Genomic DNA, 72,089 nt, shown 5'->3' with positions numbered 1-72,089 from the left:
TTTTGGCTTAAACAATTATATCTGTAATTGTCGCTCTTCCCATTCCCCTAATCGCTTCGGGTGAGATGCCTGAGCCAGGAGTGTAGATGCTGCAAGACGCTCGCTTCTAGAAGATAATCACTTGAACCGCCTTTCGGTTTTCGATTCAAGTGATCGTTGCTTGCTTATCTTATACATCTTATTCTTTTGCCCCTAACTTTTGCCTAGGACGTATCCTAGCGGGGATAATTTTGCCTTTATTTTGCCTAGTACCCTTGTACTGGCGGGCTTTTTATTTTGCCCTAACTTTTGCCTAGGACGCCCTTCTTGGGTTTTCATCCTAGCGGGCCTATGCAAGCAACATCTTCAAGCATAGTACTTCTTTACCACGTCAGTGTTGACTGGGTATCGAAGTTCTTCTCCATCCATGTCTGTGAGGATCAATGCTCCTCCTGAGAAGGCTCGTTTTTCCACGTATGGTCCTCCGTGATTTGGGGCATACTTTCCGATTTTGTCCTTTTGAGTTGGTAGCAATTTCTTCATTACCAACTCTCCCTCATGGTAGACTCGAGGGTGGACTTTCTTGTCAAAAGCCTTTTTGGTCTTCCTCTGATAGGCTTGACCACGGCATATGGTGTTCAACCATTTTCTTCAATGAGGTTCAATTGGTCATACCGGCTTTGAACCCATTCTACCTCGGAAAGTTTTGCTTCCATAATTACCCTTAGAGAAGGTATCTTGACTTCGACGGGTAGAACTGCCTCCATCCCGTAGACGAGGGAGAATGGAGTAGCTCCTGTAGATGTGCGTACTGAAGTCCTATAACCATGAAGAGCGAAGGGTAACATCTCGTGCCAGTCTTTAAATGAGGCAACCATCATTTGCCCTATTTTCTTGATGTTCTTATTGGTTGCCTCGACTGCCCCATTCATCTTTGGCCGATATGGGGAAGAGTTGCGGTGTTGGATCTTGAATTCTTGGCACAGTTCTTCCACCATTTTATTATTCAGATTAGATCCATTTTCAGTGATGATTTATTTCTCCATGCTTCCACTAGATTATTCTAAAATCTTTTGGGACAAGAGAGAAGAGAAAGGAAAGATATTTTTGTTCTAAAGTTTGTGTTTTAGAGGGGATTTATTTTTCGAAAATGGTTTTTGTAAGAATGGATGGCCAAGGTGGGCTTATGTGTTTAGGCTTGTTTGATTAAACACTTACGAAGTTAAGAAAATCTTTGTTTATTGACGTTGTGATTTTGACAACTTGGATAGCTTCTCTTGAACCTTTCTTTTTGAATTCGGTTCATGGTACCATCATGGATTTCTTTTGTTTTTTGATTGTCCTTATTTTTGCCTAAAACACCCTTTTGTGGCGTTTTAGCGGACTTTTGTTTTTGTTTATTTTTGTAACCCTAACTTTTGCCTAGGTCACCCTTTCGTGGGATTCCTAGCGGGTCTTTTGCTCTTATTTTTGCGCAGTCCCCTTTTTGAGTTTTCTGCCGAGCTTCTTTTATTTTAAAGGATTTATTTTTATCCATGATGGCACTTGTCAAGGCCAAGGGAAGGTGCTCCAAGTTGTCACACACACCTCCACATAAAAATGATGTGGGTTTATTATTATTAAGATGATTTTAACCTCATTCATGTTTATTCAAACAGGATTAAAAAATAATGTGGTTTAGAATTTTATTATAAGCAAGAAAAGAAGCAATGAAGAATGATTTTATTATAATCATAGTGGAAACATGTGTCCTTATTTCATCACTGATATGGGTCCCAATATTGACCTCTTTTATCTCTCGGCCATGCCCCAAATTCACAGTCTCCAATTTCTCTTGACGAGCTTCTTAATCTAGCAATCTTTGCAGATCCGGAGAAATGGTCTCCTCATCACTGTCCAACTCAACCCTTTCACCTTCGGATCCCGGTCAGAGCGATCAATTACAGACATAATTATTTTATTGGTTCTGTTTAGGTTTAGAATTATTAATGCTAATGAGGAAAGAGAGAAAAGAACAAAAAAGAGAGTAATGTGAAAAATGCCTCTTTATTGATATATGTATGTAAAACTGTACAAAACCTTTATTTACATGAAAAGGTCCTCATGATCTCGGGTACTGATCATGAGTACCTAAAAGAAAAATATGAAGGGGCCCTATCGTGGCTTGCTCTTCTCTCTACTCCTGCTTCGACAGAGGATTCTTGCTCACGTCGGGCGCTGTTGAATCAAAAGTGATCCACCCTGCATCGATAAGGTCTTGGACCTTATTTTTGAGAGCTCTACATTTCTTCGTTGAATGCCCCGATGCCCCCGAATGGTATAGACATTTGTCTTGCGGTTTGTACCAATAGGGATGAGGTGGATCAACCTTCTTTAGTGGAACATAAGCTAGAAGACGTGCTTCCACTAGCTTCGGCAGGAGGTCGCTATATGTGGTCGGAAGTTTATCAAACTTCTTCACAGGGTTGTATTGCGACTTTCCTGACTTCGAAGTGGAAGAAGATGAAGAAATATTTACGGCATTGACTCCTCCCTCCTTCTTCTTCCCGTAGGTCTTCTTGGCTTCAAATGATTGGGAAAGCCCAGCTAGCTTCCCACTTCTCAGCCCTTGTTCCACTCTTTCGCCAATGGTGATGATGTCCGAGAAGAGTGTTGTCGTGTTCCCTATCATCTTGTCATAATAGGGACCGGTCAACGAGTTTATGAATAGGACACCGTCTCCTTATCCGACAGCGGGGGCTCTATTTGTGCCGCCAACTCCCTCCATCGTTGGGCGTACGCCTTGAAGGATTCATCATTTGTCTTACTCAAGGCTTGAAGATCGGACCTATCGGGTGTTAGGTCGATGTTATATTTGTAGCGCTTGAGAAAGGCGTCGGCCAACTGCCTCCATGTGCACACTTGACTTCCATCCAGCTGCATATACCAATTGAGTGCGGTGTCAGCCAAGCTCTCTTGGAAGCAATGGATCAAGAGCTTTTCATTGGTAGCATATGCAGCCATTTTTCAGCAATACATGGTGAGATGACTTTTGGGGCAAGTCGATCCCACATATTTTGGGAAATCGGGCACTTTGAATTTGGGAGGGAATTGGATGTCCCTCACCAAGCACATGTCGGCGGCATCTTTGATGTCAAAATCATGCCCCTCCATAGCCCTTAGCCGATCCTCAAGAGCATGGAATTGTTCCTTTGAAACCTCGGGCTCTTTAATCATGATCCCCGCCCCGAGGGGTACAGCTCGTGGAGGTTCTTCCTCATGTTCCTCCTCCTCATGATGATGGGACTCATGGTCACTGTGGTGAGACCCATGTGCATTATGGTGACGCATGAATTCCATCATTTGCGTCATTTGTTCTTTGAGCTGTGAGAGCTCGGCTGTAAGCTTCTTATTTTGGTCCTCCAGCGCTTCCATCTTCTTGATTTTCTGCGCGCGTGTGAGGACAGAGAGATGACCAGCCACTTTCTAAAAATGAATATTTAATCTAATTAATTTATGGAATGAATACGCTCTTGACATGAGCTTGATAACCCTCTATTTTTAAGGTGCTGCCTTTTTAAAACAGAGTGTTACTACCCTCCTTGACTTATGATCTCTTCTCAACGGAGAATCTCGATAATTATGGGTCTCTTTTACTCATGTCAAGAGGTATTGGTGAACCTAGAATGCATGGTTTATGAGGATGCATGATATCTTTATTGGTAATGATGCACATGCTCCTCACTTTTATTATATTTTCACACATGGTCTTTCCTCTCATGTCATGGTTTTTTCATGCATGGGGATTATTCTTTAGACCTTATCACGAGGATATTTATTAATGCACAAACAATTGCACATAAGCATTTACACAAACAATTCACTCATCCACGAACAGTCACGAGCGAATCACGAGGTAGGGGTATCCTGCAGAAAGGTGCATATTCAAGGTAGGTTCTAACTGTTCTCACCAGTCCAAGGCCCCCAAGGTGCCCCCATTATAGGGACCCAATTCCTCTCATCGTAGGTCGATGGAAAGCTCCAACGCACCGTCGGACTCAAGTTCATGGTTATCACCTTGAGTGATGTTTTCCGACAACGGTCTACGGGCACCTATAGACCCATTCGACAACCGGCCGTACTAACATCCACTCCCTATGGTTAATCACTCATGCCCCCGGGTATAGAGGGAACTGTTGTGTGCAAAGGTTTGTGTGCAGTTTTTATTTCAAACAATTGCGTAAATTTAAACATACAACAGTTATTTAAAGCCATATAATAAATCATGTTATCATACAAGCAAGGGGTAATAAAGTAATTTTAACTATTATTTGTTAAAAATAATCTGTCACTAAATGGGACTGACTCTCGAGGCTTCCCCAGTGAAGTCGCCATCTGTCGCCACCGGCCCAAACGGGCCTCGGCGGTCGCGAAGACGGTCGAGCTCGCTTTTATTTTAGTTTTGAAAATGTATTGGATTATTAGAACGACTTGTTCTCAAACTGAGACCTTGTCGATCTTATCCAATTTATTTATTAAATGTCTCACCAATCCATGTTAATCCCAAGCGGGACCCTCCATGGATTAGTGGTTTTCGTAGTAAAAGGAAGGGTTCGTGGAGTCGCCACCAATGTTTTACTCAAAACATTGGAAAAAGGGATAAGGCAATTGATTTTATAAATCAACTTCGGCCATTACAACCAGAGTTGGGTAAGGGAGTCGGTTACGCGTGGGGAAGGTGTTAGCACCCCACAACGCCCATTTCGGGTTCCCTATGACAGATTATTTCTAAAAATAATAGTACAAAATTACTAAATTACCCCTATTTATTCTAAGCAATTATAAATTAACTATCTACATGATGACAGTTTAATATGCACACAGAAAGCAGTAAAAGAAGGGATTTTTAGAAAAGAAACCTCTTGAAGCGTGCTTTTTATATATCAAGTAAAACTGGGAAGCTTTTTGGCGTTCCCTCGCTCTACAAGCCCGCTCACTCCTTCCTAAAAAATAATTTTTGACTTGGAAATCCGATGGATTTCCCTTCGACTTAGTTCGAGACTCAAGCAAAATGCTCAGAACTCAAAAACTTCGTCGGATCAACTCTCCGAGTGATTTCTAGGCAGAGCACTGCTCAAAAAAACCCAGAATACTCAAGAAGAGGGTTAAAACTGTGTGTAAAAGTGTCCTATGACGTCAAAATGACGCCATATTTATAGGGAACAGGCGCAATACGGGCTATGGAATCAATACGGCCGTATTGAAATTTTTGAACTTCAATACGGTCGTATTGAGTTCAATACGGCCGTATTGAAATTCAGAAATTTCAATGCGCCCGTATTGAGTTCACTGCGGCTGTATTGAAGCTTCAATACGGCCGTATTGATTTCAGTACGGCCGTATTGAAGTTTCAGAAACTTTAATACGCCGTATTGAGTTCACTGCGGCCGTGTTGAAGCTTCAATACGGCCGTATTAAGTTTAGTACGGCCGTATTGGGCTTCATTCCCTCCACTTCCTTATTTTAAGCTACTCTAAGACCTCTAAACCTACAGATAGCCATCCTATGGTCTTCTAGGAGTCCTTCTGGCTGACTTTCCTTCGATCTTTGAGGGTCTTCGAGTTTTATTTCCGACCCGGACAATTTTAGGGGTCTACATGCCTACTAGGGGTTCGTACACACCACACACTTTATTCTTGTGCAAAATTGTTTTTATGAGAAAAAGTGTGAAAAGGCTTAGTGATTCCTACTTGAAAAGGCTTGGTTTTTAAGTGATTCCTAGTAGTCCACCTCCCTTTGATAGTTCAATTTGTACACTTAGGCCTTTTTATACCAATCTTGCACCTTTAAAAAAACTTTTGTTGAAAACCTTTATATCACTCCATCTTTGTGAAAACCTTTTTGCCAAACTTTTTGAAAACAATTTGTAAAAACCCTTTTCTTGATCAAAGATAACTGAGCATTCTAGTGTACATGGTCATAACTCTTGTAGTACTAGGTCTAGTGTTAGGGATGAACTTAGGCAATTAAAAGAGTACCCAAGAAAAAAGAAGAGGAAAATATAAAAAGAGAGGAAGAGTTAAGAAAAAGAGAAAAAGAAAATGAGAAAAATAATGAAGAAATAAAAAAGTTGCTTGCTAAGTTAGTTGTGGGAGGAGAGGCTAGTGGCTCAAGACCAAGAGTCTCTTCCCCTAAGTCCTCAAAAGGAAAAAGGGTTAGAATACCCTCAAGTGTTCATGAGGAGGAAGGGCATCATACCCAACCTCCAAGTGATAACTTCTGTAGTAGTCATCACGATGATGATTACTATCAAAGACCCCCAAGGAAACCAAGACATAGAGAGTCTTCCAATAGGGAACCCAACATCACTCTTCCCCCATTCCATGGCAAAGACAATGTTGAAAATTATTTAGATTGGGAAATGAAGGTTGAACAATTATTTTCTTGCCATGGAGTGAGTGAAGAAAGAAAGGTTTCTTTGGCAACCCTTAGCTTCCAAGGGCATGCCATGTATTGCTGGACCTTCTTATAAAAAGAGAGAAGAATAAACCATGAGCCCCCAATTCAATATTGGAATGAGCTCCATAGTTCCTTGAGGAGGAGGCGTATTCCTTCATACTATGACCGTGAGCTTATGGACAACCTACAAAGATTGAAACAAGGGTCATCTAGTGTGCAAGAATATAGGCAATCTATGGAGTTACTAATGATGAGGGTTGGGATAAGGGAAGAAGAGAGGACCACCATCTCAAGGTTTCAAAGTGGTCTTAACCTTGAAATAAGACACAAAGTTGAACTCTTACCATATAGAGATTTGAATGAGCTTGTTCAACTTTGTTATAGAGTAGAACATCAACTTAAGAGAAAAACTTTTAGAAAAGACTTCACTCTCTCTTATTCCAATAGTTTCAAGAAGGAGGTCCCCTCTTCCAAACCTTTTCCTAATGAAAAATAAAAAGAAAAAGATAAAACCTCTCAAAGGACATCTTCCAAAGAAACTAAGACAAGTGACATTAAGTGCTTTAAGTGTCTTCGTCGAGGGCACATTGCCTCTTAATGCCTAACAAAGAAAACCATGATTTTAAGGGGCCAAGACCACTATAGTAGCCTTGATGAAGTTATTTCTTCTTCTTCAAGTGATGAGGAAGAAATCTTAGAGTCCGAGGAAGAAACCTACCCTTGTGAAGGAGACTTGTTAATGGTTAGAAGGCCTCTTGGAAACCAATCTAATAATCTAGATCAATCCCAAAGAGAGAACTTGTTTCATACAAGGTGTAAAGTTTTAGAAAATACTTGTTCTCTCATTGTGGATAGTGGATCTAGTTGTAATTGTTGTAGCATTAGATTAGTCGATAAGTTAGCCTTAACTACTATACCCCATCCAAAACCTTACAAATTACAATGGATCAATGAGGAGGGAGGTATTGTTGTTAATCAACAAGTGAATATACCTATCTCCATTGGCAAATACAAAGATGAAGTTTTATGTGACATAGTGCCATTGGATGCTAGTCATATTCTACTTGGAAGGCCTTGGAAAGTTGACAAAAAGACTATTCATGATGGCCTTACCAACAAAATAAGTTTCCATCACTTAGGCAAGAAAATTGTGTTGTGCCCTCTATCACCTTCTCAAGTGAGTGAGGACCAACTCAAAATAAAAGTCAAAAGAGAGGATGAAGAAAAAAAAGGAGAAAACAAAAGAAAGAAAAGAAAGACCTTCCCCTAAAGAATAAAGAAGGTACCAAGTTTAGAGGCAAGTGTCCCCTCTAAAGAAGTTGTTCACAAAAGTCATTTATCCCTTAAGAATGATATTAAGAAAACACTTTTGATAGAACAACCTTTGTACCTTCTCTACTTAAAAGAGACACTAGCTGCCACTAGTCATGAGCTTGAGTCTCTACCTCAAGAGGTTCAAAAACTTTTGAAAGAGTTTGATGACCTATTTCCTCAAGAAGTTCCAAGTGTACTTCCACCTTTAAAAGGGATAGAACTTCAAATAGACCTCATATCGGGTGCTAGTCTTCCAAATAGGCCTGCCTATAGGACTAACCCTCAAGAGACCAAAGAGATAGAGTCTCAAGTTGATGACTTGTTGAAGAAGGGTTGGGTTCGAAAGAGCCTTAGCCCTTGTGTCGTCCCTGTTCTTTTGGTGCCCAAGAAAGATGGCAAATGGAGGATGTGCACCAATTGTAGGCCCAACAATAACATTACAATAAAGTATATGCACCCAATCCCTAGGTTAGATGATATGTTGGATGAATTGCATGGAGCCATCATATTTTCCAAGATTGACCTTAAAAGTGGTTATCACCAAATTTGAATTAAAGAAGGTGATGAGTGGAAAACCTCTTTTAAGACCAAATTTGGTTTCTATGAATGGCTAGTGATGCCCTCTGGCCTCACTAATGCCCCTAACACTTTCATGCATCTAATGAATCATTTTCTTAAGGATTGCATAGGAAAGTTTGTAATAGTTTACTTTGATGACATACTTGTATATAGCAAGACCTTAGATGAACATCTTGGACATCTAAGAGAAGTCTTAATAATTCTTAGGGACAACCACCTGTCGCCACCCGCCGAAACGGACATTGGCATTCGCGACGATGGTTGGACTCTTTTTAAGTTTTGAAAGATGATGGATTGTTAGAACGACTTATTCTCAAACTGAGACCTCATCGAGCTAACAATTTTGTTTAAATGGCTCTCACCAATCCATGTTAATCCCAAGCGGGACCCTCCATGGATTAGTGGTTTTCGCAAAAGAAGGGGTTCTTGGAGTCGCCACCAATGTTTTACTCAAAACATTGGAAAAAGATATAAGGCAATTGATTTTCGCAAATCAACTTCGGCCATTACAACCAGAGTTGGGTAAGGGAGTCGGTTACGTGTGAGGAAGGTGTTAGCACCCCACAACGCCCCTTTCGGGTTCCCTATGACGAATTATTTCATAAATAATAGTGTAAAGTTACTAAATTACCCCTATTTATTAGAAACGATTATGAGTAAAATGTTTACATGATGAAAACTCTAAACATGCAATGCAACAACCAAAAAACAATAAATAAAAGCGGTAAAAGAAGGGATTTGGAAAGAAACCTTCGAAGCGGGCTTTTATATATTCAAAACGAAATTTAGGAGGCTTTTTGGCGCTCCTTCCCACTACACGTCCGCTCGCTCCTTTCCCTAAAGATAATTTTTACTATGGAAATCAAAGAGATTTCCCTTCGACTTGTTCGAGTCTCAAGCTAATGGCTCATGACTCAAGAACTTCGTCGGATTGGCTCTCGGAGAGACTTCTAGGGCAGAGAATAGCTCAAAAACCCAAGAATACTCAGCACGAGGGTCCAGAAGTGTGGAAAAAGTGTGTAAGGACGAGCCAATGACGTCCTATTTATAGGATTGAGGCGCAGTACGGCCTAGGGGGTCAATACGGCCCGTACTGAGTTTTTGAACTACAGTACGGCCGTATTGAATTTGGTACGGCCGTACTGAAGTTCAAAAACTTCAGTACGGCCGTATTGATTTCACTACAGCCCGTACTGAGTTTTTGAACTACAGTACGAACGTATTGAATTTGGTACGGCCGTATTGAAGTACAAAAACTTCAGTACGGCCGTATTGATTTCATTACGGCCGTATTGTAGTTTAAATGGCTCAGTACGGCCGTACTGAACCTCTAGGAGGGTGTATTGAGCTCCAATCCTCGCACACCCTTATTCTAAGCTACTCTAAGACTTCTAGACCTACAAAGAATCATCCTAGGGTCTTCTAGGAGTCCTTCCGGCTGACTTTCCTTCGGTCTTCGAGAGTCTTTGACTCTTATTTCCGACCCGGACAATTTTAGGGGTCTACAGCTGCCCCCTTTACTTAGTCGAACGACTTTTTTGGTGTACCGGTTGACAAGTAAAGGAGTTGACCCCATTGTCCGGGGAGTAGGCCATCCTTCCGACTTGTAGTGTCTTCAGGTGGGAAAATTGTTGAGTAGCCTCTCCAGGGTGAGTATTAGTCGTCGCCTCTCCAGGCTCGTGCATACCTCAGTGTTTCTGACAACCTCGGTAGCGTGATTTTGCCCTCTCCAGGGTCTGCATGCCTCCGTGTTTCTGACGACGTTGGCAGCTGCATACCTCCGTGTTTCTGACGACGTCGGTAGCTGAGTATTAGTCGTCGCCTCTCCAGGCTTGTGCATACCTCGGTGTTTCTGACAACCTCGGTAGCTGCATACCTCCGTGTTTTTGACGACGGGGTAGCTGAGTATTAGTCGTCGCCTCTCCAGGCTCGTGCATACCTCGGTGTTTCTGACAACCTCGGTAGCTGCATACCTCCGTGTTTTTGACGACGGGGTAGCTGAGTATTAGTCGTCGTCTCTCCAGGCTCGTGCATACCTCGGTGTTTCTGACAACCTCGGTAGTTGCATACCTCCGTGTTTCTGACGACGGCGGTAGCTGAGTATTAGTCATCGCGTCTCCAGGCTCGTGCATACCTCGGTGTTTCTGACAACCTCGGTAGCTGCATACCTCCGTGTTTCTGACGACGGGGTAGCTGAGTATTAGTCGTCGCCTCTCCAGGCTCGTGCTTACCTCGGTGTTTCTGACGACCTCGGTAGCGTGAGTTTGCCCTCTCCAGGGTCGTGCATACCTCGGTGTTTCTGACAACCTCGGTAGCTGCATACCTCCGTGTTTCTGACGACGGGGTAGTTGAGTATTGGTCGTCGCCTCTCCAGGCTCGTTGCATACCTCGGTGTTTCTGACAACCTCGGTAGTTGCATACCTCCGTGTTTCTGACGACGGTGGTAGCTGAGTATTAGTCGTCGCCTCTCCAGGCTCGTGCATACCTCGGTGTTTTTGACAACCTCGGTAGCTGCATACCTCCGTGTTTCTGACGACGGGGTAGCTGAGTATTAGTCGTCGCCTCTCCAGGCTCGTGCATACCTCGGTGTTTCTGACGACCTCGGTAGCGTGAGTTTGCCCTCTCCAGGGTCTGCGGTTTGCCCTCCCTAGGGTTGCATACCTCCGTGCTTCTGGTCACTTGGGTAGCGTGAGTTTGCCCTCTCCAGGGATTGCATGCCTCCGTGTTTCTGACGACGTTGGCAGCGTGAGTTTGCCCTCTCCAGGGTCGTGCATACCTCGGTGTTTCTGACGACCTCGGTAGCGTGAGTTTGCCCTCTCCAGGGTCTGCATGCCTCCGTGTTTCTGACGATGTTGGCAGCTGCATACCTCCGTGTTTCTGACGACGTCGGTAGCTGAGTATTAGTCGTCGCCTCTCCAGGCTCGTGCGTACCTCAGTGTTTCTGATCACCTTGGTAGCTGAGTTTGCCCTCTCCAGGGTCTGCGGTTTGCCCTCCCCAGGGTTGCATACCTCCGTGCTTCTGGTCACTTTGGTAGCGTGAGTTTGCTCTCTCCAGGGTCTGCGGTTTGCCCTGCCCAGGGTTGCATACCTCCGTGCTTCTGGTCACTTTGGTAGCGTGAGTTTGCCCTCTCCAGGGATGCATACCTCCGTGCTTCTGGTCACTTTGGTAGCGTGAGTTTGCCCTCTCCTGGGATTTGTGATGATTTTGTCTCCACAGTCCACGATGCTGCTTCGACGGTTGTTTTTGATTTTGGTGCCGCTGAGGGCTGGATAACGCAGGGATCCGTCTAGGGGATGTGCAGTTACTCATAGGTTCTTGTGTCCCAACTTTCCATTGCGTAGTTGGTGCCCACTGGGGAAATTCTGATTCCTTGGGGATGCAGACACAAAGATGCTCTTTCTGAGGTGAGCGATGCCTTATGATTGGCTGACGTCCTTTCGACGTTGGTGGAGTATCGCGGTTATCCTTATTCGGGTGACTTTTTTTGATTTTCTGGTTTTGTTGCCTCTGCGTAGGCTGTTATCCGCTGGGGGATTCTGTCGTATTGGCCTTGATTGGCCTCTTCTGTTAGGCGGATTATCTTGACGTTCAGTTTTTTTGGTTGAATACCGAATTCCGCTTGGGGAATGGGTATCGATCTTTTTGGATTTTCCTTTTTTGGAGGAGTGCCTCTGAGTAGGCGAATGGGGATTGAGGATCTTGTGTATCCCAGAGTATTATTTAGAAAGCCTCTTCAGGCTTAGCTTCACTCGTCGCTCGAGTTGGAAAGCTATCTTCCACTGAGGAAGTCTAAGTCCTTTGACTAGGATATTTTGTTTGGATGATCATGCTTCCATTGGGGAATCTTGCTGATCTTGCTCTGATAGATTTCACTGGGAATTCGGCCCAAGAGTGCAAGCTGAGATGTCTCTGGGGAGTATTATTTCGGCAAGCCTCTCCAGGCTCAGTTATTCTGTACGATTGTTGGATTTTCTGAATTTTTTCCTTTTTTGTCGATTTTTCGGCTTTTTTTCGGAATCGGAGGGATCTCAAACACACTCACAGATAAAGTATGCAGAGGAATGAAGATGTTGTGATGAATGAGAGGAGGAGGGACGTATTTATAGAAAAAATTAGGTCAGTACGGCCCGTACTGAATTCAGTACGGTCGTACTGACCTTACTGTTGATGTACAAAAGAATGGGCCGATACGGGCCGTTTTGAATTCAATACGCCTGTATTGGTGTGGTCGTTATGGCCAATGTTGCCGTATTCATTTCAGTACGCCCGTATTGAGTTGAAAATTTGTTCATAACCCTAATTTTAGTACGGGTGTACTGAACATGCTACGGGCGCTTTGTTTTTTCTGAAGTTTATATTTTTTTTGTTTTTTGTTTTTTTGTTTTTTGTTTGTTTTTTCAATAAACAGAGAATAAGTGATCTTCCAGTACACCTATCATCTGTATGCATGTATGCGGTATGATGCACCTAATTCTATTTGATTTATTTTTCAAAAGAATTAACCGATGCGTTTCTTTGCTTGGATTTTGCCATTCCTCTTAGACGGGCTGTGCCCTGCCGATTTCTGTAACCGAGGAATGATGCGTGTTATATCGGGATTGGTGTCATCAACCCAGTGATCGTTCCCTTCCTTTAGAAGATGTATCAACCTTCCTATTGACCACTATATCTCCATGTTCCACTAGATTATTCTAAAATCGTTTGGGACAAGAGAAAAGAAAGGAAAGATATTTTTGTTCAAAAGTTTGTGTTTTAGAGGGGATTATTATTGTTTTGAAAACGGTTTTTGTAAGAATGGCTGGCCAAGGTAGGCTCATGTGTTTAGGCTTGTTTGATTAAACACTTATGAAGTTAAGAAAGTCTTGTTATTGACGTTGTGATTCGACAACTTAGATAGTTTCCCTTGAACCTTTCTTTTTGAATTTCAGCTCATGGTACCATCATGGATTTCTTTTGCTTTTTGATTGTCCTTATTTTTGCCTAAAACACCCCTTTGTGGCGTCTTAGCGGACCTTTGTTTTTGTTCATTTTTGCAACCCTAATTTTTGCCTAGGTCACCCTTTCGTGGGATTCCTAGCGGGTTCTTTGCTCTTATTTTTGCGCAGCCCCCTTTTTGGGTTTCCTGCCGAGGTTTTTTTTGTTTTTATGATTTTTGTTTTTAAAGGATTTCTTTTTTTATCCATGATGGCACTTGTCGAGGCCAAGGAATGGTGCTCCAAGTTGTCATACACACTTCCACATAAAAATGATGCGGGTTTATTGTTATTAAGACAATTTTAACCTCATTCATGCTTATTCAAACAGGGTTAAAAATAATGTGGTCTAGAAATTTATTGCAAGCAAGAAAAGAAGCAATAAGAATTAATAAAGAACGATTTTATTATAATTCTAGCGGAAACATGTGCCCTATCGAGGCTCGGGGGTCGGGCTGTCCCCGAGGAGTGATCTCTAACAGTCATCAGGTCTATACATCCCTATCGGAAGAAGAAGAGCACTTGATGACGACGACCGGCCTTGACGCTTGTGAACCGACCTTCCTAAAGATCTGGCTTAAAGAACGTCGAGAAGGATCTTGGTTCCTCTTCGTCCTTTGATCTTTATTAGGGTTGTATCCTAACCCTTGTTTCCCCGGATTATCCTTAATAATGGGTAGCTCGGGAATTCCTTGGGAATCCTTGCCAAGTCCTTGTCCAGGCAAGTATCCGTTCTTGGTGAGCATGTAGGCTACCTTCTTCATTTCTCGAGGAAACGTTTTGACATTGGCAATCTCCAATGCTTGGAAGGCGGTCTCTAGAGCTTCCTCTGCTGCATCCACGTAAGGTATGGCAGATGGCTTGCTGATGAGTATGTCATCTTCGGCTTGTACGGTCACCAGCTTGTCACCCACTATGAATTTGACTTTCTGGTGGAGCGTAGAGGGAACAGCTTTCGCATCATGAATCCAAGGTCGGCCGAGGAGACAGCTGTATGCAGGAGTAATGTCCATCACTTGAAATTCGACATTAAAGATGGTGGGTCCAATTTGGATTGGAAGATTAATTTCTCCCACCACTTCTCTTTTAGAACCGTCGAAAGCTCGGACGATCATGTTGCTCGGGCGCATTTGGATTCCCTTGATTGCCATTTGATCGAACATTCTTTTTGGCATCACATTCAAGGAGGATCCGTTATCCACCAAGACTTTAGCGATGTGGTATTCCTTGCACTTTACAGAGATGTGCAAGGGCTTGTTGTGATTCGGTCCCCCAGCGGGGATTTCTTCATCGGTGAAAGTGAGGTGATCATTAGCCGTGATGTGACTAACAATCCCCTCAAACTTGTCTTGGGAGATAGTGTGCGACATGTATGCCTCGTTCAAGACTTTCAACAAAGCTTGTCGATGCGGTTCGGAGCTTAGGATCAACGACAACAGAATAATCTTTGCTGGCGTCCTATGAAGTTGATCCACGATGGAGTACTCGCTCTGTCGGATATATTTTAACAGCTCGTCAGTCTCCTCCTCGGATTCTTTATTTTCCTCGGTTTTCTCTTTTTCTTTTTCCTTTCCTTTATTCTTGGGAGCTTTATCATGAAGATCTTCGGGAGTGTAGATCCTGCCACTCCTAGTCATGCCCCCAAGTCCAGCGATGTTAGAGATATCGCTATCGACAGAAGAATGGATGTCGTATATCCATGGCACAGCCTTATTCGATTCGTAGGGAAAAAGTCTTGGAGCAGTGATCTTTAACGGTGTCGGACCTTCCCCTTTATTCGTCTTGATTACCAACAACGGAGTTGATGTGCGTTCGCTTGGCGCGGTTGTTGGCTTACACTTAATAACAAATGGCGTGCGATCCATTCTGAACATACGCATCGATTAATCCTTTCTTTTTATTAATGTTATTAACGAATTACTAGGAGAGATGTATGCAATGCACTCCCCTAGATCCCTCCATGATCTTCGATAAGAATGCATGATATGAGATGATGGCGTTGAATATGCATGCATTGTGTTTATTCAACTAAGCATTATCATGTTTTCAGGATGCTCCTAAGATGATGCATGATATTGCTTGGTTTGGATAAATAATTTTTTTCTTTTTTTTTTTGGGTATTTTGTTTTTTGTATTTTTTGGGTGAAAAGGGAAACTACCTACATGAATGTGATGAAGGTAGATGTTAACACCATGTAATGGAAGATTCTTATTCCCATTTATTCTTATTTTAAAAGGGGAATGTTGTATGTTTAAAGAATGCAATGTATGCTCAAACAATGTCACATAAACAATGCACAAACAATTCACTCATCCACGAACAGTCACGAGCGAATCACGAGGTAGGGGTATCCTGCAGAAAAGTGCATATTCAAGGAGGTTCTAACTGTTCTCACCGGTCCAAGGCCCCCAAGGTGCCCCCATTATAGGGACCCAATTCCTCTCGTCGTAAGTCGATGGAAAGATCCAACGCACTGTCGGACTCGAGTTCATGGTTTTCACCTTGAGTGATGTTTTCCGACAACGGTCTACGGGCACCTATAGACCCATTCGACAACTAGCCGTACTAACATCCACTCCCTATGGCTTTCCACTCATGCCCCCGGGTATAGAGGGAACTGTTGTGTGCAAAGGTTCGTGTGCAGTTTGTATTTCAAACAATTGCGAAAATTTAAACATTCAACAGTTATTAAAGCCAATTAGATAAAACATATTATCATACAAGCGAGGGGTAATGAAGTAATTTTGAACTATCATTTTAGAAATAATCCATCACTAAATGGGACTGACTGTCGAGGCTTCCCCAGTGGAGTCGCCATCTGTCGCCACCCGCCGAAACGGACATTGGCATTCGCGACGATGGTTGGACTCTTTTTAAGTTTTGAAAGATGATGGATTGTTAGAACGACTTATTCTCAAACTGAGACCTCATCGAGCTAACAATTTTGTTTAAATGGCTCTCACCAATCCATGTTAATCCCAAGCGGGACCCTCCATGGATTAGTGGTTTTCGCAAAAGAAGGGGTTCTTGGAGTCGCCACCAATGTTTTACTCAAAACATTGGAAAAAGATATAAGGCAATTGATTTTCACAAATCAACTTCGGCCATTACAACCAGAGTTGGGTAAGGGAGTCGGTTACGTGTGAGGAAGGTGTTAGCACCCCACAACGCCCCTTTCGGGTTCCCTATGACGGATTATTTCATAAATAATAGTGTAAAGTTACTAAATTACCCCTATTTATTAGAAACGATTATGAGTAAAATATTTACATGATGAAAACTCTAAACATGCAATGCAACAATCAAAAAGCAATAAATAAAAGCGGTAAAAGAAGGGATTTGGAAAGAAACCTTCGAAGCGGGCTTTTATATATTCAAAACGAAATTTAGGAGGCTTTTTGGCGCTCCTTCCCACTACACGTCCGCTCGCTCCTTTCCCTAAAGATAATTTTTACTATGGAAATCAAAGAGATTTCCCTTCGACTTGTTCGAGTCTCAAGCTAATGGCTCATGACTCAAGAACTTCGTCGGATTGGCTCTCGGAGAGACTTCTAGGGCAGAGAATAGCTCAAAAACCCAAGAATACTCAGCACGAGGGTCCAGAAGTGTGGAAAAAGTGTGTAAGGACGAGCCAATGACGTCCTATTTATAGGATTGAGGCGCAGTACGGCCTAGGGGGTCAATACGGCCCGTACTGAGTTTTTGAACTACAGTATGGCCGTATTGAATTTGGTACGGCCGTGTTGAAGTTCAAAAACTTCAGTACGGCCGTATTGATTTCATTACGGCCGTATTGTAGTTTAAATGGCTCAGTACGGCCGTACTGAACCTCTAGGAGGGTGTATTGAGCTCCAATCCTCGCACACCCTTATTCTAAGCTACTCTAAGACTTCTAGACCTACAAAGAATCATCCTAGGGTCTTCCAGGAGTCCTTCCGGCTGACTTTCCTTCGGTCTTCGAGAGTCTTTGAGTCTTATTTCCGACCCGGACAATTTTAGGGGTCTACACCACCTCTATGCCAACTTTGAGAAATGTACCTTTTGTCAAAATCAAGTCAATTTCTTGGGATTCATAGTTGGCAAAGATGGAGTGCATGTTGACCCCAAGAAAATAAAAGCCATCCAAGATTGGCCCACCCCAAAAAGTGTTGGAGAAGTTAGAAGCTTTCATGGTTTAGCAAGCTTCTATAAAAAATTTGTGAAGGACTTCTCCACACTTGCATCCCCTCTTAACGAGCTTGTTAAGAAGGATGTACCTTTCAGTTGGGGTGAAGCCCAAGAACAAGCCTTTCAAACTCTAAAAGAAAAACTCACCAATGCACGCATTCTAGCCCTTCCAAATTTTTCTCAAACCTTTAAGCTAGAATGTGATGCATCCGGTTTTGGCATAGGTGCCGTGCTACTTTAAAAGGGACATCCCATTGCCTATTTTAATTAAAAACTTCATGGGGCCACCTTGAATTACTCCATCTATGACAAAGAGTTGTATGCCCTTATTAGAGCCCTCCAAGTTTGGGAGCACTACTTGGTGACTAAGGAATTCATTATTCATACCCATCATCAGTCACTCAAGTACATTAGAGGGCAATGGAAAATAAACAAAAGTCATGCTAAGTGGGTTGAATTTCTTGAACAATTCCCTTATATTATCAAGTACAAAAAAGGAAAGAATAACGTAGTGGCCGATGCTCTTTCTAGGAGACACACATTACTCTTCTCCTTAGGGTCTCAAATCCTTGGATTTGATAATCTAAAGGAATTGTATGAACTTGATCAAGATTTCCAATCCATCTTTGCCAAATGCCTCCAAAATCCTTTTGATGGATTTTACTTGCTCGAGGGATATCTTTTTAGGATGGGAAAACTTTGCATACCTCAAGGATCCATTAGGAAGCTTTTGGTCAAGGAAAGTCATGAAGGGGGACTCATGGGCCACTTTGGGGTTGATAAAACCCTAAGTCTTTTAAAATCAAAATTTTATTGGCCATACATGAGAATATGTCTACAAGCCAAATCTAGAGTAATGCCTCATGGACTCTATACACCCCTTCCTATAGCTAGCTCCCCTTGGGTTGACATTAGTATGGATTTTGTGCTTGGTCTCCCAAGAACCCAAAGGGGCTTTGATTCTATCTTTGTGGTAGTGGACCATTTTAGTAAGATGGCTCATTTCATATCATGCCACAAAGTAGACGATGCTAGCTATATTGCTAAGCTCTTCTTCAAGGAAGTGGTTCATTGGCATGGTCTACCCAAGACTATTGTTTCCAATAGGGATGCGAAGTTCCTAAGTCACTTTTGGAAAATATTATAGGAAAAACTAGGAACCAAGGTTGTCTATTCCACTATGCGTCACCCAAAAACCGATGGGCAAACCGAAGTGGTGAATAGATCCCTATCCACATTGTTAAGGGTTATATTGAAAGGAAATAGGAAAACTTGGGATGATTGTCTCCCCCACATAGAGTTTGCCTACAATAGGGTAGTTCACAAAACTACTAATCTATCCCCTTTTGAGGTTGTATATGGCTTTAACCCTCTCACCCCTCTCAACTTACTACCACTCCCTAATACTACTTCTTTGTTTCACAAAGAAAGAGTATCAAGGGCTGATTTTATAAAGAAATACCATCAGAAAGTCAAGAGTCAAATTGAGAAACAAACCCAAAACTATGCCAAATATAACAACAAAGGGAGGAAAAAGGTAACTTAAAAGAACCCATATCAACACGGCCAAACACTATATCACTAGGAGAATAAAGCCCGAAACTCTTAAGTACCCAAAAATATAAGGGTAAAATGGGAAATAAAGTTCAAGAAAAAAAATCCATACACTAATGAGGCTCAGGAGAGTACTTAATGCTCTATGATCATGAGAAGAGTGTCTCTTGGTGTGTGAGCTCCTTCCTCCTCTTCTATCCTCCTAGCCATAGACCTAGTGATGGGTCCCACATGTGTCTTCAAGGATGGTCATCGATCACTATATAATGGTATTTACACAACACTCGGAATGCTTGCATAGTTACCCACCCGTTCGGATGTAGTTAGGTAGAAGCTAGGTTAAGAACTCGAAGAATGACCTTTTGAAAATCGTCAAATCATAATGACACACCTTACTCTTTGAACAAACACCCATACATGTAGAAAAAATCACTGCGGTCTCCCTGCTTCTTAAGGAAAACCAAGTCAGCCTTGGCACATCAGCAACCTTGCAACATCGTAACATCACCAGAAAGGGGTCCTGGTTTTCCCAATGCGCTAAGGTGCACCTCCTCATCAAACTCTCCACAAAAACCCTCTAATGAAAATGCGAGTAGTATGCCGCAAACTCCTGGTCAACCCATTCGTACACCAAAACTTCGCATGGAGGAAACTTTTGTCTATAATCCCGAGCATCCATCTCAGCATCTGGAAGATCCGACCTTGAAGAGTCTCCTGAGGTGTCCATAGCATCGTTAACAAAGAAACGCCTTGAAGAACTCTTGGATACCTACTCCTATGTAAAGTTGGCCGAATCCCGTACATCAGATGATGACCTACTTGAAAGACCCAACTCACTGATTACAACCATTGTAATAAGACCCCCGAGAGACCCAACCGACTAAATGAACAACACCTCAGCGCACGCGAATGTACCTTAAACGCAAATCGATGAAGAAATTGCAACCTAGAAGACTTTATCAATGCAAAATAATTTGCATGAGGGACCCCATCACTTACCCTCCTTATATAGACACATGCACTGACTGGGTGAAGAGTCACAATTCATCACCACCATCGGATTATTCTTCATCCAACGGCCCCGTGTGTGAGATGTTTCACATCACGCATTGATCCCAAGAAACATTACTTTACCAAAATGACATGTACTACCCATGAAGTGCCAAGGCCCAGCTCGGCCCAAATCGCACTGACGTCAGTCCTAGGCACGAGCCCACACTGCTCGACGCACTTACTGGGTCATAGCCAATCTTGGGCCGAAGTCAACCTTGCTCTCACCTAAAGGGAAAAACCCTAAAATCACCAAGGTACGTCTGCTATATATATGAGACATCTACACTATCAAGGACTAACTTTAGCATTGAAGTCTCTTTTGCAAGTACCATCCCCATCTCGACACGACCGACATACCTAGTAGAAGAGGTTCACCAATCTCATTGGAGAGGTCACCCCCAGACCAAGCTAAGGTGAGAACATTTGGTGCCCACCATGGGGCCAAAAAAGAATTCTCTTTTCGGCCAATCTTATGGTTTTCACTCGAAGCCATAACAGAAGAGTGATAAACGAAGAAGATCAGAACATGCCAAGAATGGAAGGAGAAGCGACACTCTAGCAATTAATCGAACAGGTCGAGCAATAGCAACAACAACACACTAAAGCCCTCGAAAACATGTGCACGCTGCATCAAGCCAATTTGGCGGCACTACAAGTAGAAAACGAGCGCATTCACGCCCAATCTCCTAACAACCTCCCAACCCGCCTCCTCAACTGAGTTACCACCACGAGGAGGAGCACTAGTCAGTCTCTTCACCTCCAGCGGCACAAAGAATAGCCACTCATCGGTTAGCGACACATTGGTCACACGCACTAACACAAAAATTGGATCACAAAATCAGCCATTCCCCAACCCAAGTCCCGACTCATCGGATAGGCGTCCGCCATCATCCCTTCGTCGATGGTATCATGGAAACCCCCCTTTCTTTAGGGTGGAAACCTCTAACCATCGACCAATATGACGACATAATCGACCTTGACGAACACATCAATTCATACATCACACAGCTGAACCTATACACCAACAAGATCAATCAATAATTTTAATACCCTTGTAAGATGATTTACGACACAATATGCGACAAGCCGACCACACCATATTAAATCTGTCGCCTTGGCCAACATCAGGCAGAGCGATGACGAGCCGCTACGAAAGTTTAAGGAACGATTTTCCAATGTCTTCATCCAGATCCACAACTTGAATCCCGAAGTTGCCCGACATGTCATGCTCATGGCACTAAAGTTGGGCCCCTTTGTCGACAGCCTTTGCCGACGTCCTCCTCCCAACATGGACGAGTTATGCGCTCGGGCTACTGGGTACATCCAGAAGGAAGAACATATAGATTTTTCAACTGAATTTCGCAACCCAAAAATTTCCGATCTCGCGACTAAATGGTTTAGACATCCTTTTAAAAGTCTCATTAATTAAGGAATGTCCGGACACCAGACTAATCCTTAATTAATGGTTTTGAAAATAGGTTCATGGAGTCTCCATCAATATTTTACTCAAAACATTGGAAAAAGAAAAGGTTTTTAAAGATCCAATAATGGCCTTGATAACCAGAATTGGGTTCGGGGGTCGGTTACGTGTAAGGAAGGTATTAAGCACCCATACAGCGTCCTCAATCGGTACCCTATGATGAAGTTAACATGATAAGAATTAATAAATTAAATATTGAATCCCCTTTATTAATATTTATTTACATATTAAAAATTTAAATTATACGACTAACCCTAAAATATCTACATGATTGCGTTTGTTATAAATAAAAGATAGAGATAAAGATGAGAAATAAAGATATAGAAAAAGATTGATTGAAATACCTCTTGAACGAGCTCTATTGAATCTTCAAATATGGAGAAGGTGATTTATGGAAACCTTTCACACTACAATATGCCTCACAAATCTCAAGAAATACAATAGGAGGGAGAGAGAGAGAAATTTCGAGCTCTAAGGAGTCTTGGACGAAATTTTGTGTCTTGAGAACTGTGCCCAAGCTGTCTATTTATAGGCATCAGAAAGTGGCTAGAACAGCCCGTTCCAAATTCAAAACGGCCCGTTCTGGATCTGTACGCTGTGTGTTAATTTTGTATATTGGAACGGTCCGTTCTGAAATCGGAACGGCCCGTTCCAAAGGTGCGTTTAACACATAATTTCTATGCTAGAACGACCCGTTCCAAATTAAGATTTGAGGCCTTTTTGTCACTTGGAACGGCCCGTTCCAAACGTAGGTTTTAGCGTTTTTTTAAGAGCTCGGAACGGCCCGTTCCAATTCTAGAACGGTCCGTTCCAATTCTGAAATGGCCCATTCCATTTTAGGAACAGCTCGTTCCAAACTAGGGTTTTAAGCCCTTTTTGTAAATTAGAACGGCCCGTTCCAAGCTACTTAAACCAGCTTATTTGGTCTTTTAGCCTTCTGATGTCATGTCCTGTTATTTCCATGCTTGGGAGCTCCATTTCCTTGATAATAGAGGTCCATTTCCTTGTTTGTATACCCCCAGACGAAATTGGGTGTCTACAGCTGCCCCTCTTTACTTGTCCTTTGGAATAGTAATGTGTTGCTTTTTCATAGGCAAGTAAAGACGTAGACATTTTGTCTGAGTCTTCTCTTTATCTCTTTGGTGCTTCTGCGTTGTTTCCCTTAGATAGGTGTATTTGCTCGTATCTTCACCTTTTAGAGCAGTTAAGCATTGGTTGCGTACTCTATTGGGTAACAAGGTTGACAAACTATACACTTGATCTTCAGTCTTCGAGTAAAAGCTCCATTGTTTCTCTTGTGATAATGTGTCCCTTTATTTGTAGCTTGTTTAAGAGGGAGTATTATTATGCCTGGCCTCTCCAGGCTGCCTGCTGAATGTTGAGTATTGTTATGCCTGGCCTCTTTAGGCTACCTGCTGAATGTTAAGTATTGTTATGCCTGGCCTCTCTAGGCTACCTGCTGAATGGTGAGTATTGTTATGCATAGCCTCTCCAGGCTATCTTCTGAACGCTGAGTATTATTATGCCTGGACTCTCCAGGCTGCCTGCTAAATGGTGAGTATTATTATGCCTGGCCTCTCCAAGCTGCCTGCTGATGTTGATGATGTGATTGTCCCTTTTCTTTGGGAGGATGTCTGATGAAGACAAGGATTGCTGGTACGTGGTGCCCTTGTGATGGTGGGCAAAGGAGTAAATGCTAAGTATTATTATGCATGACCTCTCCAGGCTGCCTGCTGAATAGTGAGTATTATTATGCCTGGCCTCTCCAGGCTGCCTGCTGATGTTGATGATGTGATTGTCCCTTTTCTTTGGGAGGATGTCTGATAAAGACGAGGATTGCTGGTATGTGGTTCCCTTGTGATGGTGGGAAAATGAGTAAATGTTGAGTATTATTATGCTTGACCTCTCTAGGCTGCCTGCTGAATGCTGAGTATTATTATGTCTGGCCTCTCTAGGCTGCCTACTGATGCTGATGATGTGATTGCCCCTTTTCTTTGGGAGGATGTTTGATGAAGACGAGGATTGCTGGTACGTGGTGCCCTTGTGATGGTGGGAAAAGGAGTAAATGTTGAGTATTATTATGTCTGGCCTCTCCAGGCTACTTGCTGATGCTGATGATGTGATTGCCCCTTTTCTTTGGGAGGATGTCTGATGAAGATGAGGATTGCTGGTAGGTGGTGCCCTTGTGATGGTGGGCAAAGGAGTAAATGGGTGATAGAGATTCTGGTGTTGCCCTTGCCATGTGAGTATTGTGATGCCTCTTCAAGCGTCTGCTTGTGGTATGTTTTTTTCTAAATTTCATTTTTTGTTTAGCTTCGGCTCTTTCATGTTTGAAGCTTGCCTTTTTTTGCTATTTTTCTAAATGCTTCGGCGTTTTCAACATTTATGAAGCTTGCCTTTTTTCTCATGGTTTTTTTTTCTTTTTTATTGTCATCATTGGTGGAGGGATCTATTCCCATGATGTTATTTGCTGAATCTTTATTGATGAGAATTATTTTGGAAGCCACTCCTGGCTTTGGTTAGGGAGCCATTTCTGGTCTTGGCATTTTCTTAGATCATCCTTCATTCAGTTGAGGAGTAGGGCGCGATGGCCTCTTCATGCTTATAGGCTTGCTTATTCGGTCTCTGATTCTATCCCGTCTTGCTGCTGATGTGTCTTTTTTTCTTGGTGGCTATATGAAACCACTTGTATGGAATGCCCTTCTTGGGGCTATGCTTTTTGACATGATCTCGGATTTTAAGGCACTGTATAGTTGTTGATCCTTTTCTACGAGTGTTTCGGCCTCTTGATTCCTCCAACAAGTGATGGATAGACACACACAAAGAATGCAAGAATGCAAAAGAAAATGCAAAGCAGGAATGGATTGGTTTTGTTTCAATTTTTGTTTTTGTTTTTGAGCTTATACCCTTTTGTGCACACTTGGGCCATATGCATGTTATGCAATGATGCTTCTATGCTAATGCTTAAAATGAAAATTTATTCTTACTTTCAAGAAATTAATCTATGAGCATTGATCAATGACATGGATTGTTATCCTTTAGCCTTGTTGAATTCAGTGTTGCTTCTTGAACCTGAGGTTTGTGTAGTCCAGCCCTCTCGCTTGTACCGAATATGATATGTTAGCCCTTAGATCAGGTGTACCTAGACTTTGTTCTAGGACACCTCCATCTTTTCCTTGTGAGTGTTCACTGTGCATATTCCGTGTATCTCTCAAATTTATCTTAATGCCATATAGGTCAAGAGGAAAGAGAAGATGGGGATATATACATATATTTTTTGTAAAAGTTTTGTTAGAAAGGATTTTTTCAAAAATGGTTTATAGAAGAATGGCTGGCCGAGGTAGGTTAGTGGTTTAGGCTGATGAACAAGCACATTCAAAGTGAGAAAATCATTTTCCGCATTAGCTTATTATTTCCTTCAAAGTTAAGCGATGACTTGGGATTGCTGATGTGTGAAAAACCGCAAGTGTACGGTTGTCGTCAAGTAATAAATATCGAATCACAGGGACTACGTGTTTGACCTAGAATTACTAGTATTTTAATTTGAATTTTAAAACAGATGGAATTTCTGTTTTGATATGATAAGATCAGATTTCATGGTAAAAGAGATAGTAATGCAATTAATGAATAAGATAAAACTTTAAGATAAGATAAGGAGATTTCCGGGAATCTAGGGTTCGCACAAAGAGTTCCAACATTATTGAATTATTATTTTCATTAATTAATTCTATTCCATCTTGAAGGTAGTCTTAACCTAATTTAATCCTTGCACCTTCTCAGGCTACGAGGACGTGTTTAATTAAAATTAATCCCTACTCTCGTGGTAATTACGTTCAATTAAACCCGTTAAGATCTTTGTTAATCTATTGCTCCTCGAAAGCTTAAATCTACTCTCGTGATTTAACACTCAAGTCTATTCCTTTAGGTTCCGATAATTAGGTTCTCCTCTCAGTTCATCCCTAATTATCTATGATTATGAAAATTAAGATTAATTGTTTATCATAATTATAATCAAGTTCTCCTCTCAGTTCATCCTTAATTAATGTTATTATGAAAACAATAATATTAAAGTTCATATATAAAATATAAAAGAACAGATCAAGAATTGGAATAAAATTAAGAAACTGAATAATGCATTAATAAAGAGGTTCTCAGAGGCTAAGCCCTGATCCCAGAAAAAGGGAAACTACTCACAGGAGTTCATAGTAGTTCTCCAAGAAGAAAAGAATAAAAGAAAAGTAAACCTTAGAGTCGATGGCACAGGCGCCCAACCTTCTCCAAGTGTCAAAAACTAGAAAACTGTCTCACGAACCAACCACGTTCTAGGCTAACCTAATCTAATTTATAACCTAAAAGGGTAAAAAGGTAAAACTACCAAGATAAAAATTACAAAGATAAAATAAAAATAAAAACATAAAACTTAAACAGCTGGGACGTGAAGTGAATCACGGCCGTGACTGAGAATCACGACCGTGATCTTCTCTGGAGCACATCTATGAAGGGTCAGTGGCGTTCACGGGTGTGATTGGGAATCACGGCCGTGATTTTCTCTGGTGAATCACGGGCGTGATTTAGAATCACGGCCGTGATTTTCCCTGTAGCTCAGCATTTCCTCTTTAATTCTTAAATCTTGATCCTGCTCAGAGAAAACACAACACATACCAAGAAAAGCATAAAATAGGAAAATGATATAAAAATTTATTAAAAACATGAAAGATATGCATGATTATGCTATGAATTCTTGTGAATTAAAGTGCTAAAATACGAGTAAAATACACAACATCAAATAACCCCAAACTTGAACTTTTGTTTGTCCTCAAACAATAATTAGCACTTTGAAAAAAAAAATTCATCAAGAATTAACTGAGCATTTAAAATCTTCACTCTTAGTCTCACAAGGTCCAATTAGAAGCTTAATCTTTCATTACTAGCACCAACTCTTAGTTTCTAAGGGTTTCATGATGTCAAATCTTGTAAAGCTCATTAGTCAAATGAAGATAATTTAACAGAAATAATTTTTCGATGCTTGTGACACAAATGGGGGGTAATATTTTTATTTTTGTTTTTGTCTCACCTAAAACATTTCCCCAGTAGCCAATCAGTGTAGAGAGGATGATAATTTCAAGAACATGTAGCCTCAAAGGGGGTTAGCTATTTTACTAAACAATTCCCCAGTAGCTAATTAGTTCCCTTAGTTTTCTAAGGTTAAGAATATTCTCCCTCTAACCTATGACCTCAAAGGGGTGCTAGGTGATATATATATATATTTTTTTTATTATATTTTTTTTTTATTTACCCCCCAAAAGCTTTTAAGCACGAATTAAAAAGCATTTATCTTCAAGAGACTATTTTTATAATTCTCGATCATTTCAAGCCTTAATACTAAGAGCTAAGTGCTAGCCACAAAACCAGCTAATTTTTCAACCTTTTGTTCTGAGACTTCAAGATTCAATTCATCACATTCAGTGTTTTCAAAGACGAACAATTTCGTTAAAAATATTTACTTTTCAAACACAAATTCAAGCTGGGATTAACTGAATATGTATATATGCATGATATTTTTTTTTTATTTTTTTTTTATTTTTTTTATTTTTTTTTGCATGAATGAATGAAATGTGTACATCCTCCTAACCCCAAACTTAAAGATTTGCTTGTCCCGAAGCAAAGAGCTAATGAATGCATGATAGATTATTTTGACAAAATTATAAAATGCATGAATATGCAACCAACCCACAACAGAAAGGAATGCTTGTCCCTAAGCATCAGAGTAAAATAAGGAATAAGAAAGATCTCACTGTGGTGGAAAATCATCTGGATACCGTTGAATGTGCCATTTATACATTTGATCAACCATGTAATTATAATGCTGCTGGCGTTCATCCATTTGTTGCAGCCGGTTATCCATTGATTGGATAGCTGCTAGGATAGCAGCATTGTCCACCTCAGGTCCAGGATGTAGAGGGGGTTGTTCAGGAGCTGCTTCCTCCTCTACAGGAGCCGCTTCCTCAGCTGCTGGAGGTCGGTCCTCTAATGGCTCCAGTGGAAACTGCCAGGTAGCCCGGTTCTTCACGGTGTATGTTGGATTTGGTAACTGGTGGTGCACTCCCGACTGGGTTACTACAAAGTAGTATTTATCATCTTCATCTTTCGCAATGCAGTTCATAGAAGAGCAGGTAGCAAAATTAATAGTACGGCTTCCAGGGAGTGGTTCTAACTGGTCCAGCCAAGCGTGATAGCCAAGGTGTTTGGCTATAGTGGTAATGAGGCCGCCATTCACAATCGCACCGTGGCTGGTATTGGAAATACTCTGGAACTGTCGTGCCAAATGACTGCCAGAATCAATAGGCTCCTCTCTGTTTTCCATCATAGCCCATAAAAGTAAAAGGTCGCTCAAACGAACCTTTCCTTCATAATCACCTCGGGCCAAAACAGTAGAGGCAATAAAGCGGTGCATAATACGGATGGCGGGATGGCGGAAAGCAGAGGAATTACATTTTCCAGCGACCCAATTACTTGTACCTGTCAAACTATACCAAAAAGAACCAGGGTTGAAAGAACTTGGGGTTCTCGTGCTCCCTCCAGTGGGAAATCCAAAAATATTATTGAACTGAGCTAGGGTTAATTCGTGTTCTTGGTTAAACATACGGAAAGAAATCAAACCTTCAGAACAATTTGGCCCAGATAATATTTCCGTGTGGAGAGAGCTCAAGAACTCAAGAACTAGTCGAGGATAAACAACATCATTATGCATGGTAGCAAAGGTTGTCCACCCAATGTTAGTTAACATGAAATTGATATCAGCACGTAAACCCAACTTACGAATAAATGGGAAGTCGAGATACCTGGTAGGATGGATAGTGCGGAAGCGTAATACCTCGTTCCGCTCACGCTGTTCATCGTTCCGATAGAACCTCGGAGGAAGTTGCGGAATTTCACTTGCTTCTTCCTCGTAACTGTGGGTATCGGAAGCGGTGGAGGACGAACCAACGGTACGGGTGCGCTTGGGAGCCATGGATGAACGGAAGGAGTGAATGTGGGAGGAAGAAGGAAGAAGAGGAAGAAGAAGTGAGAAGCTAGGGTTTGGGAGAGAAGAAAAGAGAGAATGGGTCGTAGGTTTGAGAGAAGTGAGAAGCTAAAAGGAGGGGGAAGAATATATAAGGGAAAGTGGAATTTCAAAAATCACGGGCTGTATCTGTAGGAGATCACGCCCGTGATTTAGAATCACGGTCGTGATTCTCTCTGGGTTTTTCCAAAAATTTTCCAGAGAAGATCACGCCCGTGATTTAGAATCACGGTCGTGATTCTTTCTGGGTTTTCCCAAAAAATTTTCCAAAAATTTTCCAGAGAAGATCACGCCCGTGATTTAGAATCACGGTCGTGATTCTTTCTGGGGTTTTCCCAAAAAAATTTTTCAAAAATTTTCCAGAGAAGATCACGCCCGTGATTTAGAATCACGGTCGTGATTCTCTCTGAAACTCTGAATTTTTTTTTTTTTTATTTTTTATTTTTTTTTATTTTCATGATGCTTGAGTAGGTTCCTGAAGAACCATAGAGTATAATTTTTCTAAGTGTTCCCCATGGAAATATAACTTCAATCTCTGTGCATTGACCTTGAATATGTCGCCTTTATCGTTTCTGATTTCTACAGCTCCATAGGGATATACTTTTTGAACTGTAAAAGGCCCTGACCATCTTGACTTCAATTTTCCAGGAAACAATCTGAGTCTGGAATTAAATAGTAGCACCGAGTCCCCTTGCTTGAATTCTCTTCTATGTATATGCTTGTCATGCCACCTCTTTGTTCTTTCTTTGTAAATCTTAGCATTTTCATATGAGTCTAATCTGATTTCATCAAGCTCATTGAGTTCCAATTTCCTTTTTTCTCCAGCATCCTTTAGGTCATAGTTGAAGTATTTTATTGCCCACAAAGCCTTGTGTTCTAGCTCTACAGGAAGATGGCAAGATTTGCCATAAATCAGCCTAAATGGAGACATGCCAATAGGTGTTTTGTAAGCAGTCCTGTAGGCCCAAAGAGCTTCATCTAATCTTAAAGACCAGTCCTTTCTTGTTGTAGATACAGTCTTCTCAAGAATCTTTTTGATTTCTCTGTTGGATATTTCTACCTGTCCACTTGTTTGAGGGTGATAAGGTGTACCAACCTTGTGAGTGACTCCATATTTTTTTAAGAGAGATTCAAACTTTCTTTCAATAAAATGTGAGCCTCCATCACTGATCACAGCTCTTGGGACCCCAAATCTTGGAAATATAATTCTTTTGAAGAGTTTAATGACAGTATTTGAATCACTCGTTTGAGCGGGAATCGCTTCTACCCACTTGGACACATAATCAACTGCAACTAATATGAACTTGTAACCTTTAGAACTTGGGAATGGTCCCATGTAATCTACTCCCCATACATCAAAAATTTCTACTTCTAAAATCCCATTTAATGGCATTTCATGTTTCCTGGATATATTCCCTGATCTTTGGCATTGGTCACAAGAATTTACCATCTTCCAAGTATCCTTAAATAAGTTTGGCCAGTAAAAACCAGATTGTAGAATTTTAGCTGCAGTTTTTGACGTACTAGCATGCCCTCCATATGCGGAAGAATGACATGAGTGAATGATATGGGGAGCTGTTTCTTCTGAGATACACCTTCTGTAGATACCATCTCTACACCTCTTATATAGGTAAGGTTCATCCCAAATAAAGCTGTTAAGGTCACTAAAGAATTTCTTCTTTTGTTGATAATTAAAGTCTTCAGGAAGGACTCCACATGCTAAGTAATTCGCATAATCTGCATACCAGGGACTGTTTTTCACAACAACTGCTAAAAGCTTTTCGTCTGGGAAGCTGTCATTAATAGGGAGTTCCTCCTTTGTTGCTTGGTCTTGTGGAAGTCGAGAGAGATGATCTGCTACTACATTGTCTACTCCCTTTCTGTCCACAATCTCTAAATCAAATTCTTGTAAAAGGAGAATCCATCTGAGGAGCCTAGGTTTAGCATCCTTTTTATTAAAAAGATACTTTAGGGCAGAGTGATCTGTGTAAACAATAACCTTAGACCCCACAAGATAAGATCTGAACTTTTCAAAAGCATAGACGACTGCTAACAATTCTTTTTCTGTTGTTGCATAATTGGCTTGGGCTTCATCAAGAGTCTTGCTGGCATAGTATATAGCATGAACCTTCTTGTCCTTTCTTTGTCCCAATACAGCTCCTATAGCATAGTCACTTGCATCACACATGATTTCAAAAGGAAGGCTCCAGTCAGGAGTTTGCAGAATAGGAGCTGTAGTGAGAGCTTCTTTCAACCTGTAGAATGCATTCTTACAAGAAACATCAAAGTTAAAAGGTACCTCTTTCACAAGTAGATTAGATAATGGTTTAGAGATTTTTGAAAAATCTTTAATAAACCTTCGGTAGAAACCGGCATGCCCTAAGAAACTTCTAACACCTTTAACATCAATTGGAAGAGGCAATTTATCAATTACTTCTATTTTTGCTCTATCTACCTCAATTCCTCTCCCAGATATTAGGTGTCCTAAGACAATTCCTTCTTGTACCATAAAATGACATTTTTCCCAATTTAAGACTAAATTCACTTCAGAGCAACGCTGCAATACTTTAGTTAGATTTAATAGACAGTCATCAAAGGAAACACCATAAACTGAAAAGTCATCCATGAAAACTTCCATCTCTTTTTCTAATAAATCACTAAAGATTGCAGTCATACATCTTTGAAAGGTAGCAGGTGCATTACATAGGCCAAAAGGCATTCTCCTATAAGCAAAAGTACCATAGGGACATGTAAAAGTAGTTTTCTCTTGGTCTAATGGATGAATAGGGATTTGATGAAAACCGGAGTATCCGTCCAAATAACAAAAGTATGAATGCATTGCTAACCTTTCAAGCATTTGATCAATAAAAGGTAAGGGAAAGTGATCCTTTCTAGTGGCATTATTTAATTTTCTATAATCAACACACATACGCCACCCAGTCACAGTTCTTGTGGGAATTAATTCATTATTATCATTTTTAACTACTGTCATCCCAACTTTCTTAGGAACCACATGAACTGGACTTACCCAAGGACTATCAGATATAGCATAAATTACCTTAGCATCCAATAATTTCAAAATTTCTTTCTTTACCTCTTCTTTCATCTTGGGATTTAGTCTTCTTTGAGCTTCAACAGAAGGTTTGGATCCTTCCTCCAAGAAGATGCGATGCATACAAAATGAAGAACTAATTCCCTTTATATCAGCCATAGTATATCCAATAACTTTTCTAAATTTTCTCAACTCATTGAGAAGTTTTTCAGTTTCTTTTTCATTTAAAGCTGAATTTACTATGACTGGATAAGTGGAATTAGCCCCCAAAAACTCATACCTTAAAGATGAAGGAAGTGGTTTAAGTTCTAACTTTGGAGAGTTTTCTTCTTGCCAATCTGTTGAAGACTCAAGAAGACTTTCTACTAGAGGATCTTTTTCTTTACACGGGGGACTTGAATCGATCAAGCAAGCATAATTAGGTTGAATCCCCTCAAGATCTATGTGCTTTCCTCCAACTAGAAAATTCTCCAAGGGATCCCTCAAAATAGATCTCATGACTTCTTCCTCCATGTCTTTAGGCAATATATCAACCCTGCAGCAAATATTTTCAAGAGAAGGTTGTCTAACAGATTTAGCAATATTAAATTCCATTGTTTCATCATTAATGGATAAGGACAATTTTCCATGTTTGACATCTACTATCACGCCTGCTGTAGCCAAAAATGGTCTACCTAGTATGATTGGTATTTGTTTGTCCTCTTCCATTTCTAAAACAACAAAATCTCCCGGAATTAAAAATTTACCTATCTTAACTGGAACATCTTCTAAAATTCCTATGGGATATTTTATAGATCTATCTGCTAACTGAATTGACATTGTTGTAGGCTTTAATTCTCCCATATCTAATTTCTTGCAAATTGATAAAGGCATTAAACTGATACTTGCCCCAAGGTCACATAAGGCTTTTTCAAACCTTAGATTTCCAATGAGACAAGGTATAGAGAAACTACCAGGATCCTTAAGTTTTTTGGGCAAATTATGATGGATCAATGTAACAGTCTCTCTATCATCCAATTTCCTTCGGTTAGCTAAAAGATCCTTAAGAAATTTAGCATATGTAGGCATCTGTTGTAGAGCTTCTACAAATGGAATGTTTACATACACTTGTTTGATCATATTTAAAAATTTTTCAAATTGTCTATCAAGTTTAGTCCTTGCTAACCTTTGAGGAAAAGGAATTGGAGGGTGATAAACAGTTTGAGGCTTTGATGAAGATACTTTTTCTTTTTCTAATCTCTCTTTTTCAGGTTTTTCAACCATAGGAGAAGCGTCTTCATCAATCTCAATATTATCATTTTGATTAGACACAGGTCCGTCTAATTTCTTCCCACTCCTTAAAGTCACAGCATTAACATTTTCAGCTGGGTTTGCAACTGTTTTACCTGGGAACTTACCTGGAGAATTGCTTGAACTAGGCATCAACTGTGCAATTTGATTTTCCAGCATCTTGTTGTGGAGAGTAATATTCTCAACCTTGACAGCAAGGTTTTGAATAGAATTTGCCATTGAATCATTGGTCTGTTTTTGATTAGTGACAAAATTCTCCATAAGGCTTTCTAATCTTGAAACACTTTGTTGAATTGAGGGTGTCTGTACTGGATTTCCTTGCCCATTAATGAAGTGATTGGGCGGACGGAAATTAGGTTGCTGACTGCTACTTCCTTGAACTGGGTTATTCTTCCAAGAAAAGTTAGGATGATTCTTCCAACCAGGGTTGTATGTGTTGGAATATGGATTACTCTTCTCTCTTCGAGGAGTGTCATAGAAATTATGAGAAGCTGCCACTTGTTCAGTAGTATCTTCTTCTTCTCCAGTAAAAATTGAGGTACAATCTACTGCAGTGTGCCCTTGTTCCCTACAAAGGTCACATACTTGATTTGTAGCCACTGAATTAACCTTAGCTTTTTCCATCTTGTCTAACCTTTGATTAAGAGTATCAAATTTTGCTAAGAGTAACTCAATATTGTTCACTTCATATCGCCCCGGAGTTCCTTTCCTTGCTGTGACTTCTCTTTCACTGTATTGGCTGTGATTTGAGGCTACATTTTCCAAAATAATCATGCAGTCATTAATAGGTTTCCCCATGAAAGATCCTCCAGCTGCTGAGTCTAATATCATGGTGCTTTGTTGGTCCAATCCTTCAAAGAAAAATTGGATGGTAAGCCAACGGTTGAAGCCATGTTGTGGGCATGCTTGAAGATATCCCTTGAACCGCTCCCATGCTTCATAAATAGTCTCTCCAGTGCCTTGTTGGAAATTAGTGATTTTCTTCCTCAATTCTTTAGTTTTAGAAGGAGGAAAGAATTTCTCTAGAAAAGCTCTTTCACATAATTCCCAAGTTGCTATCTTTTCTCTAGGCACTGTTCTTAGCCACACCTTTGCCTTATCTCTCAAGGTGAGTGAGAATAAGCGGAGTCGCATTCCATCAGAAACTTCATCATCAAATTGCTGGGTCTCACAGATTTCCAAGAACCCCTCTAAGTGGTCATTAGGATCTTCTGATGGTAGTCCTCCAAAGGTGTTCTGTTTGAGCATATTCACCAGAGAAGCTGGTACAGTAGCTCCAGTTTGCATCTCCCCTCCAGGTATCCCACGAGCTATGGGTGCAGAGTAATCCCGAAGCGGTAAATTATCTCGTTGTGCAGCCATGGCAAATTCTCTAGAAAGGTTTCTTTTCCTTCTCAGGAGAGTTCTTTCAATCTCAGGATCAAGTGGTGTTGGTTTCCCAAGACGTAGAGATCTCTTTTGCATTAACCCTAAAGCACTGCAAAAAAAAAAAGAGAAGAAAGTGGCCCGTGAAATCTGAATTGGAGAAGTAAACACTAAAAAAATTATTTATTTATTTAAATTTTTTTTTTTTTTTAAATTCGAATTAAAATAATTGTAATTTAAATCAAGAGACGTAGTCCCCGGCAACGGCGCCAAAAACTTGATGTGTGAAAAACCGCAAGTGTACGGTTGTCGTCAAGTAATAAATATCGAATCACAGGGACTACGTGTTTGACCTAGAATTACTAGTATTTTAATTTGAATTTTAAAACAGATGGAATTTCTGTTTTGATATGATAAGATCAGATTTCATGGTAAAAGAGATAGTAATGCAATTAATGAATAAGATAAAACTTTAAGATAAGATAAGGAGATTTCCGGGAATCTAGGGTTCGCACAAAGAGTTCCAACATTATTGAATTATTATTTTCATTAATTAATTCTATTCCATCTTGAAGGTAGTCTTAACCTAATTTAATCCTTGCACCTTCTCAGGCTACGAGGACGTGTTTAATTAAAATTAATCCCTACTCTCGTGGTAATTACGTTCAATTAAACCCGTTAAGATCTTTGTTAATCTATTGCTCCTCGAAAGCTTAAATCTACTCTCGTGATTGAACACTCAAGTCTATTCCTTTAGGTTCCGATAATTAGGTTCTCCTCTCAGTTCATCCCTAATTATCTATGATTATGAAAATTAAGAAAATTGTTTATCATAATTATAATCAAGTTCTCCTCTCAGTTCATCCTTAATTAATGTTATTATGAAAACAATAATATTAAAGTTCATATATAAAATATAAAAGAACAGATCAAGAATTGGAATAAAATTAAGAAACTGAATAATGCATTAATAAAGAGGTTCTCAGAGGCTAAGCCCTGATCCCAGAAAAAGGGAAACTACTCACAGGAGTTCATAGTAGTTCTCCAAGAAGAAAAGAATAAAAGAAAAGTAAACCTTAGAGTCGATGGCACAGGCGCCCAACCTTCTCCAAGTGTCAAAAACTAGAAAACTGTCTCACGAACCAACCACGTTCTAGGCTAACCTAATCTAATTTATAACCTAAAAGGGTAAAAAGGTAAAACTACCAAGATAAAAATTACAAAGATAAAATAAAAATAAAAACATAAAACTTAAACAGCTGGGACGTGAAGTGAATCACGGCCGTGACTGAGAATCACAACCGTGATCTTCTCTGGAGCACATCTATGAAGGGTCAGTGGCGTTCACGGGTGTGATTGGGAATCACGACCGTGATTTTCTCTGGTGAATCACGGGCGTGATTTAGAATCACGGCCGTGATTTTCCCTGTAGCTCAGCATTTCCTCTTTAATTCTTAAATCTTGATCCTGCTCAGAGAAAACACAACACATACCAAGAAAAGCATAAAATAGGAAAATGATATAAAAATTTATTAAAAACATGAAAGATATGCATGATTATGCTATGAATTCTTGTGAATTAAAGTGCTAAAATACGAGTAAAATACACAACATCAATTGCATATTGATTAAATGATCTTCCCAAGCAGCCTTTCATTTTTTAGCTCGGGATGCTGCTTTGTCCTAACTTTTGCCTAGGTTACTTGAGGTGTGTTCCCTAGCGGTCATTTTTTTTTTTTGCTTTTGCCTAGGCTACCTTTTTTGTTTGTGGGTCTCCTAGCGGACCTTGCCCTAATCTTTACGTTGCCCTCTCAATGGGTTTCTTGCGGGGCTTTTTCTTTGTAGCATTTGTGATCATCTTTCATTCCTTCATTAAAAGGGGGTGGCCCTTGCACTGATTTCATTTGGACTTTTATTCACAAGTCATGCCGAATTTGATTGATCTTTATGTGTATTTTTATTGCGTATTAAGCCATTGTTTCTAATGATGTCCTTATTTCAAATGTACTTGTTCATTTAAAGTTTGTTGGCGAGGCTTAGAGTAGATAAAAGAGAGAAGAGAAATGAAGTAGAAAAGTGTATGGCATTAAAATAGAATTTTCAATTTACACGTGCCCATTTAATGTAGCTCAAGGGCCCGGGCATGCCCTGAGTTCGTGATTCGTACACATAGAAAAAAAAGGAGGTTTCCCCTTAGAAAGGCTTAGGTCATCTGACTATAGAGCTAGTCCTCCACTTGCTTGGATGTGGCACTTTAGAAGATCTCGTGTAGAGGGAGGTCCTTTGGCTTCTTCTCTCATGAAGGTGTTGTCAACCCATATCCTAAGACTTTCCTAAGAAGTAAGAATGAGTAGAAGCGATGATAGAGCTTTTCATGGAGTCTTGCTTCTCAAGAGGAACATTCAAGTTGTCTCTCGATTTTCAGCTCGAACAAACATTGCTCTCTTTTTTTCTTTTTCTTTTTTTTTGCCTAGAATGCCCTTTACAGGTTTTCATCCTAGTAGCTTCTTAACAAGCAATGCTTCTCTCTTGTTGAAATCATCTTTCAAGAAAGCTCTATTCACTTTGCCTTAACATTTGAAGGATTCGTCCTCCTCAAGTTCTCTTTATAAGCTTCCAACTCGTTAAGAGTGTGGATCCATCCATTCCTAGTCATTTTTCCCATTCCGCTTGGATTTCACGGTTGCGCGACACAACTTCATCCTCTTAGGGCAAGAGTTGGCGTCTTAATGATTGTGAAATTCTTTACCCTAAACTCTTTATGCATGGCTTGTTTTCCATTATTTTCTACTAACGCACATAGGTCAATTTCCTTTTTTATTCTCATTTATTCTTTTACAAGGAGGGATATGTTCTAAATGAATGTAATTCAAACATGTAGATAAAGTTAAGAATAATAAATATCAGTCTCATTAATTTGTTTATCTGTGAATGCTCAAATAGATTGTGACAGTATTGAGCGAGAATCTGTATTAGATTCTAAGAAGACTTACTTTAACAAACATATCAAAGCAAGGGCCCAACCATAATATTTTTTTAAAAATTGATTTGGGCTTTTCTTTAGAGCGCAGATACTGTCGTATATTAGAATATTCACTTTTCTTAACTTTCTATATGTATTGTAACCTAATCCTCCTTAGCTAATAAAATAAAATGAATGAAATTAATGAGCTAATCTAGAATGCATGTCATTTTTCTTTTTGCCTAATCTTTATCTTGTTTCTATTGTCTAAAGGGGAATGATGCATGGTAAAGATGAGATTTCTTTTATTAATTTTTTTTTCACAAAAAGGAAACTACCTATATGATGTTAATGGAATACTGACCTAAGAATATACAAAGGGGTATAAAATTATTATTTTTATTTATTTTTTATTATCTGTTTGTTTATTTTAAAATTCCAATCCATCTTATTAGAACAAAATAATACAAACAAATGCACATACACATGCAAAATCAACGTACACCCACAAACGATCGTGTTCAAATCCTTGGTCTGTGGTCCCTGTCAAGAAAAGTGCATTGTATAGGATGATTCTAATCTCACTGGTTCTCAAGGCTCCCAAGGTGCCCTCATTATAGGGACCCAGTATCTCTGTCACTGTCACTTGGAAAACTCTAAGGTCTGTCGTAGTATTTCGGGCTAGAGTAACAGGTTATCACCTTGAGTGTGATTTTCGACAAGGCTAGCAGGCTCCAAGGCCAAACTTGGGCCGGTCGTATGTCAACCACTCCCTATGTTTAACTCCCTCATGCCCCCGGTTGTAGGGGGAACTGTTGTGTGCAAAGGATTGTGTAAAATTTTGTTCAAATATGTGCAGAATTTAAACAAACAAACGGATATTAAGGCCAAACAAATAAAACAAGAAAAGTAAAGGAGAAAAATATTTAAATTATTATCTTTTATAATGCCAATTTCATCATTTATACGGGCCTAACACTCTTAAAACTTCCCTAGTGGAGTCGCCATCTATCGCAACCCAAAAATTTCTGATCTCGCGGCTAAATGGTTTAGATATCCTTTTAAAAGTCTCATTAATTAACGAATATTTGGACACTAGACTAATCCTTAATTAATGGTTTTGAAAATAGGTTCATGGAGTCGCCACCAATATTTTACTCAAAACATTGGAAAAAGAAAAGGTTTTTAAAGATCCAATAATGGCCTTGATAACCAGAATTGGGTTTGGGGGTCGGTTACGTGTAAGGAAGTTATTAAGCACCCCTACAGCGCCCTCAATCGGTACCCTATGATGAAGTTAACATGATAAGAATTAATAAATTAAATATTGAATTCCATTTATTAATATTTATTTACATATTAAAAATTTAAATTATACGACTAACCCTAAAATATCTACATGATTGCGTTTGTTATAAATAAAAGATAGAGATAAAGATGAGAAATAAAGATATAGAAAAAGATTGATTGAAATACCTCTTGAACGAGCTCTATTGAATCTTCAAATACGGAGAAGGTGATTTATGGCAACCTTTCACACTACAATATGCCTCACAAATCTCAAGAAATATAATAGGAGGGAGAGAGAGAGAAATTTCGAGCTCTAAGGAGTCTTGGACGAAATTTTGTGTCCTGAGAACTGTGCCCAAGCTGTGTATTTATAGGCATCAGAAAGTGGCCAGAATAGCCTATTCCAAATTCGGAATGGCCCATTCTGGATCTGTACGTTGTGTGTTAATTTTGTATATTGGAACGGCCCATTCTAAAACCAGAACGGCCCGTTCCAGAGGTGTGTTTAATACATAATTGCTATGCTGGAACAGCCCGTTCCAAATTAAGATTTGAGGCCTTTTTTGTCACTTGGAACGGCCCGTTCCAATTTGGGAATGGCCCGTTCCAAACGTAGGTTTTAGCCTTTTTTAAGAGCTTGGAACGGCCCGTTCCAATTCTGGAACGGTCCGTTCCAATTTTGAAATGGCCCGTTCCAATTTAGGAATAGCTCGTTCCAAACTAGGGTTGTAGGCCCTTTTTGTAAATTAGAACGACCCGTTCCAGTTTTGGAACAGCCCGTTCTAGGCTACTAAAACCAGCTTATTTGGGCTTTTAGCCTTATAATGTCATGTCCTGTTATTTCCATGCTTGGGAGCTTGATAGCTCAGTCGTATCACTATCAAACAATTCTAGGTTCCTCAACAAATTTATGTAATATAGAGGACTTAACCTAGGTCATCTCTCAAAGACACAAGCACATTATATTTTGAATTTAATCATGCATGTAAATCAACTTAGAACTCAGGGGGGAAGATTTTCCAGCAAACAATTAGAGCAAAGTATTAAGAAAGCAAAGAAATCAAATCAACACAAAATTTCAGTTGTATAGGAATTCGGTTCAAGGTTTCAATTCATACGGTATAATCATCATTGTTCACAACAAATACGAATTCTTAACCCATCTAATTCAATCCGAAATTAATCCAAACAGTGTAATCTAAATCTAGATTATGAATTTTATTAAAACAGAAACTACAATCGCACATTCCAAATTTCAACAAAATCCAAGAAAAGTAATCGATTGAATTAGGGATTTAGGTGATTTCTAATCAGAAAATTCTTCTCATTTTCAATTAGGAATCAAAACAAAGATTCAATATCATGAAACCCGAATTTGAACTAAACAGAAAAGAGGAGAAGAAGAAAGAATTCGTTCAGTAAAAATTAGAGACTCAAATTTACCGTAATTCTTGAAACCTTAAACCGATTAAGGAACTAGCCGTGCCTCATTATCATGCTGCAGCAGTTTCCAATTGAGAGAAGAAATTTCGTGAAAGAGAAAAGGATTCGTGTAAAAAAAAAAAAAAAAGAGTGAGAGAGAAGATGAGAAGTTTCTAAAGAGAGAAGAGAGACTTTTTAGAGAAACTTCTTGAAGAAGTTATCTCAAATCTGAAAATCTAAAAAAAATGAATTGTCCCAGACCACTCCTGAATCATTACATGGTTTTAAAGACAAAATAATGGGCCTAAAGTCAAAGGTCCAGTCCACTAATTACAATTGAAAAGCCTAATTAACTAAAGTAATCAGTTTCATGACAAGCTGAACAATTCAGTGCAGAGCCGCGACTTTAAAGCACGATTTTGGGTCTGAAAATGTCCAAACTGGGTTTCTCGTCCAACATGAGAATTGTAGATCTCTGTCTTATCTTTACAGGGACACCAAGTTTGCCAAATTCTGAGTTGAATAGCTCCAGATATGGCTTGTACAAGAAACTGTGTCAAAACAGGAAATTCTTACAGAAAATTAGTAAAATTTATAACTAATTCCTAAATGATTCACTAATGCAAATCTAAACTAAAACATGAATATAGGCTACTAAAAAGAATCAAATAAGGTAAAAACACATAAAGAAAGATATACTAAAATATTACTATCAGAGCTCTATTTCTTTGATAAAAGAGGTCCATTTCCTTGTTTGTTTACCCCCGGATGAAATTGGGTGTCTACACTGAATTCGTGGAAAGTCACAAGGGAAGCAAGACCAAGGTCACAAGGATAAATTAAGAATTTCCAACGATAGTCAATTCAAAAAGCCGCGATAGAATAAGGGCGGGAGGTATGACTTCTACACTCCCCTAAACGCACCTCAGGTACACATACTAGAAAAAGCAAGTAATGTCAACCTGATCACCTTACCACCGCCTAGGCACAGTCCCAATAGTGCTAACAAGACAAAGCATTGCTGCTAGCCACATCACCGAGGAGTGTCGAACACTTAGGGACCGCATTGAAGAACTTGTCCAAGGAGGACACCTCGATCAATACGTCCAGCGATCCCAGTCTCACAGAAGCAGCTACCAAGGGCAGGGTAGAGGACAAGGGCGAGGTCGAGGCTCCAACTTATAAGCAGACCAACCCTCTGAATCCCGGCAAAATGTCGGCAGGACAGTACAAGCTGAGGTAAGTCATGACACACAAACCCTTCCCTTACGAGAAGTCATTAACACAATCGCAGGTGGATTCGCTGGAGGAGGCTCAAGAAGCTCGACACCAAATGAAACCTACGGAGTATCAACAACGTCCACATTGACACCTCAGCTAAGCAGCACAACACGCTGCCAATTACCTTCACAGATGACGATTACGTCGACATCTGTCCGGACCAAGATGAACCCATGGTCATCACGGTTGAAGTAGCCAACTAGGAGGTCCATAAGACATTGATTGACCAAGGGAGCTCGGCTGACGTCTTATATTCGCCAACATTTTTTAGGTTAGACATCCCCCATACTCTTATCCAACCTCATACAGAACCCCTAGTTGGTTTTGCAGGTGAATAAGTCCACACTCTTGGTTAGATAGAGTTGTTGACAACCTTCGAAGCACCTCCCAACTCCAAAAGAATAATGGTCAGATACCTCCTCATCTATGCCAACACATCATACAACATCATTATAGGCAGGCTGACATTGAACCAACTCGAAGCTGTAGTGTCCACCCCACATTTGATGATGAAGTTCCCAGGGACCAACGAACATATAATCTCCATGCTACGCGAAAAGTTTGAAAGCATCACCACTAACCGAGGAGTGACGCCAAGGTGACACCTCCACCGTGGCTCATATAGCTCAGGCTGAAGTCACTAACCTTGATCCAAGGTCAGAATCCAATGACAATCTCCTATGTCCTATTAACAATTTAGTTAATTTTTAGATCGACAAACTGCTTGAGCAATGCATAAAGATAAGCCAACAACTAAACCCAAAGCTGCAAAAGAAACTTATGGCCGAGATCTCTAAAAATGTCGACCTCTTCGCATGGTCAAGCGTCGACATGCCAGGTATAGATCCTAATCTTATCTGTCACAGGTTAGTGATCCACAAAGAAGCCAAGCCAGTGGCCCAAAGAAAAAGACAAGTCGGAGGGGAAGGATGACGGGCCATCATAGCTAGGACCTAAAAACTAATGAACGCAGGCTTCATCCTAGAAGTAAGATACACAACGTGGCTAGCCAATGTGGTTCTTGTCAAGAAGAGCTCAAGAAAGTGGTGATGGAATCACACTAAGGCCAAGAAGACCAAGAGGTGATATATTGAAGGAGGCAAGAGGAATGAGTTAGTTTTGAAAACCATAAGAGGAGTAGGCCTACTTTTGGGCCTTAGCTCCTACGTTTTTTATTAGAATAGGATTTATTCCTCTTTAACCCTTGTCTATAAAATTTCCTATTTTACCCTTTTATTTTGGGTACCTTAGAGATAGGATTTATTTATCTTGTATTTCCTATTTTACCCTTGTATTTTGGGGTGTCTTAGTTATAAGATTTATTTTTACTTGTATTTCCCATTTTACCCTTGTATTATAGGGTTTCTTAGATCATAGGATTTAATTTTATAGCTAGGGTATTTTATTAGGGTGAGAAAATAAGGCCTAAACGTGTTTTTTGGTAGCCTTGGATTTATATTTGGACTTGGCAAGGTTTAAGCCCAAGTGGAGGACACCTAGGTTACATGGTCTTATCATGCACCTAGATGTAGCTTAACCAAACCCAAAGATTCCATCCTTGGCCACCAAGTAGCATGTAGGGTTAATTTAGGTTTCATTTGAAGTGCATTTGGCTTGCATTTTTCAGCCAAGCACTCTCAAATGTAACCCTAAATGCATCCTCCCTTCTATAAATACCCTAGGCTAGCGACCTTGTAAATACTTTGGAATTTATGATATTAAGATAGCCTTTGAACCTTAATATTCTTTCCTTAGTCCCCTTGGTCATTTCAGCCACCTATCCTTCTCATCTTCACCGTGAGTGTTCTCACCTTTAGGAGTGGCCTTCATCCATCAATGAAGTGAGCCAAAACCCTAGAGTACCACCTTAGCATTTCATCAAACACCTAGCCTCCATAAACACCATTCGCCCATCTCCATCACCAAGGCTAGAAACCTTGAGTTCCATGATCCAACGAGTTCGGCCTTCCCTCTTTGATGCTCCTAACTCAATCCATGCAAGGAGGGTTGCCATCATGTGGTATCTAGAGCCAATGGTTCTTCAAGGGTAATCTCTAGCCTATTTTGAGTCTTTTAAAAATCTGGTCATGTCATGGTGTCTTCTTGCTTGTCTTGAAGTTGTGCTAAATAGATCATATTCATGTTATATTCTCATGGTCTTTGTGTCTTGTTCTATTCATTGATTCATGCCATAAATTTTCTTGCGAATCATCTTGGTGTCTAGGTTTCTTTGTAGGATTCGTCCATTTTTGTTTAAGTTTGGGTGGCTGGAAAATTTTGTGCATGATAAGAAAAATGATGATCATGTGATTTTATTTTATAATCTATTAAGTTTTGTCTTAAGAGTATGATTCTCCCTAATTTTTCTTGAAAGAAAATTCCAAATACACATGCCTAAACACTTTCATGATCAAAATATGATATGCATGCTATATGTTTGTTGAAATGGTCGTGGGATTTAGAGTGCTTTAGAGAGTCAATCATGCATGCTAATTAGCCCTAGCATGTTCCTTGATATTTAACCATTCATGTGTGATTTGTATCTTTGCACATATTGCTAAATCCGACCATCTTGCTTTCCTTTTCCATTTGCACTTAATATGAACATGTTTTTCTTGATAATTTGAGGTTGAAAAGTGATTATATGTGCTTATTTTACTGCTGTACTTTCTTGCACATAAAGCTTAAAGAAACTCAAATTATTGACTCATTAAGCCATCACTAATTGCTAAAAGGATACTCCAAATTTTTGCTAATCAAAATTAACAAACACAAGCGTAAAATCCAAGCAAAGGAGGAATATTGATATTAAAAAAAAAAAGAAAGAAAGTGGCTAGACATTATCATTAAAAAAAAACCTTGCCAAAACAAGTGAAAAAAAATGCAAACAAAAGGGATCTTTTGCTAGACTTGTGGACTTTTGGACAATTTTTCCTACTTTAGCAATTGGAGTTATTCTTTGGACCTTTGGACTATGTTTTAGTGGCTGAATGAGACTTTAAAATTTAACATGTTAAGTGCAACATTTTATCAAACACTTGCTACTTAATTCTAGTGTCATTCTAGGAATTAATCTTTTGAGTGGTTGCCTTTCTTAATGTGCCTTAATTTTAGTTTTTTGTTTTCTTTCTACTCCTAAGTTTTGTCACATTTATGTCCACTTGAGTTTAGCCTTCCTAATTGTGCATTTTTAGTTTTTATTTCTTTGGACTCTTGTACACTTGGGTGGTTTCTTCTTGATCTAGGTGTTGAAAGCTCCTAAACTCATCATATACATTTTCGGTGAATTGATTGGAGGAGTTGTTCGATTTAACTCCAAGACCTTTGGAAGGAGTTCTACCATCAAAAGGAGTGAATACATCATTGAAAGGCTAACCTTGGGTGTTCCTTGTGACGGGGTGGAGAATTGAAGACTAGAAGATCTACTTTTATTGTTTACATTTCTCTTTTGCACAATTTCTCTTAGGCCACTTGTGTTCTTGGCCTTTGTTTCTTTGTTTTTTTTTTTGTTTGTAATTGGCCTCTTTAAACCTATTATTTTTAGGGTAATTCAAGTAGTGCTTGTGGGAGTGGCTTGAATACCACCAAGGTCACTTCAAGCTACCATCCTAGGGAATCCGACTAACACATGCTCTAGTTGCTTTATTTGCATGCTTTAGTGCTTTGGTAGTATAATTTCTTAGGTCTTTTACTTTAATTTTTTTCATTTTAGAAGGCTTCAATTTGCTTACTAGGGGGTCGTGCATGCATACACACTTAATTCTTGTGCAATAATTGTTTTTGTAAGAAAGTGTAAAAGGGCTTAGTGATTTTTACTTGAAAAGGCTTGGTTTTTAAGTGATTCATAGTAGTCCACCTCCCTTGATATAGTTCAATTTGTACACTTAGGCCTTTTTATACTAATCTTGCACCTTCAAATACTTGTGAAAACTTTTCATCAGTCACTCTTTGTGAAAACCTTTTTGAGCCAACCTTTTGTAACATATTTGTGAAAACCTTTTTTTTGATCAAAGATGACTGATCACTCTAGTGTACATGGTCATAACTCCTATAGTAGTAGACCTAGTATTAGGGATGAACTTAGGGAATTAAATAAGTACATAAGAAAAAAATAAGAGGAAAACACAAGAAGGGAAGAAGAGCTTAGGAGAAGAGAAAAAGAAAATGCAAAGAATAATAAGGAAATAAGAAATTTACTTGCAAAATTGGTTGTAGAAACTAGTGGATCCAAACCTAGGGTTGTTCCAACTAGGTCTCAAATAGGCAAAGGGGATAAAATCCCTAAGAGTATGCATGAGGAAGAAAATACAAAAAGAGAGGAAGAACTTAGAAGAGAGGAAAAAGAAAAGAAAATACAAATAAAGAAAGAAAAAAGAAGAAAAGTATAGAGAGAGTTGAAGAGTAGTTAGAAAAAGAAAAACAACAAACAATACTCTTAAAGAAGAGTATGGAGGATAATATTTCTTCCAAAGGGCTTGTGCTTAAAGAAAGTCACTTTACCATTGAAAATGATTTAAAAAAACTCTCTTTATTCATGAAGACCTTAACTGTTTCTCTCATGTTACCACTAGTCATGAAGTGGAGATTCAAAAACAAATCCCTTTTCAAGAAAAAGAATCTCAACTTCAAGAATTAGTGAAGAAGGATTGGACTTCACTTAGTCCCACTTCTTGTGCTACTTCCTTGGTGGTTTCCCAAGGTAGATAAGCCTTCTTTCTTTAAAACTCTTTCTACTTTAGTTCTCTTCATAAAACACCCAACTTTTGGTTTGTATAATTTGTTGGATACATCTCATGGTGTCATATTTTCTATTTTTGATCTTGAAGGAAGTTCAAACTTATTTGAACTTAACTTGGCTATTTCCCTACAAGACAAACTTAGATTATATGAGTCTTCTAGACTCCTCTTAACACCCTTTTCTCATATGTATCTAACAAATAATGCAACACAAAGTTGTTTAGGTAAATTTTTAGTTAAGTTTTCTTTATTTTCCAAGACATACCTAGGTCACTACATTGGGTACCTCCAACAAGACATTTTTGTTCTTAGGACTAATGCTTTCGTGTGCTATAGTTTTAGTTATACACCTAGACTTCATCATGGGGAGGATCCTATCCTTAGCATAAGAGAGTCTATTCCTTTTAGTTTAGAAAATCTTTTTAGCATTTTTAGTGGAACTCCTCTTAGTATGCACTTTCCATTTATATCATATACTATTGCCTCTAATTCTTATTTTTATATTTTTGTTGGTCACGATGTCCACCATGAAGAACCTCTTGATTTGAGGTCAAATCCTTTTCAAGAGGCAGGGAATGATGGAATCACACTAAGGCCAAGAAGACCAAGAGGTGATATATTGAAGGAGGCAAGAGGAATGAGTTAGTTTTGAAAACCATAAGAGGAGTGGGCCTACTTTTGGGCATTAGCTCCTATGTTTTTTATTAGTATATGATTTATTCCTATTTAATCCTCGTCTTTAATTTTCTATTTTACCCCTGTATTTTGGGTACCTTAGACATAGGATTTATTTATCTTGTATTTCCTATTTTACCCTTGTACTTTGGGGTGTCTTAGTTATAAGATTTATTTTTACTTGTATTTCCCATTTTACCCTTGTAGTATGAGGTGCCTTAGATTATAGGATTTTATTTTATAGCTAGGGTATTTTATTAGGGTGAGAAAATAAAGCCTAGACATGTTTTTTGGTAGCCTTGGATTTATTTTTGGACTTGGCAAGGTTTAGGTCCAAGTGGAGGGCACCTAGGTTGCATGTGTGACACCCTTACTACCCCAACATATATATTGTAATAATAAAAACTTATAAATAAATTTTTTCAATTTCGGTAAAAGGGTTCACATGAGAATCTTAAAAATTATCCTTCAATAACCACAATAACAAAAAATGAAACACAAGAGTTTTCAAATTATTTTCAAAATAACATTTACAATAAAAACCTATGTTCTAAAAGTCCTTTTTGCCCCGATGTCACAATATCAGAGCATCCCGACAATTCAACCGTTGGCATTCTAGATACCACTCGTAGCCAGATCTTCCTCACCTAAAATATCCACAAATCGCACGGTGAGAAAAGAAAATATCTATATATATAGCACATAAGAAAACACAATATATTATTTAATATTCGTAAATATTTCAACATATCGTATTTCAATCAATCATGCATTGTCATCACGTCATAATTCTCAATCAAACCAATCATCACAAATCTTGCACTTCACACTATGCCAAGGTCACGCTACCCATTTAACAATCCCGAGCCGTGCTCACCCCTGATATAACACTGTGCCAAGGTCACGTTATCCCTATCCTAGGGCCGTGCTCACCCTTGACATGTTAACCAAGGTCACGATACCCACGTAACAATCCAGAGCCGTGCTCACCCCTGATATAACACTGTGCCAAGGTCACGTTACCCCTAACCTAGGGCCGTGCTCACCCCTGACATGTTAACCAAGGTCACGATACTCATGTAACAATCTCGGGCCGTGCTCACCCCTGGTCATAGGTGTGAAGAACCACAACCACATCTCATTCACATTCCACACAACATCTCATAATTCAATTTCATACATATATCAGATATGTCCAAAATAATGGGTTTCACACGTATCAAGTAATTCACATTTAAATCATCAATTTTTATCAAATAATATAACAATGATATTCATAAATTAATATAATAAACAACGGAATTACCAATTTAATATAATTTCAACATAAACAGTAAAACCCCTAATTGTTCCAAAACCTAGCTCACAGGCACTTTTCTACAATTTCGTTCTCTCTCCCAGATCATCATTCTTATGATTTAAATATATATTTCTAATCCTCAACACATACGGAATCTAATGGTATAATTAATTCCTCAAACAGAAATAATCCAATTTTTCCAAAACCTAACCTACAGGCACTTTTCTATAATTTCGTTCTCCCTCCTAGAGCATCATTTTTACAAACAAATTATATATTTATTGTCCTAAATATATACAGAATCAAATAATGCCAATAATTCTTCAAACAGAAATATTTCTAAAATTGCTCATAATTCTAAGGGGTTCTTCCTCTACCCAATTCCCTCATGTAACTCTATATATAAATAATTCCCTTTTCCCCCGTACCTGGATATGAAGAAGCTGAATCTAGACTAGATCTGGTTGATCTCCCTCGCTGGGTTCCCCTCAGTCTGAAGCCGAAAGTAGAGGAAAGAAGAGAGAGCAGAAGAAAAGAAATCAGAAATGAGAGGTGTGCTTTTTGGGAGTGGCAAACAGCTCTATTTATAGGCTTTTTACGCCGGAACGGCCCGTTCCAAATCCGGAACGGCCCGTTCTGGACACTTAAAACATGGCTAAAAATCACATCCAGAACGGCCCGTTCCAAAACCAGAACGACTCGTTCTGGTGTGCATTAATTACCCCCAACGACCATAATTTTGGGAACGCCCCGTTCCAGGCCCGTTCTCATTTAGGGTTAAAGGCATATTTAATAGTCTGGAACGGCCCGTTCTACCTTGAGAATGGCCCGTTCTGGGCTATTAACTCACACACAACTTGGTAGTTTGGAACGGCCCGTTCCAATTCCAGAATGGCCCGTTCCGAGCTACTAAATCATATACCTTTTAGTAGTTTGGAACGGCCCGTTCCAATTCCGGAACAGCCCGTTCCAAGCTACTAAATCACCCCTATCACCTTTATGAAATTACCAAAATACCCTCTATTAAAATAAATAAAAAGTGAAATAAAAACTGGGGTGTTAAAGCATGGTCTTATATGCACCTAGATGTAGCTAAACCAAACCCAAAGATTCCATCCTTGGCCACCAAGTCGCATGTAGGGTTAATTTAGGTTTCATTTGAAGTGCATTTGGCTTGCATTTTTCAGCCAAGCACTCTCAAATGTAACCCTAAATACATCCTCCCTTCTATAAATACCCTAGGCTAGCAACCTTGTAAGTACTTTGGAATTTATGATATTAAGAGATCCTTTGAGCCTTAATATTCTTTCCCAAGTCCCCTTGGTCATTTCGGCCACCTATCCTTCTCATCTTCACCGTGAGTGTTCTCACCTTTAGGAGTGGCCTTCATCCATCAATGAAGTGAGCCAAAACCCTAGAGTACCACCTTAGCATTTCATCAAACACCTAGCCTCCACAAACACCATTCGCCCATCTCCAATAGTGGAATTAAGGCCAACCCGAAGAAATACGAAGCTGTCATAAAGATGCGAAGTCCCTAAACTGTCAAGGACATTCAAAGATTGGCAGGCAGGTTAGTCTTCCTCTCACATTTCACACCTAGGTTGGCAGAAAAGGCGGGACCCGTCTTCACCCTGCTACGGAAGCCAAAGAACTTTGAGTGGACTGACCAATGTGAAGAAGCTTTCAAAGGCTTCAAAAGCTTCCTCGCCACCACACCAGTCCTACAAAGGCCAGACCATCATTTCGACCTCCTTCTATACTTGGTCGTAGTAGAGGATGCCATCAGTGCAGTTATAGTGCAAGAGCGCCACAAAGAACAAATCCCCATATACTTCATCAGTTTAGTTCTCAAGGACAAAGAAAAATGGTACCAGATGATTGAGAAGCTAGCGTTGGCACTAGTCACTTCCACCTGGCGTCTCAGACCTTACTTCCAAAGCCACCAGATCGTCGTAAAGACAGACTACCCATATTAAACAGATACTGAGAAAACCAGAACTCGCAAGGTGCATGATCCCGTGGTCAATTGAGCTATTCAAATTTGGCATTAGATATGAAGCCTGAGGACCTCTTAAAGCCCAATGCCTAGTAGATTTCGTGGCTGAGATCACCCCGACCTCTATAGAAGAAAACCCAATCTAGACCTTGCACGTCGATGAATCCTCCAACACTAAAGGCGGAGGTGTAGGAATTATCCTTAAAGGCCCTAACCAAGTCACCATCGATCAGTCCCTCAAATTTGGATTTAAAATCACCAATAACCAGGCAAAGTATGAAGCACTATTGGCAGGATTGAGGTTGGCATGGGACATCAGAGCACAAAGGGCAAGCTGCAACAGTGATTCAAAACTCATGGTGGAACAGCTTAGTAGTGCCTACCAGACCAAAGACTCGCTACTACAAAGATACTACCACGAGGCATCCTAGTGGATGTCATTCTTCAAGAAATTCACCAAACACCACGTGCCTCAAAAGAAGAATGTCAGGGCCGATCTCCTGTCCAAGCTCGCCAGTACGAAGTGCCCTAGACAAAATTGAACCATCATTCAAGAGACCATCAACTCCCCCAGCCTAGACATCAAAGTCGTTAGTGTCAATGATGTTGAGGATAAGGAGTGGATGACCGACATCTGGAATTACCTGTAGAGTGGGACGTTACCCGAGGAAAAAGTTGAAGCTTGAAAAATGAAGGTAAGATCACCCCAATTTGTCGTTGTTACAGGAGAACTCTTTAAAAGAAGTATCTCGGCCCCTTACTCAAATGCCTAACTAAGCCCCAGGCCAACTACGTCATCGATGAAATTCACCGAGGCATATGCGACATGCACTCCAGCGCACGCTCCATGGTGGCCATAGTGATCCAAGATGGGTATTATTGGCCCACGCTAAAGTCAGACTACAAGGATTATGTGCAAAAATGCAAAGTGTGCCAACAATTTGCCAAAGCACACCGACAACGACCAAAAATCCTCTACCAAATTACGTCCCCATGGCCCTTCGCCTAGTGGGAAATGGACATTCTTGGACCATTCCCCCCCCCCCACCAGGGGCTAACTCAAATTCCTACTAGTAGCAATCGACTACTTCACCAAGTGGATTGAAGCATGCCCGCTCACCAAGATTACCGTCGAGAATGTCCAAAAATTCACATGGAAGAATATCATCTGCCAATATGGTGTTCCGAACTCTCATCACTGATAATGGAAGACAGTTCATCGCCCAAAGCTTCGAAACCTTCGTCCAAGAGCTTGGCATCAAGCACCTTGCCACCTCCGTCGAACACCCACAAACCAACAGCCAAGCTGAGGCCGCTGTTGAGATTTCCGTTAACATTAGTTTCTGTCTTTGTTATAAATCATTTTTATTCTATCAACGGACTCAAACACGACAAGTATATCGGCCATTCAAGTAGTAAATTTAAATCGTATCCACAGATACTAGTAGGTAAAATAAGCATTTACTACTATTTATGAATAAAGAATAATTCCAATTTTTCATATTTTGTCATGCAATTCAAATAAAGGTTATGACTATCAGAATTTCAAACCTATAACATAATTTTTGTGAGTGTGGAAGGGATAAGAAATGATATTGTGATTTTGTAAGATTGTGGGGTCAGATATCACCGAACTTCACACTGATGAATCTTCATTCTATTGTTACATTCATTGCCTAGTCAACCCATAAGTTTACTCAAACTTAATCCCTTAGAGCAAGGGCCTAGGTGCAGGTAATGAATATCAATTCCTTGAGTATCCAATACATACTCCTGCATTATGGGTTAGGGTTTAAGACTACTAATGGGCCAAGCTCCATTCCTAGATACATTTCCCACTAGGCATTTGTTTCAGAGCTAGTTTCAAAGGTTATTTTCAAAGGAGAATTAATCTAAAGGAAGCATGAAGAATAGAAACATAACACAACAATGAATGAAACAACATATATATATATATATATATATCATTGATGACATGAATATTACATAAGAGTTAAGTTGGTTACATCTAACCCCACAAAATAATGGGTAAAACCGCTCAAAATAATGAGGGTGAAACAAAAATAGAGATGGAAGAGAGATGGAAGAACTGAAGGAAAGACCCACACACGAACGGTCCCAAGCACCGGGAATCCCTTCCACAGCTCCTAGAAGTCGCCCAATGTGTGAATGAGGTGCAAAAGCATCGAAGCTTTTCTCAAATACGAACTGGTCGAGTCATGATAGGGTTTACACGCCCGGCACGTTATACCTCGCGCCCGGTGCATGATCTTCCAGAGGGGTAATTAGTATCTGTCTCGAAGCACGCCCGGTGTTGATACTCTTGCACCCGGCACAGTACTGAGTTACAGAGTGTGTTGCTCTCTGTCTTGATTAAGCCCGGTGCAGGCAATCTTGCGCCCAGCGTGATATTACTTCTCCTTCTCCTTTGCTATTTTAATTTCCAATCCAATGGGTCTTTGACTTCAACTCTTCACTCAATACCTGCACAAAAAATAATATGTATCAGGGTATTGTTAGATGAGTTTTGGGTTAGCTATATCTACATAAAAATTGAATCAAAAAGAGAACAATTATATTGCAAGAGTGCATGGGGTGAGTGGAATTGTTCAATAATTCCTATCTAAACATATATATAAATGAGACTTAAGAACTCCCCCAAACTTAGAACCTTGCTTGCCCTTAAGCAATAGGTAATTGATCTTGCAGACACCAAGCAATGCATGTATGTCAAATTCCTAAATTCTAGCTTACTTGGATTTTCTTTTCGAAAGCATGAACCTTAGATGAACTTTCAGTCACAATTATTACAATGGAACATGACAAGGTGCAAACAAAGGTTTCAAAAGAGATCAAAGAGATGAGGAAAGTTAATGATCATCTATGAATGCATCCTCACTAGGAAAGTGTTTCTCTCTGTGCACACTGGTGTATCAGGGTGAGTGTTTCTCTCAAATCTATTACTCGCGCCACATAATTCAACTTTTCTCTCCGTTTCCAAATGGAACCAATGGTAAGGGAAATGCAGGCACTTTTCAAAAGATCTTTATTAGGGCAATTTGGGTCAAGCAATAACAATCTTATGGTTTGTCAAAGATTAAAAGTGTTATGGCTTAAGAGAGCAATTGAGATTTTTACAATGATATCCCTCTCCATAACCCAATACAACATTTTAGAAAATGCCCTTAACCAGACCCAAGCCACTAGCCTTTATGTGATGCATATTCACATTTTTGCATCATTATGTTTTTGTTTTGTTTCCTTCTCTTTTTCTCTTTGTTTTGTTTTATTTTTATTTTTTTAAAACAAAGTGATAGAAGAAGAAGGAGAAGTGAAGATTGAATTCCTCCTAAGCTCCTCCTAGGCACGAATCTTCTTCAAGGAGATGGAAACCACAATGATGAACACTTGTTGAAGGATGATTCTCGGATAGAAAGAGAGGCTTAAGCCTTTGAGTGTGTCACCTCTTGCATTCCCAAGTATGATTCCATCATCCCCTCCCTCTTGAAAAGGATTTGTCCTCAAATCTAGAGGATGCATGGAAGAAAAATCAACACCTACATGTAAAACATGCAAGGAATAAGAAATGACATGGTAAGAGAAAAGATCATGGATCCTAAAAGGAGTCCTACTATCTATCCTAACAAAGAAAGATAAACTATTAGACTCTCTAGAAATAGAAATAGGTTCCTCTCCTAAGCATAACCTAGAAGTAAAACCTAAAAATGTGATAACACTATGACTAAGACAACGAAAAGAATGATTTTTAAACACTACAATATCTTGCCTAAAGTACCCTAAATGGTAACCTAGGCTTTTCCTAAAATATAAAGAAAAAACTACTAGAAAACGCCCTAAACAATTTTGGATTTCATTGTTTACTAGATACTCATAATCATATAAGCTATATTTATCTTGTAGGGAAGGAAACATATTAAGTTCAAAAGAGTAAGAACTTCCCATAAGATCATACATAGAATATAGATTATTACAAGTTGTATCTACTAAACAATGTAAACCGAAAATTGGGTGCTTTATTAAATCCAAAGAAATACTTCCTTCCTTGTGCACCTTCAATGAAGTAGTATAAGGAGTAACACTAGGAATAGTCCACTCCTTCTTCACTATATCTCGAAGTTGAGAATTCTTTGTTTGAAATTTATTTTGTTCCTCATTCTCATCTTTAAGATTAGTGGCAGCATTAGGATAAGAGTCAAAACTTTTATGAATAAAGAGAGTTCTTTTCAAGTCTTGTTTATTCATAAAATAACTCTCCTTGGTCACAAAGGTTTTAGTGGAATCCCCTTCTTCCACATTCTTTCCTTCTTTTCTTTCTTTATTTCTTTTTCTTTTCATTTGCTTTTGATCCTCAAACACTTGGGGTGGTGTTAAAGGATTAAAAACAATTTCCTTATTTTTATGAGTGAAGGCTATTAAGGCCATCATGTATAGTTTGTTTATCAAATTGCCATGGCCTACCAAGCAAAATATGACAAGCTTCCATAGGGATCACATCACATAAAACTTTGTCTTTATAATCCCCTATAGAAAACTTGACCTTCACTTGTTGATTCACCTCCAATTCCTCACCATCATTGAGCCAATGAAGTTTATAAGGGTGAGGGTGAGGAATGGTGGTAAGGGCTAACTTGTTAACCAACCTTGTACTACAACAATTAGAACATGATCCACTATCAACAATGAGAGAACAAGTTCTTTTAGAAACCAAACATCTTGTATGAAAGATGTTCTCTCTTTGAGATAGTGAAGTGGGACAAGGTTGGCTTCCAAGAAGCCTTTTGATCATAAGAAGATCACCATCAACAGGATATAGCTTTTCAATTTTAGGATCTCCCTCACTAGTCTCACTATCACTTGAAGTGGTAGAACTAGATTCATCAAGACTACTATAAATGTCTTGTCCTCTTAAAATCATGACCTTTTTAGTTGGGCATTGAGAAGCTATGCGGCCTCTCCCAAGACATTTAAAGCACTTGATGTCACTAGTTTTACTACTAGAAGTGACAACATTTTTATTTTTACTTTCTTTTTCTGTCTCTTTTTCTTGACCCTTACTAGAATTTTTAGAAGAGTCATATTGTCCCTCCCTCTTGTAGTCTTTCTTGATATAAGAGTTAGTTTGAGTTTTTCCTTTTCTCAAATTTTGTTGTTCCACCCTTATACAAAGTTGGACCAAATCATCAAGGTCCCTATAAGGGAGTAACTCAACTCTATCTCTAATATCAAAATTTAGACTACTCAAAAATCTAGCAATGGTCAATCTTTCTTCTTCCCTTATGCCAGCCCTCATAAGATATAACTCCATTTTTTGTCTATACTCCTCCACACTCATGTTCTTTTGTTGGAGTCTTTGGAGCTTATCCATAAGCTCCCTACTATAATAAGAAGGTATGTGCCTTCTTCTCATAGCACTCCTCAACTCATTCCAATAAGTCATTGGAGGTCATTATGAAGTCTTTTCTCTCTCTCCAAGGATGTCCACCAATACATAGCTTGTCCTTGGAAAGCTAGGGTGGCCAAGGGAACCTTTCTTTCCTCACCTACTTGATGACAAGTGAAGATTTGCTCCACTTTCATCTCCCAATCCAAGTAGGCATCTACATCCTCTTTACCATGAAAGTAAGGGAGATCAACCTTTGATTCCCTCACTTTGGGTTCCTTAATGACTCTCCTAGGTTTAGGTTGGTAGTATGCATCCATATTTAAACTACCATCATTCTCTTAGCTTTGAGAGTCATTGGAACTCTTGGTTGAGCTCCTTGAAGAATTTTTTTGACTTTTACTTTTATTGATTTTTTTCAAAAAATTTTCTTCTTGTTACTTAATCTTTTGTATCTCTTCCTCTAAAGCAATAAGTTGTACTTCTCTTTTAATCTTTTCTTTTTATTTTTGAAGTACCTCTTCTTGCTTCCAAAGTTTTAGTGCTTCAACCTCCTTGACAATTCTTCTAAAACTTTTAGGAGTTTCAAAGTCACTACTACTTTGAGAATGATGACTCATGATTAAGCAATAAAAATTTTATATGCTATGCAAAAGATAGAAAATGTTTTTGGTATTTTCTAGGAATGAAAATAGCACTTGGAAGTCTAAGTGTACAAGTTGCACTATCAAGGGAGGTGAGCTACAAAGAGCCACTTAATAACCAAGCCTTTTCAAGTGGAAATCACTAAACTTCTTTGTGGTACTTCCAATTCCCCAAAACTTTTCACAAATTTTTTTGTATGTTTTTCACAATTTGTTTGTTTTTGAGACTAAACTAAACGTGAGAAAATAAAACTACACAAGTCTAGACGTTTCAAGGCAGCAAAGTAAAACAATTAAGGAAAAGAAACTTAAAGGAAGCAAAGGATAATCAACTAGTCGGATAACCCTAAGTGGAAGCTTGAAACATATGAAATTTCCAAGCCACTTCCACTAGTACTACACGTGAGAAGGCTATCAAGGAGTTAGATATACCTGACCAGCTTCTTAATACTCCCTCCAAGCTTTACAAATTGGTTTAAAAATACAAAAGAGATTGCAAAATTTAAACTAGCCTAGAAAGCAATAAATGGCGATTTTAGTGACCAAGTTAGTGACGGATTCTTGTTGTCCAATTTCTAACACTTGTGTAAATGTTTTAATCCACCACTAACCCCTGAATAAAGTAGCTCCTGGACCTGCACAATGAACACAACAAAAATGATTAATGAAGGCTGCTCACAAGTGTAGACCCCTAAAATTGTCCGGGTCGGAAATAAAGCTTGAAGACTCTCGAAGACTGAAGGATAATCAGCCAGAAGGACTCCTCGAAGGCCCTAGGAGGGTTCTCTGTAGGTCTAGAGGTCTTAGAATAGCTCAAAATAAAGAAGTGGAGGGAAAAAGCCCAATACGGCCGTACTGAACTTAATACGGCCGTATTGAAGCTTCAATACGGCCGTACTGAAGTCAGTACGACCGTATTGACACTTCAATACAACCGCAGCGAACTCAATACGGGCGTATTGAGATTTCTGAACTTCAATACGACCGTATTGAACTTCAATACGACCGTATTGAAGTTCAAAAATTTCAATACGGCCGTATTGCCCCTGTAGGCCGTATTGCGCCTATTCCCTATAAATATGACGTCAATTGGACGTCATTTGACACTTTTACACTCAGTTTTGACTCCCTCCTTGAGTATTCTGGGGTTTTTGAGCAGTGTTCTGCCCTAGAAATCTCTCTGGGAGTCGATCCGACGAAGTTCTGGAATTCCGAGCACTTAGCTTGGAGATTCGAACCTAGTCGAAGGGAAATCCTCCGGATTTCCATAGTCAAAATTTTATAGGAGAGAGCGAGCGAGCTTGTAGAGCGAGGGAACGCCAAAAAGCTTCCCAGTTTTACTCAATATATAAAAGCACGCTTCAAGAGGTTTCTTCTTAAATCCTTCCTTTTACTGCTTTCTGTGTGCATATTTAAACTGTCATCATGTAGATAGTTAATTTATAATCGCTTATAATAAATAGGGGTAATTTAGTAATTTTATACTGTTATTTTAGAATATAATCTGTCATAGGGAACCCGAAAGGGGCGCTGTGGGGTGCTAACACCTTCCCCACGCGTAACCGACTCCCTTACCCGACTCTGGTTGTAATGGCCAAAGTTGATTTATAAAATCAATTGCCTTATCCCTTTTTCCAATGTTTTGAGTAAAACATTGGTGGCGACTCCACGAACCCTCCTTTTGCGAAAACCACTAATCCATGGAGGGTCCCGCTTGGGATTAATATGGATTAGTGAGCCTTTTAATAAAATTGCTCGTTTGACGAGGTCTCAGTTTGAGAATAAGTCATTCTAGCAATCCACATTTTTAAACAAATAAACGAGTCCAACCATCCTTCGCGAATGCCGAAAGCCCGTTTCGGGCCGGTGGCGACAGATGGCGACTTCACTGGGGAAGCCTCGAGAGTCAGTCCCATTTAGTGACAGATTATTTTTAACAAATAATAGTTAAAAATTACTTTATTACCCCTTGCTTGTATGATAACATGATTTATTATATGGCTTTAAAATAACTGTTGTATGTTTAAATTCCGCAATTGTTTGAAATACAAACTGTACACAAACCTTTGCACACAACAGTTCCCTCTATACCCGGGGGCATGAGTGATTAACCATAGGGAGTGGATGTTAGTACGGCCGGTTGTCGAATGGGTCTATAGGTGCCCGTAGACCGTTGTCGAAAAGCATCACTCAAGGTGATAACCATGAACTTGAGTCCGACGGTGCGTTGGAACTTTCCATCGACCTACGACGAGAGGAATTGGGTCCCTATAATGGGGGCACCTTGGGGGCCTTTGACCAAGTGAGAACAGTTAGATCCTCCTTGAATATGCACTTTTCTGCAGGAGACCCCTACCTCGTGATTCGCTCGTGACTGTTCGTGGATGAGTGAATTGTTTGTGCATTTTTTATGTGACATTGTATGAGCATACATTTGCACCTTTTAAACAAACAACATCCCTATTCTATTTAAATAAAAAGAATAAATAGAAATAAAGATCTTCTAGTACATGGTGTTAACATCTATCTTCATTTGCATTCATATAGGTAGTTTCCCTTTTCACCCAAAAAATACAAAAATATATAAAATATTCAAAAGAAAAATATATATTTATCCCAAACCAAGCAATATCATACATCATATTAGGAAAATCCCGAAAACATGATAATGCTTAGTTAAATAAACACTATGCATGCATATTCATCTCCATCATCTCATATCATGCATTTTATTGTAGATCATGGAGGGATCTAGGGGAGTGCAAGGGCAATTGAAGAAAGTGGACTTCTTATTATACCGTGCCGAGAGGTTGGATCACCTCTGTACCTTGATGCCACGAGAGGCTCGTTTGGAGTTTGAAAAATCCTATGGACGAGTTCTCGACTTGATGAAGATTTGTGTAGATCCATCCTTTCTGAGAGCATTGGTCCACTTTTGGAGTCTCGATCTACATTGTTTCGAGTTCCCCCAGTTTGACCTAGTTCCTACTCTCGAGGAGTACGAGCTCATGCTTCGATGGCCCAAATCAACAGGGGTCTATATTTTCCATGGAAATCATGTGGCCGTAGAGAGAGTTGCCACTCAAGTCAAACTACCACCACGATTATCTGCTTTAGTGGGGAACGGCAGTATCAAGGGTTGGAAGCTTGCTATGATTGAAAACCACCTTTCTTCTTTGGCTGATGAGGGAGATTGGTTAGCTTTCAACAAGACTCTAGCGTTAGCCGTGTTTGGGATGATCTTATTCCCCTTTCACGCTAACACAGTGGACCATGCTGCCATGGACGCCTTCTTCGCTTGGGACGTACATATGAAAAGTCCCGTGCCTGCCATTCTTGCCGACACCTTGCTTTCTGTCAACTTATCTCAACAGAAGCAAGGGAAAACTATCCGATGCTGTACCTCCTTGTTGTATGTATGGGGCATCACACACTTTTATGCCTCTAGTCATATGGGGACTTTGCCCGACCCTTTAAGAAGTTTTTCGAAGATCCCCGCACGCCGCCGATATGCTTCTGAGTGGAAGGAAGAGATGGAACAGTGGAGTATTGAGCACTTCACGTGGGTTTGTCCTTGGTTCCGTCCAAGCAATGTATTGACAAAATGCGGCAATTATCCAAGCGTACCATTAATGGGCCTCAGAGGTTGCATAGCTTATTCACCTAGATTGGCTATGAGGCAACTCATGAGGACTCAAATTGTTCTTACCAAAGAGGAGCTTGGAGGGTTGTGTTTCTCCTTTGATTCCGAACATCAGAGGGACATGCACGCTGTCATTAGAGCGTGGGAGAAACCAATCTATGAGGGAGATCGAGAGCTTGGGAAGCCTCGGGTATCCGCCTCCACCGACTACGAGATATGGAGGAACGAGAGAGGGGTGCCTCAACCATCCACCTCTTGCGCAACCACAACCACAAGGAGGTTAATGCAAGAACAAGTCGATGCCTTGACCAAAAAGCTGGAAAGCATGGAAGCTCAAATGAGGTTTCTTGAAGAAAAAAATGAAGAATCCAGTTTTACTATTGATGGTCTTCAAAGGCAATGCAAGAAGAAAGACCACGAGATAGAGCGGCTCAAGGATGAGTGTGCTAACCTCAATGAGGAGACTACTCGGGCATCCAAAATGCCAAAGGTTGAACCGAGTAGTCAACTCCAAGAAGTCAATGCAAAGATAGCACACCTGGAAGCCGAACATGCAAGGCAGGCTCAGTTGATCAAGAACATGCAAGAAGATCTGCTCTTGACTCGATCCGATGCACAACAATGGCGGGAAGTTGCTCAACAACAAGCCGCAAACCTTTCCGATTTCCGCAAAAAGGAAAGGGAGGGACTAGCACAAATGGCTAGACTCCGAGAGGAGAAGGATCGAGCCGAAGACGAGCTTAATGAGCTACAGGCCATGATCAACTATTACACTCAAAAGGCGAAGGATGCTCAGAAAAGTAGTGATGATATGAGCCAAGCCGTCCATATGCAAGTTGAAGCAATAGCACGCCACGTGGAGGAAGCCGAAGACGAATGGAGAAGAAAAATGAACCCGCCTGTGGGTTTTTATCGGCTTTTCTCATATTGTAGAAAATTGCTTCAAAGCATTGTATAAAAAGTTGTACACTTTCTTCAATGAATAAAATCAAATTTTTGAGATTTATCGCCTTTGCATCTCATTAGTCATTCATTTGCATTTTATCTCTCCCGGTAATTTAATAATAAATGTTAATAAAAAGAAAGAAATAATCGATGCGTATGTTCAGAATGGATCGCACGCCATTGGTCATTAAATGCAAACCAACAACTGCACCAAGCAAGCACACGGCGACTCCGTTGTTGGTAATCAAGACAGACAAAAGGGAAGGTCCGACACCGTTAAGGATCATCGCTCCAAGACCTTTCCCTTACGAATCAAATAAGGCTGTGCCATGGATATACGACATCCATACTTCTGCCGGCAGTGATATCTCCAACATCGCTGGACTTGGGGGCATGACTAGGAGTGGCAGGATCTACACTCCCGAAGATCTACACGATAAAGCTCCCAAGAATAAAGGAAAAGAAAAGGAGAAAACCGAGGAAGATAGAGAATCCGAGGAGGAGACTGATGAGTTGTTAAAATTCATCAAACAAAGCGAGTACTCCATCGTGGATCAACTTCACAAGACACCAGCAAAGATCACTTTGTTGTCGTTGATCCTAAGCTCCGAACCGCATCGGCAAGCTCTGTTGAAGGTCTTGAACGAGGCATATGTGTCGCATACCATCTCCCAAGACAAGTTTGAGGGAATTGTTAGCCACATCACGGCTAATGATCACCTCACTTTCACCGATGAAGAAATCCCCGCCGAGGGACCTAATCACAACAAACCCTTGCACATCTCTGTAAAGTGCAAGGAGTACCACATCGCAAAAGTCTTGGTGGATAACGGATCTTCCTTGAATGTGATGCCCAAAAGAACTCTTGATCAAGTGGCAATCGAGGGAGTCCAAATGCGCCCGAGTAACATGATCGTTCGAGCTTTCGACGGTTCTAAAAGAGAAGTGGTGGGAGAAGTCAATCTTCCAATCCAAATTGGACCCACCATCTTCAACGTCGAATTCCAAGTGATGGATATTACTCCTGCATACAGCTGTCTCCTAGGCCGACCTTGGATTCATGATGCGAAAGCTGTACCCTCTACGCTCCACCAAAAAGTCAAATTCATTGTGGGTGACAAACTGGTGACCGTGCAAGCTGAAGACGACATACTCATCAGTAAGCCATCCAACATACCTTATGTGGATGCAGCAGAAGAAGCTTTAGAAACCGCCTTCCAAGCATTGGAAATTGCCAATGTTGAAACGTTTCCCAGAGAAATGAAGAAGGTAGCCCATATACTCACAAAGAACGGATACTTGCCAGGACAAGGATTGGGCAAGTACTCCCAAGGAATCCCAGAACTACCTATTATCAAGGACAATCCGGGGAAACAAGGGTTGGGATACAACCCTGTTAAAGATCAAAGAACAAAGAGGAATCAAGATCCTTCTCGACGTTCTTTAAGCCAGATCTTTAGGAAGGCTGGTTCACAAACATCAAGGCCAGCTGTTGTCATCAAGTGTCCTTCTCCTTCCGATAGGGATGTATAGACTCAGTGACTATTAGAGATCACTCCTCGGGGACAGCCCGACTCCCGAGCCTCGATAGGGCACATGTTTCCATTATGATTATAATAAAATCATTCTTCATTAATTTCTTATTGATTCTTTTCTTGCTTACAATAAAATTCTAGACCACATTATTTAACCCTGTTTGAACGAACATAAGTGAGGTTAAAATCGTCTTAATAATCAATAAACCCGCATCATTTTTATGTGGAAATGTGTATGACAGCTTGGAGCACCTTTTCTTGGCATCAATAAATGCCATCATGGATAAAGAAATCCTAAAGATAATAAGCTCGGCAGGAAACCCAAAAGGGGACTGCGCAAAATAAGAGCAAAAGACCCGCTAGGAATCCCACAAAAGGGTGACCTAGGCAAAAATTAGGGTTACAAAATAATGAACAAAAACAAAAGCCCGCTAAGACATCACAAATGGGTGTTTTAGGCAAAAGTTAGGGCCGTCAAAAAAAGAAAAACAAAATAAATCCATGATGGTACCATCAATCGAATTCAACAAGGGGCTCAAGAAAAGCTATCCAAGTTGTCAAAACACAATCATTAATAACGAAGATGTGCTTAACTTCATGAATGTTTAATCGAACAAACCTAAACACAATAAGCCTGCCATTGGCCAGCCATTCTTACAAAATCCATTTTTCAAAAATAAAACAATCCCCTCTAAAACACAAACTTTTGAAAAATATACCTTTTCCTTCTTTCCTCTCTTGTCCCCAATGATTTTTGAATAATCTAGTGGAAACATGGAGATATAGTGGTCAATAGGAGGGTTGACACATCTTCTAAAGGAAGGGAGAATCATTTGGTTGATAACACCAAAAATCAAATACGCATCGTTCCTCGGTTACAGAAATCGGCAAAGCACAGTCTGTCTGGAGGAATGGCAAGATCGAAACAAAGAACGCATCGATTAATTCTTTTGAAAAACTGAATCAAATAGAATTAGGTGCATCTCATTTGCATACATGCATACAGATGATAGGTGTACTAAAAGATCACTTATTCTCTGTTTATTTAAAAAAAAAAAAAAAAAAAAAAAAAAAAAAAAAATCATAAATCAGAAAAATCCAATACGCCCGTATTGATATTAATACGGTCGTATTGGAGTTAACGTTAAGGACAACGTTTCAACTCCAATACGGGCGTATTAAAATCCAGTACGCCCGTACTAAACCCCAATACGGTCGTATTGAATCCAATACGGACCGTATTGGTTATAAACTTTTGTACATCAACGGAAAGGCCAATACGGCCGTATTGAATCCAATACGGGCCGTATTGGCGGAATTTTGCCTATAAATAAAGGCTTCCCCTCCCTCATTTTTGCACACCTTTCTTCATTCTCCACATTCCTTGCTTGTGAGTGCATTCCTAGGGAGATTATCGGAAATGGCAGAATCTTCTCGCAAAAGGCAGAGAGCCCCGGCCAGACGTGTAATGACAGACCGACACCGAGACCGGCTACAACTTATAGAGACGTTCACCATCGAGCCGTCAAGAGTGCTCGACTTTGAGCTTCTCCAAGCAGTGGGCTTGGAGAATGATGTCAGGAACTACTTCGACGCCATAGGATGGGGATTTGTCCTCAATCCACCATCCCAGCTATATTTGACGGCCACGAAGGAGTTCTTGGCCACAGTCGGCGTCACGGAGTCGACTAACAGCTATGGGGAGGATGTTTGCGCGGTGGATTTCTGGATGAATGAAGGATACCGCACGCTGACGTTGGACGAGTTCAACGTCCAGGCAGGGTTTTTCAGCCGCACTGATCAGCTGGCCTTCCGAGATGCCATATGCGAGTGGCCTGATCAGTGGACTCCGGTTGAGATGTGGAGTTTGCTCACTGGCCGACGGGATTATCATTCAGGGGTAAAGGGCTCCCGGATCCCGACTGCTCTTAGGATCTGCCACAAGATCCTTACCAGTACTATTCATGGCAGGTCCAAGAGTCAGGAGTCGATTACACGACCGGATCTGCTGGCCTTATATTGCATGGCCACCGGCCGGAAGGCCAATCCTGGATATTTCTTCCTTGAGCACGTGAAGAAGTTTGGGATACGAGAGGGAGGAGAGTCCAGACAGGGGTACATCTTGGTTGCCCCACTCCTCTCACAGCTGGCAGAGACATGGGGATGTCCCGATGGTGCAGAGCCTGGGGCATTGGCGCCAAAGTTGATTGGTGCCTCCACCCTGATTAACATGAAGATCATCGCTAGATCGCCAGGAGGGGGGTTTGTGCGAGTAGATGGCCTCGAGACCTTCGACGACCTCCTCAACAACCTCGACTTTGAAGGGGGCGACACCCCGCAGCCAGAGGCTAGCACGTCACGGTCGGACAGAGGATACTTTGACGCCCGCTTCGACACGCTGCAGCAGAGCATTGACACGCGGTTCGATGCTTTTCAGCAGAGCATTGACACGCGATTCGATGCTTTTCAGCATAGTGTCGGTACATGGCAGCAGAGTACCGATGCTCGACTAGATACCTTGGTGCAGGGGTTCGACAACCTCTCCGTCTGGATGCATCGCCGCTTCCCGGACTCGCCACAGGACCCGCCAGCAGAGGAGTGAAGACTGGCTTCTGTTTTATTGCTTGTCATGTACTAGTTTGGTTGGGCTTAGCCCCATTTCTCAAATTTTTCTTGTACAAATTCATTTTTAATGAAATTTGCCACTTTTGAATTCAAAATTCTCTAGCAATTTAAATTCTGTACAGCAAAAGCCAAAAACATAAAAAAGGCAAAATACAGAAAAAGCCAAAAACATAAAAAAGGCAAAATACAGAAAAAGCCAAGAAATAAAAAAGGCAAGGATACAGAAAATCCAACAATCAGTTTGCACAGAATAACTGAGCCTGGAGAGGCTTGCCGAAACAATACTCCTCATCCCCCACATCAAAGAATAATTGAGCCTGGAGAGGCTCGCAGAAATAATACTCCCCAGAGAAACCTCAACTCACGCTCTTGAACTCAAAATCCTCAACAAGAGCTATCAAGCAAGATCGTCAGAATCCCCAATGGAAGCACGATCACCCAAGCAGAATATCCAAGTCAAAGGACTTAAACTTCCTCAGTGAAGATAGCTCTCCAACTCGAGTGTCGAGTGAGGCTAAGCCTGTAGAGGCTTCCTAAATAATACTCTGGGATACATAAGGTCCCCAAAATCCCCAGTCGCCTACTCAAAAGGCATCCCTGCAGAAGGAGAAAAAATAAAAAAATCAATAATCATTCCCCAAGTGGAATCTGGCTCTCAGCCAATCATTGAACGTCAAGCTGATACGCCTAACAGAAGAGGCTAATCAAAATCAATGACAAAATCCCCCAGTGGATAACAGCCTACACAGAGGCAGCAAAATCAGAAAACCAAAAGAGACACCCGAACAAGGATAACCGGGATACTCCACCAACGTCGAAAGGACGTCAGCCAATCATAAGGCACCGCTCACATCAGAAAGAGCATCTTTGTGTCTGCACCCAAAGGAATCAGAAATTCCCCAGTGGGAACCAACTACGCAATGGAAAGTTGGGACACAAGAACCTATGAGTAACTGCACATCCCCTAGACGGATCCCTGCGTTATCCAGCCCTTAGTGGCACAAAATCAAAAAACAACCGTCGAAGCAGCATCGTGGACTGTGGAGACAAAATCATCACGGATCCCTAGAAAGGAGATATTCACGCTACCCCGTCGTCACAAACACGGAGGTATGCAGCTTCCGGCTCGGGCAATGAGCGAAGCTATCTCTGGAAAAGGGGTACTCGCCGCTTACCGTTGTCACAAAGGTACTTAGTTTCCGGCTCAAACAAAGAGTGAAGCTAAGCCTGGAGAGACGGTACTTACAGCTTCCAGCTTGGGCAACAAGCAAAGCAAGGCCTGGAGAGGCAAAACTCACACTGCTCACCGTCGTCCCAAAGGTGCTTGGTTTCCGGCTCGAACAAAGAGCGAGACTAAGCCTGGAGAGGCGAAACTCACACTGCTACCGTTGTCACAAGGATACTTAGCTTCCGGCTCGAACAAAGAGTGAAGCTAAGCCTGGAGAGACGGTACTCAACCATCAGCGTCATCAGAGGCGCGTTGATGTCCAACTTCCGGCTCGGGCGTCGAGTGAAGTTGACCTTGGAGAAGGTAAACTCAGCTACCGAGGATGTCAGAAGCGCCGAGGTATGCACCCACCTGGAGAGGCTACTCAACATTTTCCCACCGGAAGACGCTACAAGTCAGAAGGTCGGCACAATACCCGGACAATTGGGTCAACTCCTTTACTTGTCAGCCGATACACCAAGAGGCCGTCCGACTAAGTAAAGGGGGGGCAGCTGTAGACCCCTAAAATTGTCCGGGTCGGAAATAAAGCTTGAAGACTCTCGAAGACTGAAGGATAATCAGCCAGAAGGACTCCTCGAAGGCCCTAGGAGGGTTCTCTGTAGGTCTAGAGGTCTTAGAATAGCTCAAAATAAAGAAGTGGAGGGAAAAAGCCCAATACGGCCGTACTGAACTTAATACGGCCGTATTGAAGCTTCAATACGGCCGTACTGAAGTCAGTACGACCGTATTGACACTTCAATACAACCGCAGCGAACTCAATACGGGCGTATTGAGATTTCTGAACTTCAATACGACCGTATTGAACTTCAATACGACCGTATTGAAGTTCAAAAATTTCAATACGGCCGTATTGCCCCTGTAGGCCGTATTGCGCCTATTCCCTATAAATATGACGTCAATTGGACGTCATTTGACACTTTTACACTCAGTTTTGACTCCCTCCTTGAGTATTCTGGGGTTTTTGAGCAGTGTTCTGCCCTAGAAATCTCTCTGGGAGTCGATCCGACGAAGTTCTGGAATTCCGAGCACTTAGCTTGGAGATTCGAACCTAGTCGAAGGGAAATCCTCCGGATTTCCATAGTCAAAATTTTATAGGAGAGAGCGAGCGAGCTTGTAGAGCGAGGGAACGCCAAAAAGCTTCCCAGTTTTACTCAATATATAAAAGCACGCTTCAAGAGGTTTCTTCTTAAATCCTTCCTTTTACTGCTTTCTGTGTGCATATTTAAACTGTCATCATGTAGATAGTTAATTTATAATCGCTTATAATAAATAGGGGTAATTTAGTAATTTTATACTGTTATTTTAGAATATAATCTGTCATAGGGAACCCGAAAGGGGCGCTGTGGGGTGCTAACACCTTCCCCACGCGTAACCGACTCCCTTACCCGACTCTGGTTGTAATGGCCAAAGTTGATTTATAAAATCAATTGCCTTATCCCTTTTTCCAATGTTTTGAGTAAAACATTGGTGGCGACTCCACGAACCCTCCTTTTGCGAAAACCACTAATCCATGGAGGGTCCCGCTTGGGATTAATATGGATTAGTGAGCCTTTTAATAAAATTGCTCGTTTGACGAGGTCTCAGTTTGAGAATAAGTCATTCTAGCAATCCACATTTTTAAACAAATAAACGAGTCCAACCATCCTTCGCGAATGCCGAAAGCCCGTTTCGGGCCGGTGGCGACAACAAGGTGAAAGGAATGGTCACTCAAGTGAAGGAGGTTTAGGAAAAGTTTGGTCACTAAATTAGGTCAAATTTTGTGGTATTAGTGTCCAAAACTTTCCTACTCTTTGTTGAGTCAATGCTTGATCCTTAAGCAAGGATTTGAGGCCACTTCCAGCACAGAAAGTTGAATGAAAGAAAACAAGACAAGCAACAAAAGCACAATTTGAAAACTTATACCAAAATATAGAGTAATGTGTATATGACAAGACACAAAGAGGTTCAACAGTAAAACTGAAAATTAAGACTCCAAAGAAGGCTAGCACTCAGTTAGGAAGGTTCCTAGATAGGTACTAGAGTAGATTAACAATACAAAAAAAATTTGAAAGCAATTGGATAAGTATAGACCAAATAGTAGTCAAAACAAGCTAAGGAATCAAATGAAATTTCTTATATGAACTCTTCTCGGCTTTTCAATTTTAAATTGCTTTATATATATATATTTTTTTTATTCTTTATTTTTCTAAATTCAAATTAAGATTCCAGAGAAGGTATTTGCCTTTTGTTTCAATTTTATTTAAAAATTCCAAGCTATAGAAACCGAGACTACAAGTTAGCCAAAAATTCAAGTGAAAATTGATGAAACTAGTGCACTAGTTTTTAGGTTTTGTGTTGGATTCTTTTTGAACTCTTTTCTTTTGAACTTTTGAACCTTAGGCTCTATATTTTCCTCTGTTTTCCAGCCTCTTTACTCTTTTTTTTTTTTTTTAATTTGAATCCACAAAATTAGTGCACTAGAAGTAGGATTACACTTGAGATTTTGAGTAACACAATTTTTTTCTTAAGATTTTTTTTTCAATGGAAAGTGATTTGAAAACTTAAGTACATAAAGGAAACCTAACTCTAAAGAAAATTGCTAGAACTAATAGAAAATTATGAACTCAATAAGGCAAAAGAAAAAGCACATATAGGTAGGCACAAATGAACACAAACCGAGACCAAATTATGAGACAATGTACTTAAAGAAAAATTAGGTCAACATGTTATTCAAGGAATTCTTAAACATATAAGGACTAAACAAACACTCTAAGACCAAACATAGATTCAAAACCAAAATCTAATGCACATGCATGAGGTCCAATCACGGACACATACAAGAACGGAGAGACTCAAAAAGAAACAAAAATAAGCACAAGCTAATAGGTCCTAAACATGTTGATTGTGGAAGAAATTCAAAAACAATCAAGCAATGATCTATGGAACACAAGATGATTCAAAGCATATAGATCCGAAAAGAAACTCAAATAGGACAAGAAGAAAACATAGAACACAAACACGGACACAAAAGGATGAAGCAAACTTATCTCCTTGAAGACCTTGCTCTTGATACCAAAATTGATAGAAGAAGAAGGAGAAGTGAAGATTGAATTCCTCCTAAGCTCCTCCTAGGCACGGATCTTCTTCAAGGAGATGGAAACCACAATGATGAACACTTGTTGAAGGATGATTCTCGGATAGAAAGAGAGGCTTAAGCCTTGGATGGAATCATCCAAGCTTAAGGTTCAAGGGAAAGCTCACTTCAAAGAGGAGGAAACCTAATAGGGTTCCTAAAAGTGTAGCTCTCTAAATTCGGTGACTCTTGAAGAAATTTGGCTGAATAAGCTCTCAAATTTCATTATTCTCAAAAGTGAATACAAAGTGTGAAGGAAAGGCTTAAGTATGCACCGAAAATAAGACACTTAGGCGCCTAAACTTAAGGCTCACAAATTGGCGCCTAAAGTTTGAATTCAAATTTGAAATTTGAATTCAAACTTTGGTGCACATGTGTAAGTCCGAAAATTTTGGTACCAAGGTGCATTTAGGTTTGATTTGGGAGTGATTTAGGGTTAATTTGAGTGGCACATGTTCAGCCACCCATGGTGCTAAACATGTGACTCAAATGTAACTTAAATGACTTCCAAATTAAACCTAATTTAACCTAATTAGCATACTTTAATATGCCTTGTATTTTCCTATTCTAATGACCTAATTACATTGGTCAAACAAATACAATGCAAAGGAAAAATTACAAGAATGAAAATGAGCCCAATATTGGGTACCAAAAGCCCAAAGGCCCATGAAGCCCAAAACTAGGCCCAACAAGCCTAAAACCTAAAATGCTACTCTATGTGGTCCAAAATACAAGACCAAAATATATTCAAACTATGCTAACAAAATTATAATAAGAATGTTCATATCAAGATAGGCCCATGTTGAAACTTGGTTTGGGCCTTCCAAGCCCATAGGGCCCATTGGGCCTTGACAGACCCAATCTTCCATGTCTAGCCCACTCCTCTTGGATCTTTGAGTGTGTCACCTCTTGCATTCCCAAGTATGATTCCATCACAAAGACCATACACTTTCCTTTTCACAGAAACTCTCATTTCTCAACTCCCCCAAACTTGTTTCATGTCATCAATTACTCTCTTAACCAAAGCAAGGGTTGTGGTTAATTTTTCACAATTTGGGATGAGTAAAAGGTGTGGTGTTTAGGCTTAGGAAGTTATGGGTCAAGTGAAATGTGGTGGTGGCTTTTTGGCCTAGACGGTTAGCAAAACAGGGACATATGAATGTCTTGATCATATAAATGCACAACATTAGCAGACCACCAGTGAAACTCAAGCAAATTCTATCATGCAACTTAAGCGTAGTTCCTCATCAGCATTCAGGGGCTCAAACCTCACCCGGCTATACATCTACTAAAGATATCAAACTTGGCTAAGCCCTATGATCAACATTGAAACCCGTATGCAACTAGCCATAAACTAAAGTTCTAACGTGAATTGAAAATATCTAAGGCACATGCACAACAAGTATCAAGCAAACCATAATTCAGAAAAAACCACAGACACACCAAGTATCAACAAAACCAATATCCGTGCTATTAGCAGAATAGTTACAAAAGGTAAACCAACCACGATGTTTTAAACATAAACTGCTACATTAAAGCTAAATCATGAAAAACAAAAAACATAAAAATAAAATGCGATAAACATAAAAGGTAAACTAAGGTAAACTCCATCTACATTAGTCTATGGAGTCTGGTCATCATCATCTCTAGGGGCTGCTCCACCATCATCATCTCCATCAGCATCAACAGCTCTACTCCCCCAAACTTAGGGGCCTGGTCCCCGGGCCAACCAATATATGCATGAAAGTTCGCAGTAGAGAGGAACTGGTAGCCGGAAGTGGCCGCAGAGTATAATCATGAAAAAATGGTGAGCACAAAAAAAAAATATACACAATGATGACCAAGAAAATATAGCAAAATGGAGAATATCCTTTGACCAAAATTAAGCATAACATGGATGCACACGAAAATGGACTGTGACAATGCAACATAAAGCACACAAACAGAACATAAAGAAACATGATTGAAAATAGATAAATATTGGGTGTCAGGGATGTTGTGCGTCGGGCGCAAAACAGATGTGCCAGGCTTAGTATCTGATTAAGGACCATCCTTGGAACTTCAAGTGGGACCCATCACTAGGCCCATGGCTAGGAGAATGGAAGAGAATAGGGGAGGTAACACCCCTAGAAACATGCTAAAGAACATTGATCTTTCTCCTAAGTTTTGTTAGCATAGAATTTATTTTTATTCCAATTTTTCCCTTGTCTTTAATTTTCCCATTTTCACCCTTGTATTTTGGGTATCTTAGACATATGATTTATTTTGCTTGTATTTCCCATTTTACCCTTGTATTTTGGATTATCTTAGTCATAGGATTTATTTTTACTTGTATTTCCCATTTTACCCTTGTATTATGGAGTGATTTAGATCATAGGGTTTTATTTTTGGGCTAAGGTATTTAATTAGGAGGCTAGACATATTTTTGGTGGTTTTTGGACCTATTTTTGGACTTAGAAAGGCTTAGGCCCGAGTGGAGGGTAAAGGTTGCATGGTCTTATCATGTACCTAGATGTAGCCTAACTAAACCCAAAGATTCCATCCTTGGCCACCAAGTTGCATCTAGGGTTAATTTGGATTTCATTTGAAGTGCATGTGGAATTGTAAATTTCGGCCATGCACTCTCCAAATGCAACCCTAGATGCCTCTCACTCCTATAAATATCCTAGGCACCACACCTTGTAAATACTTTGGATTATATGATATTGACTGAGCATTTTATGCCTCAAAATCCCATCCTTAGTCACTAGGTTAATTCAGCTAACCTACTTCATTCTCTACCCTTGGAGAGTGAAACCCTAGAGTGGCCTCCATCTTCATCTTGGAGTGAGCCAACCATCCTTGAGCACTAAACACCTCACGCCTAAACCTTCTCCTACTTCACGCCCAAAATCACTTCCCCTTCACCCTAAATGTCTCCATTCATTTCTTGTCCTTTGGTAAGCGTAGATCCTTGGGCAAGGTGACCCTCTTCAAGACGC

The 72,089-nt window shown here is 40.1% G+C and overlaps 1 non-coding gene across 1 annotated transcript; it reads left to right on the top strand.

The window, feature by feature from the left end:
- The first annotated feature begins 33,830 nt into the window (after positions 1-33,830).
- On the top strand, positions 33,831-33,937 carry LOC145953980 (small nucleolar RNA R71). The gene has a single exon (XR_014431192.1). It is a non-coding gene; the product is annotated as a small nucleolar RNA R71 (small nucleolar RNA).
- The last annotated feature ends 38,152 nt before the right edge of the window (positions 33,938-72,089 follow it).

Source organism: Cajanus cajan, chromosome 1 (assembly GCF_000230855.2).
Source record: "Cajanus cajan strain Asha chromosome 1, NIPB_CcT2T_4, whole genome shotgun sequence".
Taxonomy (NCBI): Eukaryota; Viridiplantae; Streptophyta; class Magnoliopsida; order Fabales; family Fabaceae; genus Cajanus; species Cajanus cajan.
Note: the sequence above shows the minus strand (reverse complement) of the source record. Positions and strands in the feature narration are given on the sequence as shown.